Here is a 72,089-nt window from a genome sequence, read left to right on the forward strand (position 1 = left end):
CAGTACGTTTGAAGTTTCTCCTTTACAGCTGTTAATATTTTCATGTGATCCATGAATTAATGGTATCTATAACTCTATAGAATTCATAGTAAGATTTGTTTAAACTGTATTTAAAAAAATCAAGGACACGATTAAATACATATCATTTGAATTGTTGATATTGGAAAACAAGAGCATATTCCCTTATTCAATTTCTCTCTCATTATTATAAGTTAACAAATGGCGATCACGTTTTGACAAGAAAGGATAGAGAACGAAAACAAGAACTAGATGCTACTATAAGCCGGACAACCCTCCACGCAAGTGTTTCTCTCCGTCGTACTTATGTAATTCGCAAAGACACAATAGTTACCAAATAACATACCCTATGTATTCTTGCTGCATATGTCAATATTCTGTTGGGCAAGCGGCCTGGGGTAATCCAAAACCCTATTTCATAATTGTTGAAACAATTGAGGTTCTGACCACTAAACCATGTATTCCTGCTACACATATCAAGATGCAGTAATTATTCTGATGGGTAAGTGCCCCGGGTCATCCTAACCCCCATAAATTTTTGATTGTTCAAATATCTTTAAAATGGTTGAGATTCCAACCCTTAAAGCCATATATTCTTATTGCACATGATACAATGCACTGCGCACCAGGTTTTCCACATTATTTGTCTTTGGCGTTTTTCAACCTCCAATTGGCCCCCAGAGTGAAAATGAAAATCATGAAACCTTATTGCACATCAATAGGACTTCACAAATTACCTTTCAGAAGATGATTTGGCTACTGCGCAAAATGTTCTGGGAACCAAGGATTTGGGGGTAAAAAGTGGAGTTTTTACCCATTTTGGCCCTAAGGATGAAAATAAAAACCCCGAAAACGTATTGCACATCTACAGGACACCACCATTCATCTTCCAAATGATGATTTTGCAATTAAATAAAATGTATGAGGAGTTCCGAGAACCAGGTTTTGTTAGAAAAAACATCGGTTTTGATCCCGATTTGGTCCCCAGGGTAAAATTTAAAATTCTGAAACCTTACTGCATATCTACAGGACACCACTTATTCTATTCCAAAAGAGTAATTGGTTACTGAATAAAATAAATGAGGAGTTTGAAGAAGAAGGAAGTGTGTCGGACGGACGGGATAACAACAGTATGTCCGAACTTTCTTTAGAACGTGAGGGTATAAAATTTAAAAAAATATTTTAAAAAGTGGACATGGTTGTTGAAATAATAGACAGGCTTTTGGAGAGGGAAATTATATTGTTATGAATTTGTATGTAAAGTAGTTCGGCCATTGAAGAGAGAAAAACGGATTATCCAGGTAGATCAAGAGTCGTAAAAGGACTTGGTAGAAGCAATAGCAGCAAAGGTTAATGGAGCTACAATGTATTTATATGCAAAGGAATTGAATATCATATGCAATTGCATGTAAATACCCTGTTTAGTAGTTCTATGAAAAGTGTTTTGTTCATTTAGTTGCCTCATCTATTTCATCGCTCACAAAATATGAATTAGAGTAATCTTTTCCATATCATAGCATTTCGATGTTTTATATTATTTTTGCTGGACTTGGAAAGGACCGAGATCACTTTTCTCGGCATAAACTTTTTCTGATAATTCTATATTCTAGCAAAAATAACAAATATTATTAACAATGAAAGAAGCAATATTCTAGAAGAAAATGTAGTCTACCTATCACACAGACTCGATGAATTTTATCAATACTCCAAATAGGTGAAAAGCCCTGGGGAATATTTCAAAAGCTAGAGACCAATACTTTTGATAATGTATCTAATGATTCGCCATCGCTTGTGTTTATATGATGTTCTGATTAGACAACTCGCTCCTTCGCTTTCAGGGCGAATATGAGAAGGAGTAACTCGGAGAGGGCGAACGAACGAAGTTGTGAGGACGAACGAACCAAATTGTGGGGGAGAAAGTGTGAAGTTGCGAGATTGATTGATTGTATCTTGTTTAATGTCTCTCTCGAGAATCTTTCAATCACCAAGATAAAAAGTGAATCGGTGAAGGGCTTCAAATTTAGGCCTATGGTCGGCGCTTACGGCCATTGAGCAGTGAGGGTTCTTTAGCGCGCCACACCTACTGTGGCACGGGACATCCGTTTTTAAGGTCATCTCCGAAGACCCGTGACATTCACACCTGATGCCGGGCGTTTGGTGATAGAACTGTCACTGCCTGTTTTAACGACTTATAGGTCTGTAGCAGCCGGAATTCGAACCCCGGCCTTCCGCACGCGGGGCGAACGCTCTAACCAGACCACCGCGGCGGCTGAAGTTGCGAGAATGAAGGATCGAAAACGCAAAGGCTATGATGCGAAATATGCTCCTTGAAGTAAATGTTGCTCCTTCGCTTCGCAACTTCAAACTTCCACCACTCTGCCATCACAGTTTCACTTCCTCGCCCCTAGGAAGGTGTTGGTACATGTATATATGCGTGTTTCAGCACAGATGGAATCTGATGGCGCCAATAAAGATGTTTTTATTTGTTGCTTTCCGTCCCAATGGAGAATTTTTCACTGATGTAGAGATGAAGCGCCACAAATTTTAAACTATGCACTTAGTTTTACGCCTGTGGCCGAACATGCAGCAGTTGATATTTCTTTATGGCGCCAAAGTCTATCGAGACACGGGGCAGTTTTCAAAGTCAAATCCGAATGACCCACGACTAATGAGTTTTAATACCATAGTTGGTACCGTACCCATTTTATCTGCTGATATCGTTTTCTTGCTTCAGTATTTGTGCGTTGATATAGATGTATTCGTAGCAGCTGTTTCATTGCATTTACTTGTTGATAATTAACCTGTTAAAGAATCTACAGGGCTAGTGGTTTACAATCATATACCAGGTACACGTGTGTCAAATACATTAAATTATGTAAACTTGAATATAGTATCGTCCCGAAAACAAATGTGTACCTTCTTCCAAAATTGTTCAGAGATCAGTACTAGTGTAGCTCAGACAAAGGAATATGATAATTCGTTCATCCATCTTTGGTATGCGTATACCAATGTATGTATATCGAAACTTTCTCGTATGAGGAAGCGTGAGTGCGAAGGAGAAAGTCTGAAGGCGAAGGACAGAGAGTGCAAAAGTGAGTATAAAGGAGAGAGTGCGAAGGCTGATGAGCGATCTTTGCGTTCGAGTTCACGCCCCTACACTGTAGCTACTTCGCACGGATCTGCACTGTCACTTTTGTAATATATATCATTCGCTGATCAGTTTGCTAAATTCTTTGACTTAAGACCCAATTATGATTCGAATCAAATAGTATCTTCGGTACAATCTGCAGTCGAAGACAGCAGTCAGGGAGTCTGAAGACCCTTTTACAATATTACGGATTACATAGTATACGAATCTGAATATTACAGACTATGAATGAATCATAAAAAATAAAGATTCGGGTTATGAAGAATCGTATAGCTTCATAGTAAAACAGAATGATATCCACAGCCCGTAGAATTACTTTTATAAAAACATTTTTCTTATCTAGAAAACAGTTCACCATCTAATTAGTCTCTCAAACTCCCCAAATCTTCTATGCATGATATAGATCTGCACTGTGTAGACTATTTATTTTGTTTAATGCCTCACTGTACAGACTTTGTTGGTTTATGTCTCACTGTACAGACTTTGTTTGGTTTAATGTCTCACTGTACAGACGCTTTGTTTGGTTTAATGCCACACTGTACAGACGCTTTGTTTGGTTTAATGCCTCACTGTACAGACTCTTTGTTTGGTTTAATGCCACACTGTACAGACGCTTTGTTTGGTTTAATGCCTCACTGTACAGACTCTTTGATTGGTTTATGTCTCACTGTACAGACTTTGTTTGGTTTAATGCCTCACTGTACAGACTCTTTGTTTGGTTTATGTCTCACTGTACAGACTCTTTGTTTGGTTTAATGCCACACTGTACAGACTCTTTGTTTGGTTTATGTCACACTGTACAGACGCTTTGTTTGGTATAATGCCTCACTGTACAGACGCTTTGTTTGGTTTAATGCCACACTGTACAGACACTTTGTTTGGTTTAATGCCACACTGTACAGATGTACAGATCCATTCTTAAAAGGTTGTAAGGGAATTTACCTGCATTCGATACACCCGAAGGCTGTATGGAATACACCTCGGGTAAAATCCCTGTGCACTCTTGATTGCGCCTGGATTCCCATCTAACCTAAGAAGCTCAAATCCAAGTCCAATCATGTGTGCTTGACAAATGGTATTATTCACTGATAAGTATGTGAGGTATTCTACGCTTTGTACGAGGTGGTTAAAATAAATATGAGTGAGACCAACATATTTGATTAAGCAGACACTGTAAATAGAACGTTAAAACTTTTAAATTCTGAATCGTGATTTAAATGCTATAATGCATTAAAATTGAAGAAAAATAAATTTGAGAGTTAAAAACGTCCTCAAATCGAATTTTATGAAAATTGTGCAAAATTTCTTCGTAATAGATTTACCTTCATGTATGCCACGATTCTCTATAAACAAAGATCACTTTAATTTTAAATTACAACTAAAGATTGCAAGATGTATATGTGTATGCGTTTGAATATTTATATACTGTAAATCTGTTCTAATCATTTTGGTAACAATCGGCAAATATATATGTTTAGCAGCTAATGCCCCCTTTTCTGGCGACAATGCATTGTGACGTCATGGTATTTTACCCCTCGAACATAAATATAAACATGTATATTGTTTAACGTCCCTCTCGAGAATTTTTCACTCATATGGAGACGTCACCATTGCCGGTGAAGGGCTGCAAAATTTAGGCCTATGCTCGGCGCTTACGGTCTTTGAGCAGAAAGGGATCTTTATCGTGCCACATCTGTTGTGGCACGAGGCCTCGGATTTTGTGGCCTCGTCCGAAGGACCGCCCCATTTAGTCGCCTCTTGCAAAAAGCAAGGGGTACTGAGGACATTCCCAACGTGAAGAAATATAAAAGTTTCGTTTCTTTAGTACAATACTTACCTAGTAATGGGAATGTGCAATGGAAAACATTGTGTCCTAAATTTACAAATCAATACTTCTTAGAGCATCTCATAAATTCAGAAATATATTTGATTCTCAAAATATATCTATTATGGATTTTGCTAACATTGGTAATTATGCATTTATTTATCAATGAATGCAGGTTCTTTGATTTTATAATTTCGCACTGTCCAAAGTCTTTCTTCAATCAGATTCCGCACTGTGCAGATTCTTTGGTTTAATGCCACATTGTGCCGACTCCTTGTTTTAATGCCACATTGTGCCGACTCCTTGTTTTTCTAATTTTGAGTTGTGCGCGCAGACTGATCTATTTTTGCACTGTGTAGACTATTTATTTGGTTTACTGCCACAAGGTTCAGACTCTTTGTTTGGCCACACTGTACAGACTCTTTGTTTGATTTAATGCCTCACTGTACAAACTCTTTGTTTGCTTTAATGCCTCACTGTACAGACGCTTTGTTTGGTTTAATGTCTCACTGTACAAACTCTTTGTTTGGTTTATGCCTCACTGTACAGACGCTTTGTTTGGTTTAATGCCTCACTGTACAAACTCTTTGTTTGGTTTATGCCTCACTGTACATACTCTTTGGTTTATGCCACACTGTACAAACTTTGTTTGGCCTCACTGTACAGATGCTTTGTTTGGTTTAATGCCTCACTGTACAGACTCTTTGTTTGGGGTATGCCTCGCTGTACAAACTCTTTGTTTGGTTTAATGCCTCACTGTACAGACTCTTTGTTTGGTTTTTGCCACATTGTACAAACTTTGTTTGGCCTCACTGTACAGACTCTTTGTTTGGTTTATGCCTCACTGTACATACTCTTTGGTTTATGCCACACTGTACAAACTTTGTTTGGCCTCACTGTACAGATGCTTTGTTTGGTTTAATACCTCACTGTACAGACTCTTTGTTTGGTTTATGCCTCACTGTACAGACTCTTTCTTTGGTTTATGTCTCACTGTGCAGCTTTCTAGAAATCTTACAATGCGTATATGATTATATTAGGTGACAGTGTCCGTCCTCTTGGAATCCATTGATAATCCGTCTTACATCTGAGAAAACAGGGTCGTCATGGAAAGTTGCATCGATGTGTGAAAAATGTTTCCGGTGTATTGACTAATCAGGTGTTACATCACTTTTAAGACCAGAGGAAATATGTGATATTACATGTATCTTAACACACTGTTATCTAAAGTATATACACAAACAATAACTATCAAGAAGACCCACTACGGATCAACCACAATGGCGACAATTACGTTTAACAAAGAAGACAAAATGATGGCGATGTACTTATATGGCAACCTGATTAAGAATAAATTGAAGGAACATACCATATGATAGTATTCATATACTTGTGTTCTAATGCTTCCCCAGAACTGTTGTTTCCAATAATCAAATTCATTGCAATATCTTGAATTTGAATACGACATATACAACATAAACACATAGATAATTATCATTCATATTGTTATTTCATTTTTGGATATAATTTATTGATTGTTGGTTATGACTTTAAATAACATATCAGGAATTCTTCTCAGCTGACATATTGGGTTAATTCATGTTTCCCTGAGATAATTGAAGTTTCTTTTGCTAGATGAGGTTCCTTACATACCGACACTTCTTTCTTCTATTTGCAGACTCTTTGTTAGTCTCAGCTAATCTGTTCCCAGCTTTTAGAACCTCCTTCATCAAACAATCTGGTCCTGATTTAATAGATCGCTTTCATGTCTTGTGTTTTGCGCAATATGTATTATTTTAGGTAGTTTTGAATTTTGAAAAATCTAAAATGACATTATATGTCTCGATTAAAAAGTCAGCATTTCGCAAATTCTATGGTCGTTATAACGATTTAGTTTACCAATACAACCTATCATTGGGTCAAATGCTGTCTGACGTGTTTCATACCGATTGTTAGACCATTCTTGGCACACTGATTTTGATTATGGATAACTCCGTTTACCTGATCAAGATATAGGGCTCACTGTGGGTGTGACTGGTCGACAGGGGATACTTACTCCTCCTAGGCACATGATCCCACCTCTGGTGTGTCCAGGGGTCCGTGTTTGCCCAACTATCTATTTTGTATTGCTTATAGGAATTATGAGATTGATCACTGATCGTTATCTTCACCTTTCATGTTGTAGAAATTCGGTGCTATATAATCAGTAAAAATTGTTTATCCAGGGCATTTCATAAAACATGCAGCCATTTCATTTATTATTAGATTTATACAAATTCTGAAAATATCATTTGAACGAGTGATTTACTGAAAAATCAATCAAGTTATTCTTTAGCTGTCACGTGATCAAGATGACTATCTCCAAAACCAACAAAAATCAGCTTTGGGAGAAAAAAAAATTATATACAAAAGAAAAAGAAAACAGTTATATGTTTTCACAGACATGAATACATTCTGTCAGTACGTTAAGTGACATGAGTGATTTTCACGTTGTGCCTGCATGCTAGACTAAACCGGAAGGGAGGGGATTTGTCACCATGTTTTGCACCACCGAGTATATCAAGAAGTTGAAACTGGAAATTCGACGTCAACGGTTGAAATTTTTACATATATACGGAAGACAAGATGGCGATTCAAATGTTTTGTGAAAATTGCAAATTTTTTGGCCTTTTTTGACATATGTACTTATTACATATCTTTTAAAATTAAATTATTTCGTCCTGATTTGATAAACTCTAAGCTTTATTTCTGTATTGAGCAACCTTAAAACATTTAATAATAATAATGATAATAATATTTATATAGCGCCCTATATGACTATAAATAACCACTCTAAAGCGCTGCACAAATTAAAAATGGCACAGCATGTTATAAAAGTAGTAAAAGGAAATTATAATAGCATTAAGACGGATAATATAAAAGCAATGCTAGAAAAACATCAATAATGTGAAGTAAAATTACTAAAATCTAAAACATGATGTACATGAAAAAAGTTCCACGCCGTACAATCAAATGATATAAAATACAATAGTTGAAATAAATATACAATTATACATTTGAAAAGGTCATGTTAAAATGATGGTAAAGAAACCATAAAGATTTAACCACCTATAATACTAATAATATGCAAGTCTAAAAAGATGTGTTTATAAATGTTTTTTTAAAAGTGTTCAAATTCTGACAACGGCGGAAGGTATCAGGCAGATAGTTCCAGAGTGTAGCTGCTGCCACATCCAAGCGCCTGTTTCCATATGTGGAGGTTCGACATCTAGGTCTAACTAATGTCAGTGAATTTTCAGATCTTAGGGAACGATTTGGTTGGTAAGCAGTACACATTTAAATGTTGTATTTACATAGAATGTATCTACATTGTAAATAGACTTTATTAACATAATATTGTAATTGCTTGTGATGATTTTGAGTTTTTTAAATATCAAATTTCAGATTACTAGATGTATTTCATTTTTCACAAGTTTTTTCCCATTTATCATTGGGAATCTTAACAATGGAAAAGAGTAGGTAAGGTTTTGTCTATACATGTATATATGACATTAGTATTATCAGATATACCAAATAAGATATTTACCACGATATGAAACCCATTCAAAGAACAAAGACTACAGAATCTGCGATGAATTATATCTCGGAAGTATAATGTATGCATTTTGTGTGTTTAGTTCCGCCACGTTCCTCGTTTGTATAAGTTGATTGTTTACGTCCCTTCGCATTGAAACGTCACCATCTATAGGTGAAATACCACAAATAGACCCATGCTTAAAGTTCAAGGCCGTATTAGTGAGGGTCCTTTAACGTGTCAACGCTTTACGGTCATATCTGAAAGACTTCTCACTTCTAAATGCCGAGCGTTTGGCGAAGGAGCATCACTATCTATGGGCGCGCTTGATTTGTCTACATCGACTACAAAGTGTACACTAGTACTTTTCCGTGATAAAGTGTAAACTTTTTGGTGTACACCCTGTACAGGCATGTCTGGGTAAATGCACCGAAAAATTCAACATGGCTGAAAAATGGTGAGACGGAAAATTTGCAGATGTTTTCCCCCGTATTGTGTTAGTTGTAAAGTATATAAGAGAATAATTCCAGTGTACTGTATGTAGTCATTTAAAAGAGTTTAAAATGCATTTTAAAGACTAAATGAAAACTACTAGTGTAGTACGTTTCGGGTATTCTCATACCCCAGATATATAGATAAATTTACTTGACGTTCCCTACGCCTATTATTGATTGTTAAATAACTTAACTTTCTCTAGAATCAGTTAGAAATAAATTAGCCAGTACAAAACAATGATTCCGAAAAATATACGGGTTCTAAGATTCTGCTTCTGTGCTCTGATTATCTATTAGGTCTGAAACTATGTTTCCGAGCCTCTAATGCTCCCAGACCTCTTACTTGTGTTTCAAACACTTTATTCTTTGTCTCTGAATTATGTTAGGTTTGGAACCCAATGTACTCCAAATGATATATCTGTAGTATATTGAGAGCCGCAAAATGGAGCACACTAAATTCCTTACCTTTTCGCCTTCCTTCTTTTTCGGTTACCGACAGACAACTGTGAGCAACCGCTGCAATTGCTCTTTATATAGCAATTGTCAGCGTCTGTCTGGATCATGTAAACGTTTAATGATGTAAGCACAAAAGCGTCTGATTGATATTGAAGATGCATCTCAATCACGGTAATTTCTACTACACTAGTACAATATTGATATTTCATACAATCATCAAAAATCAAGTTCAGTGCCTAAAAAATCAACAAATATTTTGGAGTATGACGAAGTATTTTTCAGATATATGTAGGTATTTGTTTGCATTCAAATCGTTAAGTTTCCAATGAAGATCTCCTCAGCTACTGAACGTCCATATTAAATATACTACACTACTCCAAACTGTTACAAAGCGAACGCTCTAGATCGCGACCGAAGAAAATGTACAGTGTTTGCTTTAGAAAAGAATGAGTACATGTATCAGTTTCATTTTCATTAATCGTTCTGTTTCCGTAATTTATTTTAATTAATATTTCTAGCAACAACAAAAAAAAAGACAATCAGATTCAAAATTAGTAATAAAAATTGAACGAGCGTTTTCGTTATATGATATCTTTGATACTCTTGATATTTGTTAAATTTAATACATTATTTTCCTTTGAAATCGGATAAGTATGTAGTATCTTGCAGTATTGATTTCATCCAAAATTAAATGCATCGGCAAGGTTTTAACACTGCGCGTGAGAATATTTGATTGGTCGCGTCGTTACAGAAAACTGACTCGCAGCATCTCCCGCGCTCATTTGACGTATAGGCGACAAAACGCAAGTGTCTTCGCGATTAGCTTTTAGCTTCACCACCGTCAAAGATGTGGCTGTCAAGCTTTAGCATGGACACCAGTCTTTATCAGGTCAAAAGTACAAGCGCCGTTAGGGGAAATTCTACAAGCCAGTAAATACAGAATCAAGAATACTTGATGTTGAATTTTCTGTAAGATAAAGTTCAATTATACACAAATCATAATTATTTATTCTAATATCGAAGGAATGCGAAAGTAAAATCATGTTTTGGTAATAGCGGCATTCAGAATGTTTGGATAAAATACCTTTCGAAAACAAACTGAAGAAAGGCGAATGACTTATTGTGGATAATTTGAGCATAGACTTCGTGGAGTGAAAAAACCCAACAACGTACACTGGACTTCGCTTTATTGAAGGTAAGTCTTTTTGTTTATTGAATCGTATTGTATATTGAAGGTAAGTCTTTTTGTTTATTGAATCGTATTGTATATTGAAGGTAAGGTGATTTTTGTAAATGTTTACTTGACTTCATGCACATTGAATCATACTGGGTATTGATGGGTTGGTTGGAAATTAACGTCCCTTCAAGAATAGTTCACCTAGTTACATATGTACAGCACTAGGGTAAGGTGAAGTGTCACCATAATTTACGCATTTTGGGTCATTTAGCAGTGAGTTTTTTTTTTTAAATCATGCCAATGCCTACTGTGACACCGAACCTCCATGTTTTAAAGTCTCATTTTGAAAGACTAGCGTTTCACTTCGCATGCCTAGCCTTTCTTTAAAGTTCGGACGCAGGGTTCGAACTCATGACCTTCCGATCATGCGCTGAGTGAGCTACCGTGACCATCTGTTTTATAATTTTGAAGGTAAGGCAAGACATTATATATTGCACATCATTGTGTATTGATGGTTGGGCAATCTATTTATCCTAGTTTATTAAGTACTGACGATAAGCAGGGTTGTCTGTCGTACCTTTGGTGTATTAATGGTATGTCAGGTTGTGTATTGCACCTCAGAGTATCATTTGAAGAAACTGTTGACTCATATATACAGCTGGGGGAAAATGGACAAAACATTTTAATCTTTTGTTGACAACGGTTTCAATAGTATATAATCTCACCATTACTTATTTATCAACCGTTAAATTGGAACCTTCGCAACATTCATTGTTCATTTTTCAACCGAGAAAAAGTATTTTGTATACCGCTTGAGGTTTTCTTGTAAAACCATGTGTTTGATGTCGCTTCATTACTTTGCTTTACCATAACAAGCTTTTTGAACATAACATCGCTCTACATGATTCAATTAGAGTCCTCCATTCGTACGGACAAACCAAAATGTTCACCAGGGTTAATAACTTTTTATCGCTGCGATGAAGAATCATTTTCCCTTGCCAATCGAAGCCTTGGGCGCGTATTTCCAACTTAAGACGAAGCATTCCGATTTGTAAAGAAATGAGAGAAGAGAAGAAGGCTCTTGTTAAGGATGACAAACGGCTCTATTCGTCATGATAAAATCGCTTCACATCGCTTGTCTTCCTGTCCTAACGAATTCCAAACATCACAACAAGCCAACGAAACCAGAAATGAATCAATCGTCACTAATTTTGTTATTATGCTTCCCTACACATTTGATAGAATTATATGTAAATCAATTTGAACACTCGTTCACCGAGTAAATTGATCACCGTGGACATCTTGTTTGCTATTCACAGATTTTATCGTTTTATGTCTATCACAATTTGGACTCCATCTTTTCTAACAATATTTTCAATGTGAGAATTTTTTTTCTTTTCTATCTTTCTTGTACTGTTGACTATTATGGCGTACAGGAAACATCCGTAAAAAACCCGGGAACACCCGTTTATTCACTGTGTGTAGTATGCATGATGTTATTTTTTAAAATGTTGGATCATGCGCGAATATTGCTGAAAGACAAAATTGTGAAAAATATTATATTTGTCATTTGCAAATTAGAGAAGTCATTGTTTGATGCTTAGTTTAGAGTTATATTTTCTTTTTCTTTATGAATCCATGTTGATATCAAAATTATGCCGAAATGCACAGGATCGAGGACGCAAAATTAGGCAAACGGACAAACTATTGTTAAACCTATTGTGTTACCACGGTAACAGATGATTTACGACAATAGTTATATATATATATATATTTAATGGCGTAAAACTTTTACGTCCGAATACTGTAGGTTGGTCGTTTTTCTTCGATGACAGACCACGAAATCAAATACTCAGCGAAATTCAATTTTAGAAACAAAACTGTCTCGGAAATGTTCGTATCAACCAAAACTGTATTTTGTGACTAATCCACATGACGTCCATAAAAATCTATAAACCATGATATGCGAAAAATAATCATACCCTTCTTTATTCATCCCGTGGGGATCCGGATTAGAATAGGTCCTCAGTACCCCTTGCTTGTCGTAAGAGGCGACGAAGTTGGGCGGTCCTTCGGATGAGACCGCAAAAACCGAGGTCCCGTGTCACAGCAGGTGTGGCACATTAAAGAGCCCCCTCCCTCTGCTCAAAAGCCGTGCATAGGCCTAAATTTTGCTGCCCTTCACTGGCAATGGTGATGGCCGCTATATGTATGAACAATTCTTGAGCGGAACATTAAACAATATACAACCAACCAAGTTAACCCTTTTGGGTCCGGGTTAGAATAGGTCCTCAATACCCCTTCTAATCGTATGAAGCGGCTAAATGGGAACCGCAAAAACTGAGGTCCCATGTCACAGCAGGAGTGGCACGATAAAGATCCCTCTCTGCTCAAAGGCCGTAAGCGCCGAGCATAGGCCTAAATTTTGCAGTCCTTCACCGGTAATGGTGACGACTATATATATATATGATTGAAAAATTCTCGAAAGAGAGGTTAAACAATATACAATCAATCAATCAACCTTCTTTATTCAGACACGACTGGTTGTAGTATTGATATGGACATTTCGTTTATCTGTTATGTATCATTTTTCAGTTTAATTCGATAGGCTAAAAAATGAAAATCAATACATTGGTTATAATTAGTGAAAACGCGTAATAAACTTAAAATTTTCTAAAAAAGAATATTTTGTTAACCTGTGATGCATTTGTCCTTGACAATGTCCTTGGTAAATGTTCATGCTCAACACGTATGTGCACCCCAGCAGGCTAGTTAATTAAATATGTTGCCAAATTCATTATTGAATGAAAACATCGTCGTGAGGCTCAAGAAATGTCACATCTTTACAAAATTGTATACGTTGGAAGAATACATGTAACATTTTCTTTTATCATAGGAGTTATGAGATTGATCACTGTTCGTTATCTTCACCTCTCATCATCATACACCTCCATGTGGTCCGTAGTTTGTGAAATTTGCCAATTAAAAATTTTAAATGAAAAAAATTAAAACAAGAATTTTAGTGTACCACAACAATATTTTTAAAAGGCAAAGTTGCACGACATGCATGCCTGACTATCAGAGAAAAATCAAGAAGATTCATCAAAATTTATCTTTCATCACAGTCAGCCGTTCCGATCCATAAATAGCGTCCGAGTCGGTAAATGTTCGAGTCTGTAAAGGCTTGTGGATATAGGACATTTTACGGAACTATGCTTCGTGTAGGCTCTAATATAACTTTTCTGCAAATTGCTCATAAGGACATCAATATTATTTCTGTATTAAATGCAGTATATATATGAAGGCGTTAAAGTGTATCTTGCGCTGATTGAATGAGCTTTTATTATTTTCATTCTTCTTTCATTTCTGTGGGAATTTGCAGGCGGAAAATAGACGTACTATATTTAGCAAGATTCATACGCGCATTGTTCACAACTACTGCACATTCATGAGGAAATGGCTATCATTACAATTTATAAAGATATCGAAGGCTAAAAACATCGGAGATATGAATTTTGTAAGTCATGCAAACACCATAATATTGCGTCATTGATTCTAACCCGTTGAACTACATTGTTAATAAATACCGTCATTCTGACTTATTAGGCCTATATACATTAAGAAAATGATGTCAGTGAATAAAAAAAGAATGCATTTTAGATATTTATTTCATTCAGGCATATTCGCTCCATGACTTGATTGTTTTAGTCATGTCACTCTTTCTCAGAACTAATATTAGTATTATCAACAGTACATGACTATGGAGCGCCAAATTAACATAAACTCAAATAATTGAAGATATCTTCAATTATTTGAAGATATCATCAATTCCTTTGATGCGCGCAACAATTGAATTAAAGATCTCTTCAAATAATTAATGATATCTTCAATTCTGAATTATTGCGCGCATTAATTGAATTGATGAGAGCATTAATTCTTCAGCTGATTTGATGCGCGCTTCAATTGAATTGATGCGCGCTACAATTCAATTGAAGAGAGCAATAATTGATATAATGCGCGCATTAAATCAATTGATGAGAGCAATAATTGAATTGATGCGCGCATTAATTCATTTGATGAGAGCAATAATTGATTTAATGCGCGCATTAATTCAATTATTGCTCTCTTCAATTGAATTAATGCTATCTTTAATTCATTTGAAGAGAGCAATAATTCTTTTAGAGAGAGCAACTATATAATTAAAGATATCTTCAATTCAACATATCCACAATTGAATTAATGATATCTTTAATTGAATTGTTGCTCTCTTTAAAAGAATTGATGCGCGCATTAATTCTTTATACAAAAGCATTGTAAATGATTTAAAGATATCTTCAATTGAATTAAAGAGATCATCAAATTATTTATACCGAGCTCTAAATCAATTATTGCGAGCAATATTTCTACTAAATTAATGCTCTCATCAAATGAATTGAAGAGAGCTATAATTGAATTAATGCGCGCATCATATCTATTATTGCTCTCATTAATTGAATTAATGCGCGCATCAATTGAATTGAAGAGAGCAATAATTGAATTAATGCGCGCATTAAATCAATTATTGCTCTCATTAATTCAATTGATGCGCGCATTAACTCAATTAATGAGAGCAATAACTGAATTGAAGCGCGCATTAATTCATTTGATGAGAGCAATAATTGATTTAATGCGCGCATTAATTCAATTAAAGAGAGCAATAATTGAATTGATGATATCTTCAAATAATTGAAGATATCTTCAATTATTTGAGTTTATGTTAATTTGGCGCTCCATACATGACAGATGTGCTATTTTCGCTCACTAGATTTTCATTTTATTCTGAATTGATATCCAAAGTAATACTTGTATGATTGACTTTCATGCATATAGAATGTTACAATTACTTAGTCAATGAACATTCAATGAAATCCATACAAATATTCCACTTAGGATATAGCTATAGCTGTCTGTAGCAACTATAGCTGTCTGTACATAGCAGCTATAGCTGTCTGTAGCAATCGTTATGTATGTTGCTTTACACACAGGTTTAGCAATTATTTGTAGTAAGCCTTCATGCCTTGTTCGAATAATGTTACAAGGACCGCAACAATAAACAAGATCTGTTTGTGAAAGACTGTACCTCTGTGCATGGCCAGATTTCAATTTTGGCAAATTTGACCTTGACAGATATAAATTACCTTGACCTTTATCAGTCACTTAACGTATCAGTTTACGAAATATGAACTGGCTTTCTTTTATAATTCAAAAATTTATCACCAAATTTAAAATTACCGACAGACAAAGATACACATTCTGCAATCTGATGTTGGGGACAACCAGCTTCCCTAGTTTAATCTATTCTCACCCATCACTTTATTCTTTCTAATGTACACTCTGAGAAGCTGTTGGATGATTATTACGGTCTCATGAACAGCACGAGGAATGATATATTTGATAAAAGCGGTGATTGATGGTTAATTTCAAAATAAATGCATTACCACACAATTGACCATTTGAGGTTTTGAATGGTTTTCTGTACGAGTTCATTCCTCAGCTTTTGCCAAAATCTCTTCATCAACGATGAAGAAAGATCGTGGTGATTTGGATTGACATTTGTGACCATGTAAAGGGATCAGCTGTATGTATGGCTTGTAAATGACCCGAATTCTCCCAACCTATTATGTTCCCTTATGTAGAATAGTAAGTTTTTAAAAAATATTTTTTTCATATCATTTTTCGCTAATAAGTTGCAGAAGGCATTGGACACAGTAGAATACAGTAGAATACCATACCGGTACATGTGTACATGTACCAATATAATGTCGCTATATAACACGCATCACTCTGGATTGGGAAAGGAAGATGGCGATTGGTTCTGTTTAAAGGTCATGGGTCAAGATCATAATTATTGTAAACGACGTATATAAAGTACAAAGTATAATGCAAAGTCATGCTCTCGTCAATACTATATTTTTCAAGGAACAAAGAGAAACAATTATTGATAATTCATTATGATATTTCTATAGGATGATATGCAAACTGGATTTTCAGACTGTTCTTCATTCGAAACCTCATATATCTCTATTTTGTGTGGGTTGTTTTTTAAACTACAAAAAAATACATAATGTACCTTAAGACATAGCATACAGTACCAACCAGACCCAACCTGACAGAAAGCAGTCCCGGGGCAGTCCCGTTACTCCGTCTACCTAATCAAGATATAGGGTCCACGGTGGGTGTAACCGGTCGAAAGGGGATGCTTACTCCTCTTAGGCACTTGACCCCACCTCTGGTGTGTCCAGGGGGTCCGTGTTTGCCCCACTCTTCATTGTGTATTCTTTTTAGGAGTTATGAGATTGGTCACTGTTTAATATCATCACCTTTTCATACTTTAACACCCACAAAAAATATTTGAAATTTTTAATGTATAAAACAATCTTATACTTTGATCTACTATAGTAAACACTTCGATTCTTTTGTTGATATATAGAAAATTATTGTAGTCAACTATACTTTATACTCCAGAATAGCATTTTTATGTCAAACCAATTAGAACCGATGAAAGCATGGGGATATCATGTCCTCAACAAAAAATGGGAGAAGATTCGCTTAACATCTGGAATTTAGTTCGGTACTTAAGAGTGAATAATTTTCCGTTCACTTTTCAAAACAGAGAAGGTTGAGATGTACGAGTATCCAAATGGAGAACAGTTTGAAACCCCATCTACATTTCATTGTTCTTACACTTTTACTTTCCAAGTTTTAAAAATCTATTTGTCGATTTCACCTTACAAAATGCAATAACATTATGGCGGACACATGACGGGATGATGCAATCAGATATATTCACCTACATTGTAAGTACTAAACCGGACTACTTTTTCTGTACGATCCTCATTAACGGGCACCTGTCAGACTAAGCGTTGTTATCAACATTAGACCGTGGTGTCTTCTTTCAATGAAGGACCTATGTAGCCGGCTTTATATGTGTATCCATCACTGTTAGTATCGGGTTTCTATGTATATAAAGTGATACAGTACATTTGGTTACAGATCGTTTCCAGGGAATCTTAATTATCGGTGTGGATTGGTGTGTAATGAAAGGGTAATCATCTCCATCATTCATCATATGGGACTCTGTGCCAGTCGCCTATCACGCTAGGGCTTGGAAACAATTATACCTTCTCACAATAAAGTTAACATTATTCAACTTTGTGAGTGCAACATAAACCATCAGTCTTTAAGTATTCGGACATTCCTTCAAGAATGAGGGGGAAAGGATTTTAAATTAACATTGATAATTTTATATGTGGTCAAAGCTAATTCTATAATGCAGCTTCAAAGGGCCTTTACAAAGCGTTCGCAAATGGTTTACAGAGTTAATATAGAAACAATATTATGTGATTAATAATCCACCTTATGAACACCTGCGCCTATTAACCACTATTGTCTTTGTTACCGTAGTTTGAAGAAGGAAGAAACCCAGTAAAAATCATATCGCTTGTCACATCAGCCAGTATGATAAATAAGCTGGCGATAGGTTGGGCTCAATATCAGGATTTTAAGGAGATTCCAAGTAATTAGTGATATTCTCGAGACCTTGTCCATCTTGCTTGGTTCCCATCCCCCAATCAATGATGCAATCCATCAGTGACTCTTACAGAACAAGGTCAGGACTTAGGCTTTTCGTCATCATCGCCAGAGACCGTTTCTTCCTTTAAAGAAACCTCGCCCTCCATTTTTCAGATCAATGATCTAATTGTACTTAACGGTCTGTGCTATGCGCTTTAGGACTGGTTTTCTACAAAGACAATTTGTGGGAAAATACCAAAATGTCCTCACAAATTGTGTTAGTCTTGGTCAATAGTGCTTGTTTACATGCTGGCTGACTGTCGGGGATTAGAAAACCTTCTTGTGCAATTACGTTTGCTTAACATGACCCTCCCCGTCTTCGATATGCTTCAAGTGTGCTCAGATATCAGGCAAACAGGCAATCTTATTAACAACTCCTTTTGAAGCGTTTTCATTCCTAGTCGTACGACAGATAGAGCTTCTCCGGAATTCGCAGTTTACGTAATTCACTTGGTTAAACATTTAGGACAATGAAAAAATAGACAGAATACGAATTTAAAGATTTACAGATTTCTCAGAAATTTACACGCTCATAGGTACTTTCAATGTAGATCAATTGAATTTTGAATCTATTCATTAAAACATCAAATGATTATTTTCACACATTTACTATGCTAGGCTGTTCATAGTATATAATTGGTATTAACCGGTTCTCCTCGATCTCGGTATTTGTCTTCCAATAACAGACTAAAGTCACCAATATCACAAAATTGAAATGACCAGATGATCCGCGCAAGGACATCTATTTGAAACATTTTATTGTTTAATGATTTCAGTGAAATACTAGGAGAGCGTATACAAATATTCTCTACGATACATGTTAATTCATGCCCTGGGATTTGGTACTGTCTACGTTATTGTGGTAGAGATCTACAAGTTTTCGGTGTAGAATATTTATTATTCAATACATGGATTACATCTGGAAATGCTTCAGAATCTACTTTTTTTTTTAAAGAAAAAAGACCCGAACAACTCTAGATCTATATTTTTCTCAGTTTATTAGTCAGATGCTAAGGACAATGCCTTTGTTGTACAGGATAACCTTGGATACGTTATTCAGTTAATCTCAGTGAAAACATCTATTCGTTTATCCTCTTTAGAATTTGATTCTTTGATAATCAGTATGATCAAAGTATTTCACTTTCAAATGATTGGATTACATATCTTGTATGAGCTCTGTTTAGTGCCGGTTATTTTTGTGTAATTTAGGAATATTGTTTTCACAACAGATCAAAATCTGGAATTGGGAAACTGTCGCTATTGACAGTTTGGCTAATTCGTTTGTTATGTTATGTTGAATGAGTTTTCACTTAGCTATCATATAATAAACATTACTGCTAATTCTCCCATCTAAACCATTTTACGACAAATCGTTTATATTCATTCAGAGGGATAATAAACGACCTCGGAAAAAGAAATGAAAACCGAGTTCAGTTGATTGCGACAAAGAGCAGTGAATGTACCAAACCCATAAGACAATTATAACTAAACAGTCTGCTCCGAAAAAGATATAAGACATAAAAGGTTTACAATCCCGCATTCTAATGTTGACACGCCTCACTAGTTACTGTTTACAATCCAGCATTCTAATGTTGACACGCCTCACTAGCTACTGAATAACTTATCAGTTTTTAATGTTTACCACATTCAACATATTCTGGTGGATGAATATCGTAATCAATCTTAGAATATTGTTGATACAGAACTTATAAAAAGACCCCATGTAATAAGGATTTCTACTATTGAATACTTTTGTACATGTTTACAGAATGCAGAGAGAAGAAATGTCATTACATGCCAGTGCGTATTTGTTTACTGTTAAACAATTTATATAGCACTTCTAATATATGGCAGATATTTCACAATTAAATTAAAAAGAGAAGGGAAACTGTGTGACAAATGTATTATCAGTCCTCTCATAAATTTTAAACAGCGATTCATTTGTCATTCGTTGGAAATCGTCGAAATTTTATTTATTTGAAATAAATTTACTGGTGAAAATATATTGATTGTGTTAATAGGATCATAAAATTTTGTTGTTTATGAATATTGCATTTTCTGGATAATCTAAATGCACAGCTTTTGACATTTTATCAAGGGACATATTTAACATAGGAATTAGTCACTGTTCTACCCCATTGCAAGGTTCTTTAACAACAAAACAATCTATAAATAGATAGTGGATTTATTCTGGTTCCTGTAGGAACCGGAAGAGATACTAGAATCTAAACTTTTTGTTTAGTGTAGGCAATGCCATATTCAAATGATATTGAAATGCTGTCTGACATGTTTCATACCTTTCTTAGGCCGTTCTTGGCACACTAATTCTGACTACGGATTATTCCGTTTGCCTGATCAAGATATACGGCTCGCATGTCTCACGGCGGGTGCGGTCGGTTTTCAGGGGATGCTTACTCCTCCTAGGTCCCTTTTATTTTGTATTCCTTACAGGAGTGAGGAGATTATTCACTGTTCGTTATCTTTATCTTTTCATACTAGACATTGTGTGGGATGAATGAAAGAAAAGTATTTTCATAGAGGTACAGAGATGTCCACAATATGAATATAATTAATTATCTGATAAAAATGGTTGGTCATTCTGCATTTTTATTAAATTATTAGTTTCATTTTTATCACTATACTCCTAGAATTTGATTAAAATAGCTTAAGATAACAGAGAGTGGTTATTCTCATAAATACAATAATGAATGCAAAATCGAGAGTAGGGCAAACACGGATCCCCAGGAACACCAGAGGTAGAATCAGGTGCCTAGAAAAAGTAAGCATCCCCTGTCGACCGGACACATATGCCCTGAGCCCTCTACCTTGATCAGGTAAACAGAGTAATCGCTATGTAAAGAACGGTCTAACAATTGGTATGACACACACACGCCCAACAGTATTCCACCTAATGAGAGGTTGTATTTGCAAAGGAGATTTCTATACATGTGATGATAATAGAATTGGCAAAATGTTATCTTTACACGAGACTGTTGAACCCCATGTAACAACAACTTATTTGCCAATGACATGCTTCGGTAAAAAACAAAATTGATGAAATGCAGAACATGCTCTCGCGTATCGTATCATTTGGGTGGCATAAGCACCGTATGCAAGTGATAATTGAATATTGCAACATAGATATGGGAAGTTGACAATGCCATCCCGTTTGTCATAAGATTGAATTGTCAATTTGTCATTAACGTCAGTAAAACATCCAACTATGAAACACATATGGTAGATTCTGTGGTGCCCTTTATTTCAAGTTCATTGTCGAATCGACATATGAATGAAACGAAATATTGTTGATAGATAAAATATTGTCGATGTGTTTGAAGGCTATAGGAATCTGTTATTAAATTTCCATAAAAGGTCTTTATTTATTAATCTATGATATTTATTCTCTTACTTAGTCTGATTTACTTTATTCACTTTACTGTGCCTTACACTAAAATGTATTTCTCTTACCAAATATTTTGTTGTATAATGTTTTGTGGATGAATTATTCATTAAAGAGTAATCAGTATAATTTCTTGCTAAAAGTCTTTCTAATGCAGTACGTTTTTTTTTTTTTGTTTTTTTTTTTAGATGTTTCGAGTGGAAAATATTCTCATGCAATATGTTCCTTTAAAAATATCTTGGGATTTAAGATAACAACTTCAAAACACTAATTCTTTATTATAATAATTCTTTGCTCGTATACGAGGGCTGTTCGATGTGTAATTTGTATTGTACCACAGCGCGATAACGCTTTGCACGATTTTGTGGATGGTAATACTATTGAATAGCTCCATTCAATACCTTTCCAACAGTATAAACACGAGCCTTCAGCTCCACATAGTTTTAAACTTACGAGATATAGTCATTACAATAGAGCCAGTCGTTGACCACTGTTTTAAAAATGGTTGGGAAATGGGTTGAGAATATTGGAGCTTATATAAAAGTTCGCATAAAACTCGGTCGTTCGGTAATGCAGATTTTTACTGAATTTTGGGAAATTTGTCGGTCTGATAAGGTATCTTATGAGACAGTTCGTAGGTGAAGAAAGAAATTTCTGACTGGCACAGAGTCCGTCAAAGATGCGGCAAAATCTGGCCGACCTGTGACTGTAACAGGCGAGGCAAATGTCTCAAAAGTCAGGGAAATAATTGAAGTGATGGCAGATACACGATTCGTGATATTGCCAAAGCTGTTGGCATATCGCTATCGCGGGTGCATTTCATTTTGAAGCGTATTTTGAAAGTACAAAATATTTCTGTCAGATGGATGCCGCATATATTGACAGATGACCATAAAAAGGGACGAGTACAAACCGCTAAGCAATTCCTCAAAATGTTTCCCAAATTCAATCAAAGACAATTTACAAACATTGTTACTGGTGACGAAACATGGGTTCACTATTTCGAACCAGTAAGTTATAGTTGGAAACAAAATATGGCTAACCTCTAGTTGCCAAAAGAATCATAAGCACAAAGAATGTTCTTTGGTATATCCGTACAAATTCCGGTGCCGAAGGGCAAACGTGTTACAGCTCGGTATTACTGAGATGTTATACTAAAGCAGTTCAAGAAATATTATCATGAACGACGCCCTGCATCAGGATTTAGGCATGTTCGTCTGCTTTATTATAATGCTCCATCACATACATCTGAGCTTGTGAAGAAATTTTTGAAGTCGGAGAAGGTTACCGTCTTGCCACATCCGCCAAACTCTCCAGATCTAGCCCCAAGCGACTTTTTCCTTTTTCCAAAACTTAAATGTTCTTATCTGGTCGTCGTTACAAGTCACGGTAAGCCCTTGGCTCAGCCATCAGTCAGTGCCTCAGAGGTCTACCTAAATCAGCGTACCGTGACGCATTTCAGAAATGGATTCAGAGATTGAAATTATGTATTTCAAACCGCGGAGAATACTTTGAAGGGATGCAATGTTCATTTCACTATTTGAGTCGAATGCTTTTGAGATATCGTACAATACACATTACATATGGAACAGGCCTCGTATTTCTGAATGAGCAAGGCTAAGTACATACACAGGTGCTAAAACTTGCATTACTCGGGACATAGTAGACTCCCTTCAGTACAATATAGAAATAAAAATTGTATCTGACTATAGTTGCAGTAGGAGCTTTTTGTGAAAAGGACCACAGGTAATACAATGGATACTTATCGATTTGATACAAAAAGGGAGCTTTAGGAATGATTATCTTAAAAGGATGAATGAATGTGCATTGATTGCTATACAGCTCTCGTAAATATAAACACATTCTTTAGTTATACAATTTTTCTCATTTACAGAAACATTATACTTTCAGACTTACTGCTAAAGTTTTTCATATTGACAAGAGATGGCTGGCACCCTACAACGAAAATTAAGAATTACTTTATTCTAGTAAGGTATTTTAGATTAAATCATAGAGGGTCCGGTCCGTAAGCCGATCAATTTAGTTTAATTCACACGAAGCAAGTCAAATCCGGTTCCCATCAAATTTTCATCTGAATGATAGTATACCTCTTTTTAAAACCTGTTTGGAACCCTTCCCAGATCAGTTTGGAATAATCAAGTTCCAACGCTTGTGCAAAATGGTCGAACATTCCTGATATTTCATGCAATGATTGGGTGTCCTATTTTATACAAAAAAAATACCAATACATTTGTAGATTTTACACATTCTTCACAATCAATTCTTATTCACGTCTTTATTGATCCTTATAAATGAACCTATACTTTGGGCACAAAATAGAAAAAAAAACCCAAAGATGTGACGATATGGAGTAGCCACGTCTACGCCCTCCTTTATAGGTGAAATTTTGGTCTAAGATTAAGTTATCATGTTATTGTGAATTTGCTATTGCAGAAATAACGATCAAACCTTCCTATACGATTTTTGTTACACCATGGGCGTATGCTTTTATCTAATTGATATCCCTTTTTATTTTTGTTATACCATGGGCGTATGCTTTTATCTAATTGATATCCCTTTTTCGAACCAGCGTGTAACGTTATTACCTATGACCTCCCAGAAACTTCATTGAAAATTGAAGCTGTTCATGTAACAAAGAAATACCACAAATGCGTACATTGCTACATACCAAGAGAAACAGGGTCTGGTGAAAACATATCGTAAATTCAATGATTCTAATCAGTTAAGTTTTGAGGATGTGTATGAGCTGACGTTTTTGTTCATTGTGTCTTGATAAGGAAAGTTATACCTCTAAAAGCACTGAAAGTCCGCGTACTAGTCTTCATTTGATCGTTGTTACAAACATTGTGTTTCATGTACACAAAATTGAGTATAGATGAAAGTGCCTTCACATTTATCAATTCTTGAAGAACCTCTTCCATTCACCAGTACACAATAAAGGAAATATGATTTGAAAATTGCTGTTCACCTTTTAGAACCTTCGGTGAGGAAAATCGTGGAATGTTCGAGTCGCCGAGTTCTCATGGTGCATCTCACGATCTGCAAAGTTTGCAGCCATCGCATTTCATGTATACTTAATACATCTTTGGATTACTCGTGTATCTGTTATTCTTTTATTCATTAATTCATTTACTTACTTCTCTATATATATTTGTAACAAAATTACTATAAATTTACTATTTACTATATTTAAATTTGTTGCAATTAAAAAAACATCAACACCATATCACATCAATACCCTTTCCGTCCTCCACTGCCTACAGATTAACACATCTTTTTTTCCATCTATAGATATTGAGATGTTATAAAAAATGTACTTCTTTCCATTGTTTTGTTAAATCATCAATGTTTAACAAGCATGGAATAACGTATCTATGCTGAAAAAATACTCCAAATATAAATGTGTTATCAGATCCAAATGCTTTGTTCGATCTTTAAACGAACAAAAATCTGCTGTTGTTATGGTTATATGGTTTTTATAATTTCTTTCATCTTCCATAATTTAATTCAGTAATTGTAGTCCTTCGTTATTACATTATACGGATAGCGTGGATGGCAACCTAAACAATATGCAATGTACAAGATGACTGCCGCTTGTCATGATGGTGCATGAAGTCTTGTAGATCACCGGGACTCCATTATACGTGGTAGAATTTCCATTTCCTACTGCTCTTGGACACATCACCGAGTTGAATCGTGGATCTGTCGATCTGGTTCCTTTTCTGGTCTTTTTTTTTTTAAATTTCAACACCAATGTACATTACGTTCGTACACTCTGTAGATCACATAATAATGTTATTTACGAGTTTGTTACAATGCCCTCTTTTCCTGAACAGGACTTTTAGATTCATGAACGTGTGTATTTAGTTCCTATACGAATTTGTAGCAATGCATGTAACAAGGGTTTTCTTTATACGATTTAGTATTGTAATAGTTTGTTTAAAGTGGTGTTTATTAGAAATGAAAATTCTGTCTCTATCTCACAACTTTGTAATTATTCATTTAATACTAGTAAATACCAAATTTTTGCTTCGTAATTATTCAATGAATGTTCAGAAATTTTGAAATGAATATCATTCATAGTAACAGAATTACAGCGATTTATTAGAACGCCAATGAGTTCCGTTGGTGCACTCTAAAAAAAACCCTGCAATAATAGAGGGCTGTGAGAGCAGAGCTCTCCCTATACGTTAATTGATTGATTGATTATAGTGTTACGCCGTTTTGGCAATATTTCCCCCATTTTACGGCGGTCCTATGGGTAATTAACACGTATATGCATGTTTAAAGGGAAACTATAGAAAATTGATGAAAAATTAAACCATACTATCCAACTTTGTTTTGTTAAAATGGCGTTGATTCGAATGCAAGCGCGAGGACATGTATTTCTCCATTTTGAATCTCGTGTACTCAAGTTCACGTCATTTTGAGATGTTACTAGTACATAAAATCCGTAAAAGCATATAAACCATATTTTCTTAATCACTCTTCGATTAATGCAATTATACCATGCCTACTATGGTTGTTCCCGTGAGGATCCGGGCAAAATTTCACGTACATGACGTCATAAATGGGGAGTGATAACGTACTTAGTAAAACGTACCCTGGATTAATATTTGCGGAATATTGCGACATCAAACACATACCCGGCGCGGATGGATGCTATAAAATATTGTGTTGAACGTAAGGTGAAGATAACGAACAGCGATCAATCTCACAACTCCAATAAGCAATACAAAATAGATAGTTGGGCAAACACGTACCCCTGGATATACCAGAGGTGGCATCAGGTGCCTAGTTATGTGTTATGTCCCCCTCAGAGATAAAAAAGGAAAGCAAATCAAAGTATATAAACATCAGTAGAGAGTTATATGAATGGGAACAAAAATTCAAGGATGGCTTGATTTTAGTACCAAAAATGGGAAAGCCTACGATGGAGAATGACGATTGCCAAATTTATACGTAGAAGAACGTTATCGTTCAAGATCGTCGTCAAACAGTCTTTGGTGTGGCAGAAATTGTGAATGTAAGTAAAACAGGTTCAAAGGATACTATCGGCCATGTAGGCATGAAATGAGTATCAGCTAGATGGGTTCCACGGCTGCTGACCCTCGAAGAAATGGACAGGTGAGTAAGAGCCTCTCTGATGTTTTGGGAGATATCACGCAGACCCCAACTTTCTCGATAAAATAATGACAATGGACGAACCATACCAGTAGCTTCATTACATGTATCATAAACCAGAACCAAAACCGCCCCCTGCAAATACAGCTACTGCCTCACTGGACACAAGTATTCGTCGCTGACGTCAACATGGTGGCGGAGTGTTTACATTAACTACTCAATAAAAACTACTCTCATGATGTTAATATTGTTTGTTTTACCTTAATATTCAGTGAGATTACCTTTCATTCTAATAACTTCTTATAGCCGTGTTGGAATTGTAGCATATAACTGACACCTTCGTAGCAAATACATCCCCATATCACAACAGACAGTTTGCTCTTCTTCTAATACTCACTTACAACTTGATATTATCGGGTTTCAAAAACTACAGCATCCCCTTACTCCCACGACTTTGCGCCATTGAAATTTGCTTATTTTCTGGCTCGTACGACCACCTTGTGAGGGCAGAAATTTGCAACGGATGAAAAAATTCGAAGGGCAGTGTTGAATTGTAATGCATTATCAAGTCAAGAGTGCGTCCAGTGTGTCTTTGACAAATGGGTGAGGGCTACAAGAAGTGTGTTGCTCACAAGCCTTGTATTTGGAGAAAGGAAAATTATGACGTTATCATATGGCAAATGGCGTTTGCTTTCCTGTGCCGAAGTACACTAGTGTGCTTTATCTATTTTGTTATTGAATGTGTTATTATTATTAAATCTGAAATCGAAGATAATGAAATATTGCTATTTACCTTAACAAGAAAAATAAACTGATATCATCCAAGAGAAACTGAGTTATTAATCATGTTTACGACGTTTTGGAAACATCCTCGTACTTTACATCAATCTTTTATTAATTGCATCCATGTAAATTAGCTGATTTAAGCATCAAGACCATCAAGATAAATGTCCAATTTCATCCCTTTGAAATATTTTGGGTTTGGGAGGGATGAGGTCGTTGTTTTCTTTTGTTTGTTTCTTAGTTGTTTGATTTTTTTGTTGGTGGGGATGAACTATGAAATTAGCTCAAAATTAACGAATAAATTTATCTGTTTCCCAATTCCTTTCAATGAATATATACAATTTTCGCTGATTTTTTCCCCAAATACAGCTAGCTGTCGCATGCTGCAATGACCCCCAGAACCCCTCGTGAAGGTCTCTTGTTGGTCCTTTGTACTATCTTCGGCTTTTCTGTGAAAGGTAAGTGTTTGAACCAAATATTAGCAACTTCATTATTTTGACAAAATATCAATTTCACTCGTTCTCTCATCAATTACCGGTTTGGCAGTAACGAAAAATGTCGATAACATACGATATGATTGCGTGACAGCTGTACAAAGGAGCTCACTGAAGCTCCCTGGAAGGACAGTTATTACACATATACAGTGTATTTCGCCAGCTAATACACAGACAATTAGATCTGTCGCCGTTTTATTACAAATGCAACAGCCACTGTAGCATTGCTCATCAATTTCGAAGGCGTCTTATATATATGTAGATTCCATTACAGCCTTTAGGTGGAACAGAATTTCGGTTAAACGTCTGCGCTAGTGCTAATTGTCTTGGCTTATAGGGCTAATTTTTTTTAGATATGTCGCTGAGCTGGTCGTATTTTGTCTTAGAAGAAACCCTGTCGTGTTGTAAATATCCCTATCAATTGCTTAAAGTAGTGATATATTATCAGAAACAATAACATGATTCAGAGCTGAGAATATCTTTGCGCTGGGCATTTAGTTTTCCAATATACCAGCAATATAATTCAATACTTCTTAACATGATCTATTACTTGATATTATTTGATTTTTCATTTACCCCTAAGCATTATTTATATGATAAATCATACCACATTCACGAAAGGCCATACTTTTGACCCCATAAATATTTATGTCGACAAAGAGACTGGAAATCCTAAAATGATTGGTTTTACGTTTTATTTTTCCTATCAATTGTGGAAGTTAAAATGATCAATAGAACAGATTGATACATATGAATGAATAAATCAACTTTTCTACCTCTATCAGAGACGGTGCAGGGACCGAATGAGCGCCATCTTCTTCATTTCCTGTTTGTAGAGAATCACTACGATCCCTTAGAGAGGCCAGTCGCCAATGAATCTAAACCAATCATCGTAAAATTCGGAATCACCCTCCAGCAAATCATAGATATTGTAAGTAAAAAGCACCATCCAACCACAACAATCGAATTGAAATCGTTTCTGATATATATATATATATATAAAGCACGGAAATAGCAATGAACTCTTAAATGAACATAACTGCCCTAAGTGAAGAAATATTTAATATAAAGCACAGAAAATTTCACTTTATTTGGATACCCACTTCTGCCTCTACCCGGGGTTGAACTCACGACCTGTGGAACCAAATCTCCTAGCAGCATCTAACCAGCGCACTAGACCGCTCGACCATCTAGGCAAGTCTTCATTTCCTGTAGACTTGCCTAGATGGTCGAGCGGTCTAGTGCTCTGGTTACATGCTGCTAGGAGATTTGGTTCCGCAGGTCGTGAGTTCAACCCCGGGTAGGGGCGGAAGTGGGTATCCAAATAAAAGGAAAATTTTCTGTGCTTTATATATATATATATATATATATATATATATATATGAATGTATATATATATATATATATATATATATATAAAGTAAAGTAAATCCGATAGCTTCCATCATGATCAACCTATTCATATTTGTCACCGTTCCACTTAGTGCAATCTCAATTGCTTTATTCATGTCAATTTTGTTTAGATAAAGTTCACCCCCAAAGCAATTTCATCCTTCCAACCTTCTTATCTGCTAGACACTTTATGTTCATAAGATGTTGAACTCCCAGCCCATTCATTTTTCAGTTACGAGTGGGTGGCAGGATCTTTTAAGTCAGGGATACTTTTTACATTCATTTACTTATTACAGATACTATACTTAATCGCCTTTTAGAATCCTTTAAGTTATTGATGGAAGGTATACAGGGGTTTCAACAGTCAAGTCTGAAGTCAGCATTTCGCAAATTTTACACAATTACCAATGTCACTGGGTTGAATACTCTCTGGTATGTTTCATACCCATTGTTAGGCCGTTCTTTACTGATCACTGTTAGGACTAGAAACAGTGTGAAATGCTGAGTTTGAGTTTGACATTGGCAATGATATATATGTACATAACAATGCACGGACTTTTCGAGTGACCTGCTGGAGGCAGTTGCTTATAGGATTTTATAAACTCCTACTTCACATATTACACATTGTATCATATTGCGATACAGCTGTATTGTTCCTTCTGTCGTAGTACTTATAGTAGTTAGAGTTGAACATAAATTGCTAGGGTAACATAATATAGATAAGTACCCAAGTGCTGCGCTTATATAGATCTGCGGTTTAACCAGATCTCTTCATTACAATTTTACTCCCATCTCTAGTTAAGAATATTTGCATGAAGAGGGTGAGCATAAGGAATGATAATCAATCTCATAATAAAGAATACAAAATCCGAGAGCAGGGCAAGCAAGAAATCCGAGGTGGAGTCAGGTGCCTAAGAGGAGTATGAAGCAGGTCTGTTGTGTCCGGCTGTGTCTTTTATTTCAATTTCACTGGGATATTACGAATAAATGAAAGTGAATATTTTTAATAGATAAAACGTTGTCGGTGTACCTAACTGTCGAGATGGCCACAGCAAGATAATATTCTCTTTCTTCATGCAGAAATGAATGAATAAATTCTTGTTCATCAGAATACAAAAACAGGTCAGCTAATGAGGAATCACAGTTTGTGCCCAGGGGAATTTCAGCAGATTGTTTGATGACCTGGTAACCTTAAAATTACATTGCATTGTCAATGAGCTCTAGGAAACTCAACATATATACACGTATATATAAATGTGTAGATTAAAACGTGAAATTTCATTTAGTGTAAGATCGTGTGTCATAATTGCATTTATACAAGTAAAGGTTTATTTAAGAAATGAACATCACTTTTGAGCTGTTCATGGTCAGTATGAACGGATTTGGATTTGAGGCAAATTCTGTGAATCGTGCTAGCGATTCACAGAGAATTTGCCTCAAATCCAAATCCGTTCATATTGACCATGAACAGCTCAAAAGTGATGTTCATTTCTTATATTTATATTCATTTACTAAAACACCGTTTGTTTACATTGCTTCTATTTTGTTGCATAAAACGAACTCCTAGCCTCTATCACAGTAGTTATTGTGACGTACGTCAACACATAGACATGACGTCACATTTCGTCTCACCCTGCCTTTCATCAACATTGCAAGGTGCACTGTATTTTGGAGGTAGGAGACCGCAAGATTGGGATGATAATCCACGTAAGTTTACAATCTTAATCCAAAGGTGTGACTTGCGAGATCTTTGTAACAGATGTTCTATTTTTTTCAAACCATTACGCTCTCTGTCGCGTGCTTTAAGCTAGTTCATAATCCGTTCATAGTCAATGTGAACGGATTGTGTCACGTGCTGAAATTGGTTGGTTCATAGAGGAAAATGTGATTTGCAAAATAAATATTAGAGAATGAAAATTTCTGTGAAAGTCAATCATATTAGACTTTGGTACTTTAAAATGACTAAGACTGTATTTCTGGTTTAGACAAATTCTAAACTTTCATTGTGATTACATTTAAGATGCCGACTGCTTTTTATCATTGTCAGTTTAGCCACCATCGTCTGTATTAGGCAACACGATAACACCAGATTCAAAACAAGCAATTTCAAAATGCATTTCTTTTCATTTACTAGGCACCCACACCGTGATCTTTGATGAAGAGAAATGAGGTGATTTCTAAAGAAGCCTTATATCTTTAATGAGTCTTTATTATCTATGTAGAAATATACTGAAGTAGATAATTATCAAAACGAATAACATTTAAAGGTCGGAGAAATGAAGGGAGGAGAATTTCAGAGAAGAACTTGTATAAAGTATTTAATTACAGTTTCTGACGGTACATGTGTGTGGCGAAGAACAACAGGGAACCTTAGAATCAAGTATTATAATAAAAGGAAAATTGTTCGTCTATTTTCCCAACCATGCTCTGCAACAACAAAAACAAAACAACACTGCAAAGAATACAAAAACAAACGGGGAGGGATGGGAGCAAAATAACGTGAGCATTAAGGAAAAGTCATGTACATGCCCTGTTCAACAAATTTGTATTGATTGTATAAAATATGTTCTTTTTCTTCCGGTCGAAAGTTTTGAATTATCACGTTCCACTCACTCGAGTATGAAAGAATACATTTATCAGAGGAAATCAACGCATATCCTTCTAGCATAGGAAAACTAGTCATTAATGAATAAATTTTAGTTGATGAAATTATCACGATTTCTACAGAATTCATTCCCACCAAAGGAACAAAGGTCAGTGAAGGGATACGCATCACGTGACTAAATTCCCAGAGAAATCTTTTACATGGAAATCTTGAAAATTAATCAAGGAAAGGGGATGTCTACAGAACATAGACAGAGGAGTAAATGATGCACATGTTCTGCTACGCCATCTTTATATGCTTCTTCAAATTTGGCGATGACAACAAACTAATCGAATTTCTTGGAGTGTCTTTCTTAAACTGTGACCGCGGTTCACATTATGCATAAGTCTCACAGTTCCCATCCTGCCATAGTGCGCCGAAATGAATTTTTCCCCACACATATAATTATATAAATGTTTAAGGTGGTTTGAAGCTGAAATGAAAGCAAATGACTTGAAGCAGTTTTGATATACATGTATCAATATGAATCCAACATGTGATTTTAAAAGTCATGTGACAATTTGCGAGTCAGAGCTTCATATGAATTACCTTTATGAACTTACGCAGTTAAATTGGGGGGGGGGGGGGGGGGGGGGGGAGATGTCAAAATACATTATACCCACGAGATACATCATAAAGGATATTGATTTCTTTTTATTGTTATAATTTGCATACACAAAAGATAGCCGTAGAAATGGCACAGAGTAAACATCGCTACATTTTAAAGAATGAAATACCAAACATGGATGTTATTTTGCACCAAATGTAACTGCGCCTAATGTGATTATATGCTCTTAACATCTTTACAGTTAGCAAGTTGTTGAAAAGAAAAATGAAATCCATGTCGGAAATTCTTAAATATGTAAATTTTTATGTGTATTCTCTCATTTTCAGATAACACTTTTTTCTGACTTAAGAACATAATTATGTATCACTTTTGTTTCCAGCAAAGGTTCATATTGTGTGTTATCGTATTTGTGTTTTGTAATAGCAATGTATCTAAGATACTTTAATATATATGCATGTATGTGGTTAACGTGCAGGTATATCTCCCAGTCATTTTGTGTCATATTTTTTTCGTCATTTTAACAAATGACGAGCTTTTACACCTTAACATGTTCCATGGAAACAATCACAGTTGCAATGTCACGTTGGATCAATAACTAGGTTTTACCACAAACACAGATGTGTTCATTTACAAATCATTCAATAATATACATTTATAATGGGAATCACATTGCACTCATTTTAAAGCCCCTGTCACAACAGAGCCTCTAACGGCGTTAAATTGTGGGATCGCAGGGAAATTCTGAAAAGTTGTGTGATTTTATTTGAAATTTTCAAAAGATGAAGATGTCAAGGAGACCGAGGCGTTTCTACGGAGCTTCCACGGCGTGTTACTGCATTCCTGAGTTCTAACGGACGATTGACTGTGTCCCCGCTAAGTGCTCACGACGTGCTAGAAATTGTCACTTCGCGTTCATGGCCTGCGTGCATAAGACGTTCTTTCGTACTGCGTATGAAAACAAAGTGAATTAATCACCATTATCAGTTGCTACTTCGCTCACCATAGGAAGCAAGAGGACCTAGATGTAATAAAAAAACCAGACACTAATTAGTCCACACCATATGGTTCCAATCCAACGCCATGGTATCTTAATCAACCACCATCGGATCCCAATCAACCACCATCGGATCTATCGCCTCCTCAAGTACGTGAGACTCGACTTTGTTCTAAGTTCTCTCGGGAAACTAGTTCATCCACATGTACGGTAGTCAACATCCACAGGATCCATTAATTATGGCGATGGAGAAAAAACCTTTGTAGTTGAAATGCATATTTGCCGCTGTTCCGTCATTCTACGGAATGCTTCCCATCAAGCGCGCCGCACGCATGGGCAGGTTCCATTTACGAAAACATTCTGCAGAAATCGTACGCCATTCCGCTAGTGGTTGGACATTTGATACACTCGTCCCTATACGCATTGATGTTGGCGTGGTATACTTCACGAACGCACACAGACATTGTATTGTGAAGTACTCCAATGTCAAACCTCATGCTGGCGTACATGTATCTGTCCCTGATGATCAGGTGCCGCATTGTCATAGCCACATTCAATCCTGGTTCGAGAGCTTTTCGATACTTGATGTCTCGTTTGGTGATTAGTAGACGCAACATAACAAGAAGCTCATCGAACATGGCGGGAGGTAAACGGAAGAAATGTAAGAAACTTGCAGGGTCTTCATTTCGGAGCTCAGACATGAACCGATGATAGTGACCATAAAGCAACCTTCTGCCGATATTGAGCCACTACCGTACCCTGATCCTCTTTCTCCTTGCTGCCCACCTTTGTCTTTATCGTGGAATCAGATTCAGACTATTCCTCACGTTGAATTAAAGACTAGACTTTTGAACATCATAGACAGCTGCTTATTCAACAAAAATGGAAAAAGGAAATATTCATATTTAGTGATCAGTCATTCAAAAAAATGATTTTGTTAAACACCACTCTGATTCTACGCACAAGTATTCTGAAGTTGATATTAAAAGATGCTGGAGTTCCTCATTGACAATACCTTCGTAGTCTTTTGTGATCAGGTCTTCTTTTGGAATTTCCATGAGCTCGAAATGTGCTCCTTTATTGGCTGACCTGTTTTTATATTCTTATGAAGCATAATTTTTTTTTTTAAATCTCTTATATCAGAGGAAATTTTTTTTTTATGTGACCATCGACTTGATAATTAGGTATGTCGACGACGTTCTATCTCTCAAAATAATCATTTCCATTCAAATGTCGATTCGATATAATCCAGTGAACTCGAAATAGAAGACATCACAGGGTCTTTCACATCTGCTTCGTACTTAGATATTTTATTGAACATAGATGTTAACAGCTAACCAACAACTCAACTTTATGACAAACTGGATGCCTTCAGCTTCTCCATCGTCAACTTTCCATAATTTTGTTGCAGTATTCCATTATTACCTGCATGTGGTGTTTATGTATCCTGACTGATTCGATACGCAAGTGCTTGTTCTGCGTATATGATCAATTGTTAAATCGAGACAGACTACCGCCAAACATGTGGATGTTACAGGAGTTTTGATAGTCTCGTTTAATGTTCAAAATGCTTAACTAAGGTATTTGGTCAGCAAAAATTTGAATGTCAGTTTTCGAGTTACAAATGAGACCCGTGCCATGTTTTTGTTTATATATAGATTTGCTGATTAAAAAATATGTTTAAAACAATGAGATGTGACAATTACTAGAAAATGTTTGTGTTCAGAATTAACTTGTAAATTGAAAAAAATGTTTTAAACTAAACTTTTACTAATATATCTAACTTATGCAAACAAATACATGACACGACCCTTGTTCTGCATATCTTTTATAACTCAACAACTGATATTCAATCTTTTGCTGACCATTAGAAATCCCTTAATTAAGCATTGTAAACATTTTAAATGGGAAAATAAAATTTGAATTTTTTTCAGCTCAATTCGTGCCCATGCCCCTTTAAAGCCAGCATTTCGCAAATTCTATGGTCGTTATAACAATACAATCATGTCATTGAGTCTAATGCTGTCTGACGTGTTTCATGCCGATTGTTAGGCCGTTCTTGGCACACAGATTTGACAACGGATTACTCCGTTTACCTGATCAAGATATAGGGCTCACGGTGGATGTGACCGGTCGACAGGAAATACTTACTCTTTCTGGGCACATGATCCCGCGTTTGGTATGTCCAGGGTTCCATGTTTCCTAAACTCTTAATTTTGTATACCTTATAGGAGTTGTGAGATTGACCACTGTTCGTAATCTTCACTTTTTCATTGATAATGCCTACTTCCTCTTGAACCTGTTGAAAATTAATTGACCTAAGGCGCATACCTGTTTGCTGGTGTACAACATTCATTGCTCAAATTTAATGCATTTATACTATTTTTGTGGGCTGACTGACAATGCACTGGCAACACCGTGAAAGCTCGCTGCCAACGCTAATGGACGCCGTAGAAATGCTTAGTATGGAAGCGCGATAATGGTAGTGACAACTCCGTGTAGTTGCTGTGTGAACGCAGTGAAATAAATAACAATACGTTTAATCGCTGCAGATGTGCCATTAAAGCGCGAAAGAGACGTGATCATGTGCATTACCTGAGCGCGCCAACAGAGCTCTTTTGGTACTGTTTGAGACCCAACGGCAATTCTACTGCGTGTATATCAGAACGCAGAGCCACGACGCGTATTTTCTGTATGCTCAAAGTGTACACCGTCGCATGGCGTTCTCTGCGACCCAACCGCGTCATTTGGTGATGTCACTGTGTTGTTGCGGCGCTGTAGGATACTCTACTGCGCGTACCTTGGCGTTCTGCTTTCTTCAGGATCATGAATCAGTGGGATAAGACATTTTTTAAAACTTGGATAAATTAACATTCTGTGGTAATGATACATGTAGTTAAGACTGAAACATAAAAGAAATGTAAGAGACATGATAGATGGGAGAGAAATATTTATTCGTGATTCGAATTTCCTTCATTGTTTACATAGATGTCATAGTGCAATACCCTTGACCCAGGCGCCTATAGTATCAAATAGGTACACGTGTGATTATGCAGTGTTAACCTCTCTGGCACGTATCATCGTTTTTCAAGGGGGGAAGGGGCGAAAAACAAATTAGAAAGTTAACGTCTCAAAAAATCTTAACAGGCAAATAACAAACAAACATAAAACCACGGTGCTTTGCCTGATCTTCAAAATTCTAATTCGTGGAGGTTGAGGTGGGGGTGTTGAAGTCTCTTCACTATAACTACGTCGAATAATATTTCCCCAAACTTCATTTCTTAAATGTAGGGGGTGGGGAGTTTTAAGTAATACATGTACTGCTAAAAATAGTGGGGGACGGGGCAGACATGTATATCTTTTATTTGCATTACAAAACTAACCAATGTGGTCATTGTCAATAAAGTAATTCTACGTCCCTGCCCCTAAACACATAATGAAATATTGAAATAAAGATGTCTGCAATCGTGGGTTTTGCAATAAATCAGTCTGCCACACCGGCATATAAACATTACAAGGGAGGAGGTTGTGCCTTTATATTCGCGGGAAAAATTATACGAAAATGTGCGCTTTATCACTTGATTAAAAGATTAACATTTATGACGTCATAGCATGTTTAAACAAAATTCTAATAATAGCATACCGATTAGAAAATTACATGTATAAATAAATCTTCCATCAAAACAAAGTCTCTAAAAAAAGATCTACTTTGAATAGCCCTTACCAAAGAGGGTCCTTTTTTTGTCAGACTGAAGTTAGGGATATCCGTAGTACTTGGTATAAACACGAATCATGATAAGATTAATAACACGAATCTCATTATCTAAAGAGATAATTTCATTAATATTGTAATAGAATACTTTGACTAACATTATCCTTAATTTCTGATGATTTTCATTTCTAGGATGAAAAGAACCAGATTCTGTATTCCAACATTTGGTTACAGATGGTAAGTATTCGTTAATTAAATAAGAGGTGGTAAGTAGTAGTTGATTAAATGACATTCTTATATGATCTGCGAATGATAAATTCAAAGACTATTTGTCCAAGTGCTAATGATAGTCTTGAAATTATCTACCGGACATGTGATCCTGTGCTGCGTGACGTCACATTATCTCCTTCATCACACGTTGACGATTTACATGGAGTGTTTCAACTTTCCAATCTGTAAAATTGAATTTATGTCTGGTGATGATAAGACACCTATTTACTGGTATTAGGTTAATTAACAATTAACTGGTTTGTAAAACTATTTATTATACAGTGATTGCAGGTAGTTTAAAGCCACACCATGATACATAGTCGTTATCTCTAGGGACAACCAACTTAAAGAGATACCACAGCTCATTTTACTCAAAAAATCATGAAATGACAATTTCCCCAGAGCTTTCTCAAATTGTGTTGCACAGTTGAATGTATGAACTTTGCGAAAATAACACATTTCTAAAGTTGAATATTCTCGTTTTAACATAAGAATTAATATTTTTTGACGGCCCATTAAAAAAAGTCATTGTCCATCTCTTCCTCTCGGTGCACAGACGATAAACAGTGCAGCATGTCGTCGATTGAGAGAAAGTGTAGTGGATAGACCCAGAATTTGACAGATTATGCGAGAAAGGAGTAAAAATAGAACGAGATGAAACTCATACACGAACTAAATTTTACGTCGGGATAAGTATGACCATCGGAAAACCAATAGCTAGGAGAAATACACGCACGACTCAGTGGCAGGTTAAGAATTTAAGAATAAGTTTTTACACACTTTTGCTGTCAGTCAAAATCACGTGATGTAAATATGCATTTTAAAGTCCGAGTCAGCATGAAGAAACCTTTGAATTCCAGATGATCTTCAAAGCGCAGTCGAGAGCAAATTGATGCATTCAAACTGTTCAAAATTGTCAGTATCGATATGCTTTTTATCATTTTATCAATAAGTGTTTTAAATAAAAATTTGATTAAATTGTGGAAAATGAGCTATAGTATTTTAATATTGCCGTTATATATATACATGTAGGATGTCACGCAGCGTCTGGATGGCGTTGCGAGTTGGTAAATGAATATTCGCTCGATTTAAAAAGAAAACAAAAGGCCAACAGTCCTTATCGGTCACCTGAGTACTAGTGAAAAAGTATCACTACTCCCAGGGACTATGAAATCTAGAAAACAAATTCCTGTTATGAATATCTAAGCTAATTTCTAATGTTCAGCAACAGTATAAAACAAGATGTGTTCTTAAAACTTCACTGTCCTTAAACATGTATACACTGATGAAAGACTTTACATGATATAATAAGTGTGTTATACAGTATCAGCAAACTTAAAGATAAACACTATATACTAAGTCTGACCCCACTCTGGAGTCAGAACCCCTACCATGGGGATCATGAAATTTACAATTGTGGTTGAAGCCTTCCTGTTCTACATCATTATGCATTTAGTTTTGCTTAAACATGTGCGATTCTAGAGAAGAAGATTTTTGAAAATTGGTCAATTTTGGGCAGTTTTTGCCACGTCCCGAAGGCCCCAGGGGTACAGGAATCCTGAAATTTACAATGTATGTACCCCTTGTTCCAAAGATGCTTCATACCAAATTTGAAAAGAATTGGAATGGTAGTTATCAACAAGAAGTTAAAAACAATTATTGTTCACACATTTAATTACTGACCATTTTGGCCCCACCCTAATACGAAAACCCCTACTCCTGGGATCATCAAATTTACAATTTTGGTAACGGACTGTCTGCTCTTTTAAAATATCTATTTAGTTTTAATTTAGTATCAACAGCACTAGAGAAGATGTTATTTAAGTGTTTTATTTACACATAAACACTATATCGTAAGTTTGGTCTCACCCTGGGGTCAGAACCCCTACCTCGGGGATCATGAAATTTACAATTTTGGTAGAGGCTTTCCTGCTCTACATCACTATGCATTTAGTTTTTCTTACACGTGCGGTTCTAGAGAAGAACACTTTTGAAAATTGGTCAATTTTGGGCAGTTTTAGCCTAGGGTCCCAGGGGTGCAGGAGTCCTGCAATTTACAATTTATGTCCCCCTTGTCCCAAAGATGCTTCATATCAAATTTGAAAAGAATTGGAACAGTAGTTACATGTATCAAGAAGAAGTTAAAAATGTTCAATTTTTAACGCACGACAACCAATTGCAGTAGGTCACCTGGGTCTACTTAGTTGACCTAAAAGGTTTATTTTTAGACGGTGAAGTGAAGATTTGGTTTATGATTACAAGGCGTCAAAACAAACCTCTTTTTATAAATCAGAGTGATTTGAATACTTTTAAGAATTTAGCAGTAATAAGTGATCGATGACACGGAAACGTTGACACTATTCAGGTTTTACTGTTACAGTTTGGATATTCTCATGTGCACGGTCTAGATAGTGTCCCAGAAAATTGTCTGTACGGTTTTGATAAGCGTGTTTTACGTCTTTGACATTTTTTTCATGCCAAGGTGGACTAGTTCACCTGCTACCAGGCTAGAGAGCCACAAATCCATCCATTATAAAAACCTTCCATTTACGAAGCCGGTTTTTATGCACACGGTTGAGGTCTTATATGACTGTGTTCTTGCATCGCCATTTCAAACTTTTAATGCCAGCAAAAAAGTCGTATAAAATTTTCCCGCTACTCTTGTGACCAATCATGCTTTTAAACATTTATTAAAACCCCATGTGAGCTGGAAACTATTAATATTTATATATATAAGAGGACCGGAGTTCGAACCCGTGTTTTGCCAGTTGGATTTCAGAGATTGGTAAATTATATCCTGCTATGACTGAAATAACGTTAAAGTGACGTAAAGTCCTCAATCAACTAACTAACCAACCAACCAATAAAAAAAATCATTTCCGATGCGGTATATATTGAATTGGTCTCGATTTTATTCGTAATATCAAACCTGAAGCATACTATTAGAACTGTGGTTTTCTAAGAGATACTGAACTAATGTAAATACTGTTCATTAAAACTATATTAAATCAGGCTAGGAAATTATGTTGTGAAGGAATGTGTATTATTTATGGACAAAGACATGCATATTGGATGGCTTTTATGGGAAAAACGACCATTTCCGTTGAACACAAGTCGCATAAATCATGAAAAAATAAATCCAAATGCATCGTCAAAACCGTACATTGCTAATTATCCACACCCTACACAGATATATTGCAACAATTCTGTTACTGCCTCGTAGATATATTCTGACATTCTCGGCGTTTTTCATGCATATATTGAATTGAAAATGATTTTAAGGTAGTTCCACTCTCCACCAATATCAATGGTTGAAAGTGAAAAAAAACCGTTTTAATTTCCAGTCAATATAGCTTAATTTAATTCATAACCAAAGAAAATGTATATGTTGCCACCTTTTTTAAGATGTCAGACATATAAAAACAGAAGTATATAATAGGTCAACATCAGAAAATCACACATTTTCAAGAAACAGAATAATCAAAAATAGATAAAAACTTGTAAAAATGACAATTTTTTAAATGTCAACAGTTTAGAAAAACTACTAATATATAGATATGTATAGATTAATTTCTGCTAATATATAAATATGTATAAATTAATTTTGGATATTAGGAAAATCCTTGTACATAACAGACATACAGTAGAGGAAATACCAGCATAGGAGTTATTGCCCTTGACAACATTTATTTCCATTATAAATAATTAAGTATCTCTGGAAAATATAACCCTTTTCTCCATCAATAGTTTACAAGATTTTTTATTTAATCCAGTGAATAAAATTCCTCTGAAAGATAAATTTCTATCATGCGCAAAGTTTAATTTAATAAAGATTTTTGCAAAACCCTATGACATCACACGAGGATCGATCTACCTTATTGCGTACATTAGAATTCAGACTTTTAGTAATGGTTAATGAAAAATCATGAAATGGACCATAAATCGTGTCAGAAACTGTATGACTATTCTCTGCATGCCGTTCGATGCCCGATTTCGTCTCAAATTTTCCCCACACATATTTTATGACGACTTTTTATCGTGCATGGCAAGTCAAGAATATTCATCCATTAACCCATCAGACTTTTCTGGTGAAGTAACGTCTCTTGATGAAGGAAAATGTAATTGCAAGCTTACATTCTGTTTGCTTACATCGTGTATCCACATCCACACGTAACGTGACCGTTGCGTTACCATGCAGTGAATTTGAACAATCTTGAGACATGGCGTTACCACAAACAACAGCAACTCTCTACAGACTCAAATTGATACATTCTAATTTGCAGAAATGGCAAGACGTTAACCTGGTCTGGGAGCCCCGTGAATTTGGCGGGATAGAGGAACTCAGAATCCCCGCCAAAAAAGTCTGGAAACCGGATGTTCTACTTTATAATAGGTGAGTTCCTTAATTCTGTCAACCAACTTCGAATAAGGACAACCTACACGTAGCTTTATTCGCAAATGTCAAATTTCTCTGCTCCAATTATTTTCGCTGACGAATAAATCCCAGTAATTAAGAATGCATTAATAACATATTCAATAATTGCATTTACACAAAATCGAGATAAAGTGCATGAATTTGAGGTAAATATTCATACCATGTCAAATAGTGTAAGAAACGTTATTCACGCGCCTTGATTGTTATCATGCTTGACGCGTTACAATTCATTCCGCCATGTATTTTAAAAAGAGAAGTTTATTTCTTACATTTACATTCTACGTTTACCTCTGTCTGAATTCCAAGTGGTTAAAATAGACATGTTATTATCCCCCACCCCCAAGATTCATACACGCTTTGTTCACAACTACTGCACATTCATGAGGAAATGGCTATCATTACAATTTATAAAGATATTAAAGGCAAAAACATTGGAAATGTAAATATAATGAAATAAAAGTTTTTTGTCACTGTAAGCTGAATTTAATTTCTATAGCGCAGACGATGATTTTGACGGAACCTTCCATTCCAATATCATAGTCAACTACAAAGGAGAGGTGAAGTGGATACCCCCCGGGATGTTTAAAAGCACCTGCCAGATTGATATCGCCTGGTTCCCATTCGATGAACAGAAGTGTGACCTGAAGTTTGGTTCATGGACATACGACGGCCGATTTTTGGATCTTATATTTGACGGAACGTCTAATGGTGATGCATCTGATTTCATCAGGAATGGAGAATGGGAGTTATTAGGTTATTGTTGCATTATATTTAGTATTCAATGTAAAATGTATGTAGTCTCAATGAAGCAAGTTAACGGCAAATATACAACTCACCTTTATGAAAAACGGGATGATTTCACCTTCTCTGTCGTCAACCACACATATTTATGTAACAATGCTCCATTATCACCTATATATGGTGTTTATACCTCACATCTGATTCCATACCCTAGAGCATGTTCTGAGTATGATTGTTTTTAAACCGAGGCAGGTCACTGACAGATAAGTTGAAATTACAAGGGTTTCAACACTCATTTAAAGTCAACATTTAGTGAATCCTATGGTATATGTTATCTGATATTTACATGGGGGAAATACATTAGCTCCGGAGAGCGATGTGGTTCTTGGTTCTCTTGTTTTAATAGTCCTCCGGAAGAATATTGAATATTGTTTAACGTCCCCCTTGAGAATATTTCACTCATATGGAGACGTCACCACTGCCGGTGAAGAGCTGCAAAATTGCGCTTACAGCCTTTGAGCAGGGAGGGATCTTTATCGTGCCACAGCTGCTGCGACACGGGACCTCGGTTTTTGCGGTGTCATCCGAAGGACCGCCCCATTTACAATCCCTACCCAGAGTTGTCGTTCCTTCCTCTCACTTACACCTGTTAACGTCTCAAAGTAAGCAATGTTATTCCACATGTAAATCCACTTTTTTACGGCTAATAAAACTAAGAACTATGTTATAAAATATCTGGAAAATGTAGGACAAGCAACTATTTGTATATTTTTTTCCATGACTATATATTCTTCATGTACCTATCAAAAGGCCTGGTGCAATAGAACTACCCAATATCTACATGTACGTTTCAACCCAAATCAATGCTTCTTGTGTCACAAAAAGACTTAACATCTGCTCAATATTTATTTATTTACGTATATTTTTGTAACTGAAGTCAAAACCATACTTTATTTGTGCATACGTGCCATTTTACAAAAATCTTGTAAAACCCTTGAGACGTTTACAGAGGTGCAAGTGAGAGCCCGGAACGACAACTCTGGGTAGAGATTGCCCCATTTAGTCGCCTTCTACGACAAGCAAGGGGTACTGAGGACCTATTCTAACCCGGATCTCCACGGGAAGAATATGATATTTAGGAATATATGTATATTAATTCATTAAGTGTTATGTTTCTCCACGTGGTCAACTGAAGTTGATGAGTTTTGATTAAATAGGTGTCACCTTTTGAAAGCGCATAAAACTTCTTCAGGTGCTCAATTTAAAGGTAGCTATTGAATTTTGCAGGTGTACCCGGAATCCGGAACCAGAAATCATACGAGTGCTGTCCTGAAATTTATATCGACATTACCTACACAATACATGTCCAGCGCCGAACGCTGTACTATGGCTTCAACATAATCATACCCTGTGTACTTATATCATCCATGTCCCTGCTTCTATTCATGCTGCCGCCCGACTCAGGCGAAAAAATTTCACTAGGTGAGAAATACCAGATTGTGACGTCACTTTCAGAATACGAAACTGGGGCTAATATGTTGTTCGTGTTAACTTGATTACTTCTATCAAAATAATGACCTTTTCAGTTCTCATAGAATAGAAGGCTAGTTGAATTATAATTGTATCTTGTTTATCTTCAAGTTGCAATTTTAGACTGCATATGTTGTAATTATTTTTGTTTGCAAGTTTTAACCAAAGAAAGTTTCCATTGAGTATCGCTGACTTTGATTTGTATGTCGATCTATGATTTTAAGGTAAACAAAGAGTTAAATGTGGTGAGTCGCTTTCCTAAATATGTAGTAAAGCCGAACCAAGTTCATACTGAAATATTAGTAACTAATGCCATTAAAGAATGACGATGACCTTTGAGCCATTCTCAGGAGAAAAATGCATTTTGAATTCGCTATGTCCAAGTAGCTCTCCTTGGTTCTGGTGTAGGAGTTTTCTTTTGAATTCTTTTTGTCCCTTTTTGTGGCTTTTTATTTATTTTTTGGTTTTGTTTTTTGTTTTTGTTATTTTTTGTGTGTTTGATTTCTACATGTGATTATTATATTAAGCTAATAAAAACTATATATGTGCTAGCTGTATCTACATAAGCATGCGATTTCTACATCTCTATATATCGACTTTTAAAAATGCCTTATCACCATAATCTTCTCTATCCAGCTACGAATTATGTTCCAAAGCATGCCTTGGGCTGAATCACGGAATGTTTCCCAAATGAAATGGTTAAAGCCGGTATTTCCTCAGAAGTTTGATGTGTGTTTGTATTTTTCAGACATATAATAACTGTAATTCAATTTTCTACGCATGGGTATTTACTCACAATTTAATTAGATACGAAAATAAAGATAAAATCACTCAGGAGAAACCTTGGAAACTCGAATGATTTATAAGAGTATATTGCAGATGGCTAATATAAACCATTACGTATTGTTTGCCACGTAACTACTTGATGTTAACATCAAGGTCAACGTATATTTCTCAGAATTCAATTCCACTCTGTAGGGGAGTCAAATGGAGGTTGGGATATTATATGATATTCAAAAACAACCGAAAAGGCGGATTTAGCCTCTTCTCACACTCTGACATGAAATAATTAATCATGCTTTGGTGAGATTTTCCAACCAGATGGAATGTAACTACAAGTACCTTGTGCCTTTTTCATTATTCACCAATATTCAATATCAGCTGTATGTATTTAGAAATTCAATAATTATGTTTAAGGCCGAAATAATAGCATTTTACTTGCTGCCTGCTTCTAGTAAGGTTAATGGATACTGATCGTTTGTGATAAATTGATTTTTCTATCTGACGTGTATAAGATTTTGCATGTATATGCATGGTATTCGTGATAATATATTTACATTTTCTATATTAGAATTTGTTTACGCAACCATCAAAGCTGTGTCTACCATATATCAAAATTCAGATATTTGATTATTCTTTAAATTGGTTTCGTTTGAAAGAAACTACATGTATATTGATTACTTTATCATCTACTAAAGTAACTACTGTATTTTGTTGTTTATTTTTAAAATCTATGTTGTTTTACCAGTATTAGGCTGTTCTAAATACATTTTACGTTATGCCATGCTTCGGGTGGAAGGAAAGATTACAAAATTTGTACACTTTCATATTGAATGAAACTTTCAAGGTTTTTGTATCTTTGATTCACGTGTAAATTGGTTTTTTAATGATTTATTTTTGTCTTCCCCGTTTGGATGGAGACCAATGTTACAGGGACCAGGTGTAAAACGTAGACTATATCGAGAACAGCTTTAACATCATTTAACTATTTACCTCAGACCTTAACCAGTATGTCAGTAATGAGATTACCTAATCTATAAACACAAATGTTATTTTCAGGAGTGACGATTTTATTATCTCTTATGGTGTTCCTGTTACTGGTAGCAGAGACGATGCCGCCCACCTCGGACGCTGTACCCCTGATTGGTAGGTTATTGTCACGGAATCAATGTAGCGTGTACCGTGACCAATAGTACTTGGTTGGTTTTGTCACTTGAGAATTACACACAAAGTCCGGTTATCAATATTGATTACAATCGGATCACGCGCTCGTCCTTTTCTGTAACCGGTTACGGAAATAGCCGAGTAGTTACGATTGTATTGATTACTCCCATTGTGTTACCAAGCGATACCGTTTTTAGATGAAGATATGGAAACATGTAATCAATTATCTTCGAACAGACTAAAGCGTAGTCTGGAATTTCTGGATCACCCAGAGGTTTGTGTAGACGTCCCATAAACGTCTGGAGCTTTGATTTTTTTCTGAACTCAAAACAATTCTGATGAAGACGAGCGATTTGCTCATTCAAAAGGGTAATGCTTGGGACCATAGAAATCACCCTGACTTGATGCAAACTGTACAAAGTTTAAGAATATACATGTATTTTCCACTTAAAGAAAACCAGATTGAGTATTTAGAACATGTTACCTGTAGAAAATATGTTTTGGACTCTTTCCATTACAAATATTATGTAATTTGAATAAGACTCATGGGATGACCCGCTTTAAAATGAAATGAGTTTACATACCCTACGTTCCGCAGTTAAGTCTTGTTTTAGGCACTATTACAAGTACAAGTACATTTTCTTTCAATAAAAGTCCCCATCACTTTATTATCTAGTTTAGCACCATCTAAAGAGGAAGTGGGTTTTATTTCTATAGAAAGCGAGCAGGCGTTTGTGGGGAGAACATGTCTACACCAATGTTTGAGTGATCCAGACTAATTAAATCAGTGGAAAATCCAAATTCCTTTTTGGAAAAAAATTATCATGAAATCGATATTTCTTTCACAAAACATTTTATGCTTTTTCATTCGAATCAATTCAACTCCATATACTTTCAGGTATATACTTCTGTTGCATCATGATAATGTGTTCGATGTCCATGCTGTTTACAGTTATCGTTCTTAACTTTCACTACAGAGGGCCAGAGACTCATCAGATTCCTTCCTGGGTAAGTTACTGGAGATAAGATGTAAATATTAAAGTCATGTGTCCATGTACATGCATCAGCATACAGTTTTCGCTTGCACCCTTCCATAATTACATATACACTGTATAATCATTTTGAGATTGTAAATAGTCTTCTTTGCGTTTGTTTGAAATGTGTCATGGTACCTATTATGGAAGGATAATGGGCTCTCAATATTCAATTTGTTTGGTTTAGATTATTTTTAAAAAAAACACGTTTCAATAACTCTAGGTAAATCAGTGGATAAATGGACGGCTGGCGTGGCTTATGCTAATGAAACGTCCAGGACCCAAACAGTACAAGCATACTAAAGACCCGATAGAAAGAACACGTCTTCATGACATCGTGGTACAAGAACGACAATCTAGGTGTCTTCTGCCAGGGCTGGAATTTGAGGAAGACATTCGAATGGAAAACGGGGCAGTTCCAAAGCCAGGAGATTCCCCATTCCTTAGTACTAAATCAGACCTTTTGTCGATTTTAAAAGAACTAAGAAAGTTAACCACGCGGTGCAAGCGAGAGGAAGAAGATGTCGTGGTTCGCGCGGAGTGGCGGTTCGCTGCCATGGTGATAGACCGTCTGTGTCTCTGGATCTGTGTGACCTTTACTGTTATATCCACCCTGGCTGTTCTCTTTTCCGCCCCAAATTTTGTGACAGGATGAAATGTCATGATTGTACATAAACTAGAATATTTCTTCTCAATTTTTATCTTGGTGCACTTATATTTTGCACTTTTTATAATTTTGATGTGAAAAATGTTCTGAATAAACATGAATGAAACACACATTTAAATATAATGTTTTTCGAGAATTTATTTCGCGTCTAATGTGATTGTGATAGTTACTTTAGATGCCTGTCTAATTTTTCGCTCAGATGATTCAGATGGAAATGTTCCCTAACTTGAGTCTCTAAAATTCCTGTATTGTTGAATGTGTTAGTTAGCGTAATCCCTTACCTCTGTGTTTGATGTTGATAATACATATGTAGTACTATACCTATGATTTGTCAATTTGTAATGAAGAGTAAAATTAATGTTCATCTTAAAGAGACACTACGGCACAATTTGCGAAATACATGTACACCGGCAAAGAAAATTTCTCTGTAGCTTTCTTTATTTGTTGTTTTGTTAAATGTATGTACATTGCAAACATTACAATTTTAAATGTAAGAAATTCCAGTTTATCAATGAAAGTCAGAATTTTCAAAACCCCGCCTTCATAAAATGTCTATGTTTTCCAACGCGAATGACTCATGCTTTTTACTTCTCATTTTCACAAGTGAAGAGTTATTTATTCGTTACATGTACCTTGTACTAATCCTTGACACCAGTCAACATTCAAAACATAGGCTCGAGACGGAGCATATGATTGGTTTTCAGCCTGTAGCGTGGAGCCAATCAGACAACGGCTTTTATAATCGGTGGAAACCGAAACTAAACGGTAAACACACATGGCGACGACATGGTGTAGAATTTGCAGCCAGTTACCACTAGACAGATACCGTCGATTGTTTTTCTAGAGTTAATTTTCTTTAAAGAAACAATTAGGCGAACGTTTTAGAGTACGGGCCGCATGAAAATGATGGATTGTCCAAGTATGTCGATTGTGTTTCAATCAACTAATTGAACAGTAAAAACATCTTTCCCTTCTGATACATGATATTGACAGCTTTTGGTTCTCATTCAAATGGTCTATTTCATGTTTTTCACTTATCTTTTCGTCAAAAGACGCCATGTTTACATTCTGTTTTTGCTCTGATCAAACTTGAAACAAGAAATCTCATTGGCTGCTTTAATTTGAGCGTATTGCGTCATACTCCGTCCCGAGCCCATGTTTTGAATGGTAACTGATGTCAAGAGTTAGTTTAAGGTAATGAATCAATAACCCTTGACTTGTGAAGACGTTCAGTTCATAATGATGAAAGACGACATTATGTAAACCTGTTTAAATGTTACACTCCTCTGATGTATTTTGATAGGTACTTCTGTTTACACAGGCGCGTAGCTACCTATATGTATACGCAAGTACGCAACTGTGTACACATAATTTAGCTGCCGTTAAAATATCTGTGCCTCAAAAATATTTTCCGTTATATACAATTGTAGTTCCGATTTATGATTTAATCAATATCATTCAATGAAATCTTAAGTCCTTTTTTTAATTACAAATCAACAGTCTTTTTTGGAAATTGACAAGAAACCCTGATTTAATGCACACAAAAAACCTGTGATTTCATTGGTAAAACCCAGAAGCTTCCGGGGTTTCACTTCCTGGGCCCCACCTGGGCTTTGTCCTGCACCCACTGGGGCCTCAAGGTGACCCCAAGACCCCATTCCGTACCTTCATTTTCTTTCTTGCTACCCGCCTGCTACATGTGTATATTTGATTTTGAGTATGAAAACGTGCTCAAAAATGTTTTATAACCTCCAGGCCAGGACTAGAGAAAAAGAAAATATTTTTATTCGCTTTGTTTTGTACATCAAAAAGGGGTGGATCAAACGGAGTGTGGATCCTAACGTCAGAAAACTTGTGTCCTTTGACCTAGTAACCTGAAAATCTTTTTGAGGGGGTAGGGTTAGCTACAAGTCATTGTTAACCAGACTTTGGAGTTTGAAGACAATTATAGAAAGCGTTTTCTGGTTATCTATCGTGAAATAATTGATATATGCATGCTAGAAAACCTTTGACCATAGGATCTGAGAATAGAGTTCATATACTTGATACTGACCACGTGCCTATGAAGTTAGTCGAACAACATAATTTGTACCTACCGACCGAGCGACGAAATACTATACACCTACATGTATCTTCTAATGGACATAAACTGTCTGGGTGGGTGTAAATACAAATGATCAAAAGAAGTAATGGTATGTGTCCGAATAACGATCATTTTGAATATTGGGGGAATCTTGGTGTTTGCTCTGTCACGTGGTTTCACTTTACATTATTGTGGTGGCTGTAAACGGTCGTCGTCGGAAACCCACGGTTGGTCGCACTTCTTTTACCTCCCGTGGGACACAACGCCTATATTTTCGCTGGAAGATGTGTTTCGGCTTCCTTATGAGATTGGTCGCTTTTCCATTCCTTATTGCGATATTCAACCAATGAAAAAGTCCCTATTTCCAGTGTTCGGGAGAATAGAAAAGCATACTTTTCGCAACGATTGATTGAAAATTGTTTTACGTCCCTCTCGAGAATATTTCACTCATATCGAGACGTCACCACTGCCGGTGAAGGGCTGCAAAATTTTGACCTATGTTCGGCGCTTATGGCCATTGAGCAGGGAGGGATCTTTATCATGCCACACCTGCTGTGACACGGGACCTCGGTTTTTGCGGTCTCATCCGAAGGACCGCCCAGGTTAGTCGACTCTTACGACAAGCAAGGGGTACTGAGGACCTATTCTAACCCGGATCCCCACGGGATCTTTTCAAAGCGAAGATTTTGACAAGTTACAAAACTTTCAGCGAAATGCTTTACAACTTCCTTGTCAGTTTGTTTTGAAATTAATTTTATTCTGCTCCTTAATTAGCTAACCTGATTTTATATTCTTACGAGGCAGAATTTATTCAAAACCTTCTACATGAGAAGAAAAAAATCCTTGCTGTGGCCTTCAATTCAACATTTAGATAATTTGACGACGTTTTATCTATTAACAAGATCGTTTTCATTCATGTATTGATTCGATATATCCCATTGAACTCTAAATAAAAGGCACAACAGAGTTTTCCACATATGCTTCTATCTTCGTTAGCCAATGGTTTACGATCCGCTCCGCTTCTCAACAAACCCTTGGCAAATTTAGTGCGATTTTCGTAGCCTCAACTTTCAGCATATGATTGGACACAGGGAAAGTCCACTGCTCAGTCAGAGAACGTGTTACGATAGATCACGTGCAAAACAAAGGAATTTAAATACCTACAACTGTCACCCTGCCGTGTATCAAATAAATATTCAAACCAATGATGCCGAGTGCGCAGTTTAGACTCGTATCTGCATAAAGAGGTGCATTTTAATTACTACAGTACCGAACCATAAATTTAATATCAAACATCTCTTGTAATTCGTTGTTTTATGTTCTATCTATCCCAGATTTAGACAGTTCCGCCACAGCTATTTTCCTCAATTTGGAATTCACCTTACACGTGTGGGGTTATTTTTAGACGTAGATTCAACGAGTACATATATTTCATGGGTTCACCACATGTTTATTTTCTAAATAATATTCTCACTGATTTCTTTTTCAAGTATGCTATTAAGAGATAGTTAAATTTATCATTAATATTTTGAATGATTTGCATAATAAATTGCGTTACTCTCTGAGCGCAGGCATTTCTAATCAACTTTTGAACAGTAGCTGAGGGGCCTCCGTGACCGAGTGGTTAGAGCAGCGCGCTCAAAATCACACGGCCTGGCGCGGGTTCGAATCCCGCTCGCGACGGTAAGTGAGAAACTTTCCCAGTTTACTTTCGGAAGGTCGGTGGTTTCTTCCCAGGTACATTGTATCTGGGTTCTCTCTTCCACCAATAAAAACAGGTCGCCACTAGATAACTGAAAAATTGTTGAGTGTGGCGGAAAACATCAATCAATCAATAAACAGTAGCTGAAACACGTATTTTCATTCGATAAGCATGATGTAATCCAAACAGGGTTGTTTTCGCCATCCGCTAGAGGACGCCAGTCAAAGCTACGAAATTCGCACTAGATCTGCCAAAGGTTTGTAGAGAAGCGGAGCGGATCGTAAACCCTTGGCTAACGAAGATGATCTGCTTCGTACTTAGATATTTTATTGAATATAGATGCTAATGTCAAACTAACAACTCAACTTTATGACAAACGGGATGATTTCAGCTTCTCCGTCGTCAACTTCCCATATTTCTATAGCAATATTCCATTATCACCTGCATATGGTGTTTATATCTCTCAACTGATTCGATACGCAAGAGCTTCTTTTGCTTATGGTTAGTTTTTAAATCGAGGCAAGCAAGCTACTGACAAACAACTTAGTGGTACAGGGGTTTCAACATTCTCGTTTAAAGTCAGCTTTTCGCAAATTCTATTGTTGTTATAACGATCTAGTTTGCCAATACAACATATCATTAGGTCAAATGCTGTCTGGCGCCTTTCATACCAAATGTTAGGCCGTTCTTTGCACACTGATTTTGACTACGGATAACTCCGTTTACCCATTCGAAATATACGTCTCACGGCGGATATGACCGATCGACAGGGGATGCTTACTCCTCCTAGGTATCTGATCCAACCTCTGGTGTGTCCAGGGGTCCGTGTTTGCCTTACTCTGAATTTTGTATTCTTTATGGGAGCTATGAGATTGATCACTGTTCTTTATATTAACATTTTTTCTAAATTTAACGTTTAACAGACTTCATCAAATGATTACAAAAATCGTTAACAAGACAAAGAATATGCTGATATAACGCATCTATAAGTATTGTACATCGTTTAAATTTACATACACATTCCAACCATTTTTACAATATATCAAACATATAATTATTTAGTTAATATATCATGGTCACCACAATTTATATCGTTCATTATTTAACATATGATTATATATATGTTGATATACCACCACATATATTGAATATAATTAATGATATTATCACAATATATTGAATATAATTAATGATATTATCTCAATATATTGAATATAATTAATGATATTATCACAATATATTGAATATAATTAATGATATTAACACAATATATTGAATATATTAAAAATAAAAGCCACGGGTCTATAGATATGACCTTCACGGGTCTATGGATATGACCTTCACGCAGAGATTCTATGTCACCGTAGGCGTAAGCACGATAAAGAACCTTCACTACTACGACCTTGAGCGCCGTACATAGGTTAAAAACAAGTGATAACGCTAACAGCATGATGTTAGGAAAGTTTCCCAAATGAACACCAATTGAATCCCTACCCCCAAAAGAAAATTACTTTAAGTCAACTTCCTGCAAAATAAACATAGTGCATGTTGTTTTTTTGTTGTTGTTTTTTTTGACAATCACTTCTCTTGCCAAAACCCTGCAAGCTAATTTCCCGAGACCCCTTAAAATGAAAAGAAATCTTTCAGCATAAATGCATGTAATACGTGTAACATCGAAGAAGGAAGCTTAAGTGCATTATTAGTTAATGCTGACATATATATTTCACATATCAAACAAACTAAAAATCATAAATTTCAAACATCTAGTATGGAAATTGCACCCATTTTTCATTGTTACCTTTAGGACATGTAAAATCCTGGAAATCATTTTACAAGCATGTTAAAAAACTGCTGAAAAACGTTGGTCAGGGGTGTCCTTATACATATACATTAAACTTTCATTCAAAATTTGACACGTTTTAGTGGTTATTATAAAAATGATGGAGATTTTGAAAATTTCAAGCTCAGTTCACCATTTGATTTTGTCATCCTCAACTACTCCTACATGTGCGTACCAAATTTTGTTGAGATCAGGTAACCATTTTGAAATTTTCCGCTACTTGAATATTTTGAGTTCACTATTTTATTCGCCATCCTCAACTACCCCTACATATCAAATTTCATTGAGATCGGAATGCGAAAATTTAATGCATATTTAGCGGCCATTTTGAAAATTTTAAATCTACCATTTTAGTCGCCTAATCTACTCCTATAGACCAAATGTCATTGACAACGGACAATGATGCATCACAAATTGTGTTTTATAATTTTCCCATGGTTTTTCTATTGTAAAATGTTGAAACCCTATCCCCTTTTGATATCCCATACTTTTTCTCCCAAATATTGTAAAAATTGAATGCTGAGGATCATCTAGGAACATAGGTATACCATAACATGACATATCGAGAACTTGCGCCTAACCGTTTTCGAGGTCCCCTCAGGACAAGTTTAGCTGGCAGAAAGAAGGAGAAACTGAGCAAACCACTTCGTTCCTTCCTTCATTTATTCATTTTCTTAGCTCAAACCACAATGGAAGTGATACATGAGGTACAATACAAAAATGTCTAAAACTGGCACTTCATCGACAGCTAACATGTCTCTGTAAGCGTGAACAATTCTCAAACGAAACGAAAAACGACTTAAGCAGAAAAAAATGAAAATAGCAATGCGAATTAATATTATACATGTACCTCTTGTATATCAAGTGTTGAAAAAATTCCTTCAAGAACCATATAATATACAAATATACGAATATAATAATCATAATAGTAAATGCATGCATTAACATCACAGAAAGTAATTTGAATACATACATATATGCATGTATAGTCATATGTCGTTTAGTATGGCTGTGAATTAATATCAAATTCAATGAAATCGTAAGGTATGTTGAGACAAGTCGCTATGCACTTTCTATTGTATATATTTGTTCATTAATACATTATATACAGTCCTCCATACCTTAAAGTATAAAAAATTTAATCTATTTGTAATTAATATTCGAGTAACTAAATTTGAGAGAAAATATTAGAAAACAGATGCCCACTGAGATAAAGGACTTGATACAGACATCAAAATTACATCTTCATAAACTCTTCTTTGACAATATAAAATGTTTTTTGTGATTGATGTATAAAACTCATAATCTTTAGTTTGTAAAAAAAAAAAAAAAAAAAAAAAAAACACACGAGGAATACAACTATTTTAACCTAAGCATTGTTCTCTCGTTCTCCGCTTGGCTGGTAGGATATCGGAGTCGGTAACGAGTTACACATTTTGTATTGGTATTGAGTGAAAGTATTTACGAAAGGGACATACAAACAAATCATAGTAAACATATAATTATGTACAATTTAACATACTATAAGAATATATTAAACACATGGATAAATTATTTGATATACAACCATAATAAATGGAACATAAATAATCATGTATACTTCAGCTCAATATACACGAGCCCTTTCAGATTTCTTCTATTTCGATAATTCTGAATGATGAAAGTTTAAAACAAATCTTAATTGTTTTTCAAAACTTGAGTCAACGCATTCCAGAACTCTTCCGGGATTTGTTTATCGTATGGAACGTATGACTGTTCACTTAATAGATCCTCTAGAAAGTTTGGAATGTTTCTGAGATGATCATCCAGAAAAACAATGAAAAGAACGTTTTCTCCCCCACGAGATATACTTTCCATTCGCGCCATCTGGATTTCGTACATGCAATATTCAGATCCAAGAAAGGCTTCACTCAGGAAAACGATAGTTCGTCTACTAAAGTGAATAGCATCACTTATGACCACACCAGGCATAAAGTCGCGGCTGTGAATACAAAATTTGAAAGTATTTTCCTTCTCCACTTTCAATAGATTTGGAATTAAGATTTGTCTTTCGTTCTCCGCTTATGAAATAAAGGCGTCAAAATGGTATTCCCTTCCTTCCTCTAATATCTTTGAGTATCCTTTGGAAGTTCGCTTCCCTGCGTAATATAAATATCGTAGTTTCCATCTATATCTATACATAATAGCAAGTGAAAAACAAACTATTGTTACAAGTAAAATAACAGTTACAGCGACAACTAATGTTGTATAGGATTTACATTCGCGTTTTAATGTAGATATCACTTGATCCAAATCACCCAAGGTAGTCTTTGTGTTGTTGCTAAATGAACACGTGTATTTATCTAGATCTAGGAAGTGTTTATTTAATTACTCTTTTATCCATTCCAGGAATCCTAGGCTTTGACAAGTGCATACCAAAGGATTCTTTGCCAGATTGATACTCAAACGGGTCTTTCTTGGAGAATCTAAATTTTTCATCGATGCGGAATCCAACTTAACGATTTTATTAAAGGAGAGATCTATTTCACGCAATTTTAAAGAAGAAGACAAATCAAATGACACGGATTCTATCTCATTATTACTCAAGTTTAAGGACTCAAGATCTCTACTGACAGTGAACAAGTCAAGGGCTAAGGTCGTTATCCAGTTATACGAGAGATCAAGTACTCTCAGATGGGGAGGAAAATGAAGCATATCATTTACATTTTGACTTCTCAATTCTTTTCCTAGAAGATTTGTAGACAAATTGAGAAATAATAAACTGCTCATATTTTGTAAAGATTGATTGGTTATACTGGAACAGAAGTTATTCGATAAATCAATGTATTCCAAATTCTTAATTCCGGTTATATGATGTATAGAATAGAAGAAATTCCCTTGGGCATACAGATGTGTTAAAGAGTTTTGTGGGAAGAACCCAAACTCTAAAACAGGGTGGTCAATTCTCTGATTGGCAATATTTAGAATTTTTAATTTCGGGGGCAGTCGTATTGTAAAATATGGCTTCGGTGTGTCATTTATGATAGCGTTAGAAACGTTGACAATTGCTGTCTTGGTACAACAGGAGTTAGAACACGTGTTACAGCCTATATGGAATCCCGGTCTATAACTTCCGGTATATTCAACATCAAGCCTTTCTAAATTTGGAAGAAATGAACCTTGAAAAATGTAGGATCCAAACTGCAGCATGTTGTCTCCGATGTTTATATTTGTCAATGATTTTGGTAAATATTTCATAATATCTTTATCAATTATGGCAATTCTGTTTCCTGCTAACGAAAGTTTTTTCAAAGAAGTATTTTCGAGGTTCTCTATGTGTTTTACAGTTAAAATAAGTGATAGTCCACCATAGCACTGAAGGCTATCTGCGATGAGAGTCTTTAGTTTCGAATCTCGAAGATCGTAAGTGATATTTGGTAACACGGATAAATGAAGGTTTTTGTTGCTTGATATGTCCAGGTGAACGAGATCATTCATGAGTGCAAAAGCCCCCTTCTCGATATTCGTAAGTACACACTGATGCAATGACAAATTTGTCAACTTTTTGAAAACGTTGAAGGTGTATGTTCTGATGTCCTGAATATGACAATACTCGTATCCTGACAAGACAAGAATTTGAATAGACATATTTTTATCAAACGCATCCCCAAAGTTACCAGTACGTAGCCCATTTAATTCAATGTATCTTAAAGACGATAATCCATAAAAGCACTTGTTTGAGTATTTCATATCCGCAAAATTAATTGAACTACAATCATCTTTTATGTGTAATGTTTCCAGTTGCGTCAGGTTTTCAAAAAACAGAGAAGGCCATGTTTTATGTCTTTGCCATAAACAATTCCTTCCGATATCCAACCATCGCAAATGTTTGTATCTTGAAAGAACTTCTTTTTTAGGATCTATGATTTTGTTCTCGGCAATGTTGAGGGAAACGATGTTTGAAGGCATATCTGCAGGTATTTCTGAGAGACGGTTAGTGCTTAGATCGATACTTTGAACACTTTCATTGAATCTTGGAGCGTGCAATAGCCCAAGTCCACTGCATCCAGCAACCACCATCCCTTTATCATAGTAACATCGACACTTTGGCTCAGAAGAGCAGTGAAATGCTGTCGATTGTCGCAAACATACCGAAAAAACAAAGTAGAATGTTCCTACATTCAAATACATGGTCCTTGACAGGATAGTCCGGGTATCGTGCTCTGCAGAAGAAAAGATAATGCACATACACGTACGCACACATGCGTGAGTGTATGTGTTACATGTACATACATCTTGTAGATCATGTGGCTGTATTTTTCATATCGATATTGTTATGATTCATGGCATGCTTGTAGGGGTTCTGAATTAAACCAGCCTACACCGATTGTATGTGAATGGAAATCGATAATGATACCTGTAGGTATTTTAGCTCACCTGAGCTGAAAGCTTAAGTATGCTTTTATGGTCGTCTGTTCTCCGTCGTCTGCCCGTCTGGCTGTCTGTAATCTTTACATCTTTGACTTTTTTTCCAGAACCACTGCGCCAATTTCAACCAAACTTAAGAAAAAGCATCCTTGAGTGAAGCGCTCTCAAGTTTGTTCAAATGAAGGACCATATTCTCTTTATTGGGGAGACAATCACAAAATGCAAAAATAGGATGAGGCCTTTTCAAAGTCTTCTTCTTAAGAACCCTTAGACCAGAAGAGCTGAAATTTTCAAGAAAGCTTCCTGTTATAGTGCATTTTACAGTTTGTTAAAATCATGACCCCTGAGGGTAGGATGGGGCAACAGTAGGGGATCAAAGTTTTACATACAAATATATGGAGAAAATCTTTTAAAATCTTCTTTTCAAGAGAAGAGCTGAGATTTACATGAATGCTTTCTGACATAGTGCAAATTCAAACTGTTAAAATCATGGCCCCCGGGGGTAGGATGGGACCAAAATAGGGGATCAAAATCTTACATACAAATATATAGGGAAAATCTTTTAAAATTTTCTCAAGAATCTCTGGGCTAGGAAAGTACAAATTTACATGAAAGCTCCCTGACATAGTGCAGTTTTAAGTTTGTTAAAATCATGACCCCGGGGGAAGGATGGAGCCACAATAGGGGATCAAATTTTACGTATTAATATTTAGAAAAAGTCCTTAAAAATCTTCCTCTCAAAAACCATTTGGCCAAAGAAGTTTACCTTTGCATGAAAACATCCTGACATAGTGCAGATTCAAATTTGTAAATTTGTTTATTTAGATATTGGGTCAAGGTCAAATGTCTTGCTGCTGGTTGTGCTGTATATTAAAGTTTTATTTTAGCAGAATATCTCCTCTAGTTAAATTTAACATACCCTAGGTCAGGTCATAGACATGAAAGCAGTTCTTTTATCAATCAATCCTTCCACCACAAAATATAGTCCCTGCAAAATCATTTCAAAATTTGAATTGACACAATTTTTTTCAACTGTATGGGGTTCAGTAATAGATGTGTAATATGTTGGCACCAATGAGATCAATATTGAACCTGTGAATACCTAGTTGTAGCATCCTGCGCAGTTGTGCTCAAAAGCTCAGGAGCTAACTCCCTTAATATCATTTTAAGTATAGTGACAGATTTTATCACATTCATGTTGAAGATACATATATGTAGTTTTATAAGTTCGAAACGGACTTTTCCAAGGAAAACATGTTTAATCATAACTGACTAGCCTATGGCGTGTAAAAGGCTGTAATATTGTGCAAATCTTCATTTATAAGCGAAAATCTTAATTTGTATTTGACAATCTTGTTAATCACATGCGAAAATTATGGTGGCTGATTTGTCCCACTTTACAATTTGTCGTCTTTTGGAGGAGAAAAGACGACAAAACGATAATTAGCGACTTTTCGCCTCGAAATAACGAAAAGTCGAAAAGACGACAAAATACAGATTTTCCCGTTATTTTCCTATCTGATTTTCTAGGAATGCAATATAAAATTTGCTGTGTTTTCGATAATTATTGATTACATTTACAGAAAGGAAACATCTAAACGTGAATTATTGTTCTTATGTACTTGTATTCTACTGAAGAAATCTTTTCTTCTTTTTTCTTTTTTATTTTTTGGTGTAAATGTTATACCAGACATGTTGAATTGGAGGTTGGGGTGGGCAGGGGCCCTGGTATCTCCCCTTTTTACAATTTACTTTTCACGTTATTTTTACGTACAAATCTCATATTTATACATGCAAAGTTCGATTGATCCCCCCCTTCATTTTTAAAGTAGTAGTGAAAGGTAGTTGATTTTTTAAAGTGCTGATATGAAAAATACGCGCAATGAACTACCCCCCCCCCCCTCCCTACGATGTTAAGGATATTGAGATTTGGACAGTAGTACCCTAAATCCATTTTTTCTTACTTGTCAAGAACTCCATTGCAAGTGTGAAGTAAACTCTGGCCTCCCCTCCCCTACTTCGTAGGAGGGGAGGGGATGAGTAGTTCATTGCATGTATTCTTCTATTCATTCAGCACTTCAAACATCAACTTACCTTTAACTACTACTTTGAAAATGAAAAGAGAAGGGGGGGGGGGTCAATCGAATTGTGCATGTAGAAAATATGAGATTTATATGTGTAAAAAAAAAAATAACGTGAGAAGTAAATTGTAAAAAGAGGGCAGACCAGGGCCCCTCACCACCCCAACCTCCAATTCAACATGCCTGGTATAACATTTACAAAAAAAAAAAAAAGATTTCTTCAGTAGAATACAAGTACATAAGAACTATAATTTAATTTTAGATGTTTCCTTTTCATAAATGTAATTAAAAAATAATTGTCGAAAACACAGCAAATTTCATATTGCATACCTAGAAAATCAGGTAGCAAAATAACGGGAAATCTGTATTTTGTCGTCTTTTCGTCATTTCGAGGTGAAAAGTCGCTAATTTATCGTTTTGTCGACTTTTCGTTTTGTCGTCTTTTCGCCTCGAAAAGGCGACAAAACGTCAAGCGAAAAGACGACAAAACGCCAAGCGAAAAGACGACAAATTAGGTCGCTAATTTGCGGGTTTTGTTTGTCGTCTTTTCGCCTGTAGTTTGTCGTCTTTCCGACTTTCGTTTTGTCGACTTTTCGGTATTTCGAGGCGAAAAATACCTAATTATCGTTTTGTTGTCTTTTCGACTTTTCGTTATTTCGGTGCGAAAAGTCGCTAATTATCGTTTTGTCGTCTTTTCGCCTCGAAATAACGACAAGACGACAAATTGTAAAGTGGCACAAATCAGCCACCATAGAAAATTGATAATCTTGCGAAATTCTTGATGTACGTGTATGTTCGATAAATCTTAATTTATATTCAATAATATTGTTATCTATATTCATAGACCTTTATCAAAGGTACATCAAAATTTATCGAATATGCATCAAGATTTATTGAACTTCACATACATTCTACATATAAATAGCAAGATTATTACAGTGTTATATGAATCGAGATTTTCGCATATAGATTACAAGATTATCGAAAAGATAACAAGATTAATTGAATATATAAGTAGTATATGCGTCTGTCTGGGGTGGGTAAACAATAGACCTATTGTTCTCGAGAACAATAGAAATGGGTTTTTCCAGTTATTTTTAGATAGACCTATTGTTCCCAAGAACAATAGATCTATTGATAAAGGGTTTTTCCAGTTATTTTTAGATAAGATCCATTGATAACCGATCTATTGATGACCGGGGTTTTCCGATTATTTTTAGATAATGTATTGTTCTCGACAAGAATGGAAAGGGTCATTACCGTCTTCCTTGGAACAGAGTTGAAGTGTTTTGCAGTCTTCGGACTTTGCACTTCCTCTCTTTTTTCATTGGTAGAAAGTGCATGAAGTGAAAATTTTCAATTATTTCATTGGTTGAAATCCTCTTCAAGGCAAGGGAGATACTTTTCTGGTGTTCTAATTTTTGAACGACTTAACAATTTTTCAAGATTTTCAATCTTAAAAAAATCGACAAAACGAACAAAAGAAAAATTGACACATTACTTTTTTAAAAGCAACTAATACAAAGCATTTCTATGGTTACTTCATTTACAGCAATGTTTTCATTTTTGCATACAAACAGAAAAACTCGCCGTTTTTTGTTTTGATTGCTTGTGTTTTGGGAATTGTCTATTAGGTAGGACTAATCCCTACAAAACAGTTTTAATGATACCTTAAGCTAAGAATTACATAAGAATAAATAAGGCTTGACTTCAAAATGAGGGTCACTGGGTTTTTTGAAAGCATGCAAAAAAATAATCCATCCACCTGTTGTTACAATTTAGGTAAACGAGTCTAATTTATGCATTTTCAGGGACTTCCAGAAGTATAGTTAATTATGTGTGATTGTTTCATATTTTTTCTTACATATCATAGAGTGACGTTTTTTCATGATTTAAATCAGAGACACAATGATATTTATGTCTGTGAAGTAACGTTGAATCACATTAGAATTTTGATGAATTCACTCTTGATTACTGATATTATATTTTTAGTTTGTTTTGTTTCGTTTCATAACTTTGTTAAAAAATAAATATTTTGATATACACACTGAAAATCTCAATTTCGTTTGATATAGAGGCTTTAATCAGTGCTAATACAGGGAACAGTGATTTTGATTTCCAGTACATATACCCTTCATAAATACAAACTTTTACAATGGGAGTCGGGACACAGCTTTATAGGCATGATGTCCGTGAGATTATTTATTTTAGCTCAATTCAATAATGAAGACAAGGGACATAATTCAACTTCGCTCTATAGAGTTGCTGCTAAAGACGGCAAGCTTTTTTAAAAAGCTTTACTTGTATACCAGGATGAATCGAAGAGATGCTATGTAAAATTCAATGAGGTATTGTTATATTATGCGAGTGGCGTAATGGAGCAGGTCGTATCAGATAATCCAAGGGACTCCGAGCGAAGAAACTTGACACTAATTTTACTTTAATGCATCGATGGATATACCTGTATCTGTCAGAGACGATGGTCATAAGAAATAAAAAAAAAAAAAAAAAAAAAACAAGTACATTTTTTCATTAATTTTGTATTTGGTTTCAAGGTTACACTCATGATCTGGATCTGAAAAGAAAAAGTTTTTATTTTCAAAATAATATTACTGTGGAGTGACACTTTCTTTTAATTGATCTAATCCATAATAATTCCACAATAATTACTTTTACATTCACGAGCATTCAAATCTAATACAAAATACACGAAAGAAAAAAATTACGTGTTCACTTAGTCAATATATTAATGATATAATACTCACTACTTTTGAGCAGTCATTGATCTCGTTTGGATGGGTGACCGTGGCGGGGATGGGAGGGGGGGGGGGGGTCCGTCTGAAGGGGTGGAGTGCGCAGACTTTACGCAAGGGTCTTCTTCAATGTTACCCATCTCAAGAATATATATTTTAAAACATGTAAGTCACAGATTAAAGTGCGAGAGTCACTTTAATAATTTTTTACTATAATGATAATTAAAAAAATATTTACCTCCACATCGTCTGGCGGCGTAGTATTCCTCCGCAGTCAATGGCTGGAATATTCCGAGGATCAGCCCACAATGCCTTTAATCTCAACTTGAAGCAAAGGGAGATAATTCCTTCTTTCTTTCGTTTTTACCTATTTAATCACTTTTTAAGTAATTTCGTTTATTTGTTTATCTATTTCCCCCATGATCTCAGAGGATATCAATAGATTTTATCTAAAAATAACTGGAAAAACCCTTTAACAATAGACCTATTGTTCTCGGGAACAATAGGTCTATCTACAAAATAACTGGAAAAACCCTTTATCAATAGACCTATTGTTCTCGGGAACAATAGGTCTATCTAAGAATAACTGGAAAAACCCTTTATCAATAGACCTATTGTTCTCGGGAACAATAGGTCTATCTAAAATAACTGGAAAAACCCATTTCTATTGTTCTCGAGAACAATAGGTCTATTGTTTACCCACCCCAGACAGACGCATATACTACTTATATATCCTTTTATTGAATATAAATAAAGATTTATCACATATAAATCAAGACGTATCGAATATACATCAAGATTTATTGAATATATATCGGTATATTGAATATAAATCAAGATTTACCGAATATAAATCATGGTGTATCGAATATACATCGAGATTTTCGCAGAAAAATAACAAGATTATTGATATACATCGAGATTTATCAAATATAAATCAATATTTTCGCATATGAATAATATAATTATCAAATATAAGTCAAAAGTTTCACATATATACATAACAAGATTATCGAATATGAATTAAGATTTTCGCGTATAGATATCAAAATATATTGAATATTAATTTAATTTTCACATATAAATGCAGAATTGTATCATACTGCAATGATTTACACGCCATATTAATTTAACCTGTGTCGTTCTTTCTTTTCAAATCGGCGCTTCGAGTTTCCTACAAGAAAAACTGTGATAAAATAGACATTTTATGTCAAAATACTGCAAATAGCTTTGAGTTGATTCTGTCACTTAATGACTTAAATTTGAAATATTAACACAACTGTTGTGCAGGACGAATAGAGCTCTTATCAGATACCCTATTCCTTTGTCACACACGGGGTAAAAACCCATGTCAGTCACGAAAAGTATCTTTCTTGAATATTTCCCACACTTATTAATAATAACTTTATTGCGAAAGACATACATCTTATAGCATTGTGACATATTCGACCCTGAACCGTTAAAGACTTTACTTCCTGTACAAAATTTCCTTTCTTTAGTTCAGCAATTCATAACAAAGATTATATCTGAAATGCAATTTACCACTGATACGTGTGTCCACTGGTCTCATCATTTATAGTACAATCAAGTTTTCTTTTCACATAATTCATTCTTGAATGTCATCGCTTTCAAACTCGAAAAGTACGCAAAATATTTAATTTAAAACATAATTTAAAACATATTTAAAGTAGTTTAAGGCATGGAAAGAATTAAGTTTGCTGAAAAAAAATATTTTTTTTAGTAACATGCGATATGTCCTTTAAAACTTAAGAGCCATTCTCTGTAACCACTTACACAATTATATAAGGGGTCCGGCACGCACTGTCACCGATTTTTTTCAAATTTGGCACATCGACTTAATCTGGCATAAGTAATGTAAAACCATCATAATTTGGTTGCTATGCAACTCTGTTGCCATGGTAACACGTGCATGCCATTCAGGTCACAAAAGAGTCAATTTTCACATGAAAAATGACATTTTTTATTCAACTATGCTGGATTAAGCTGTTTGAGTTCTTATTTAATCATTATAAAATGATAATATATAGCATTTTTAATATTTAGTTTGATATTTAGTTAAAGGTTTGAATAATTCTGTTATATTTTCATTCTGTCTGGAAAAGAGGGTTGTTTGATACATTCTGAAAAAGCTAATTTAGAGGCAAATTTGAATGATGGATAAAAATTCCCGCATTCAGCTTGAAATCTATAAATGCTTGTACAACATACATTAGATATAGTACTATCATATAACAATGAGACATGTTTGGGAATCTACCATCTAAGCTGTGTTTCCATGGAAACAAAATGATGCATTTCGTCATGATATGACAGTAGAGATGCATTTTTCAATGTAATTCAAAATACAATTTTCTATGTATTCAAAGTATATAATCTTAATAACCGACTGCTACTGATGTTGGATTTTAAATTTTAACAAGTTTAATATGAAAATTCATGTTGGTTGCCATGGAAACGAAAATTGCTATTTCTTTTCAAATTCGAAATCCATGCAAAATAAATAAATTTTTAGACCAAAAAAAAAAAATGCTTTTATAGACAGATTCAACTGAAGTCAATGTTCATAAAATATTAATACTGATAGATAATTCATATTACATTGTTGCTATGGTAACAAAATATCACAAAACAGCAAACTTGATGTTCACATTCTTTTCAAGTAAATCTCATTTTGTTATACATCATGCATGTTCTTCAATCATAAAAACTCTTAATTTGTAACAGATAATTAAATCAATGAATAGTTGTTGTTTTTTTTAGTTGTTTTTTTCAAATGTGCATGATTTCTATTTGTGTATTGTACATGTATCACAAATTGCATTGTATATCTTTAGAATTCATCAAAATAACTACCATATTTAGAAAATGCATATTTGAATATTTCAGTTATTTCAAACTATCATGTACATTTTTTCACCTTGCCAATCGAATTAAGTGTGACATTGAAATTGAATCATTGATCTTAAAAATTGTTCAAGTTAAATAAACTAAATAGGATACATAAAGATTGTAATTTATCATTGATTCATGAGGAATTACCCCCCCCCCCCCCCCCCCCTCTGCAGTTCAATTCAATATTAGCTCTGCTTACTATGTATGTGCAAGAAATATTATGCCAGTACCATGTATGAAATCTATTAAACTAACATTTCTTAATACATGACTTGACAATTTACATAGTTACTTACGAGGAAGTATTTTGACCTTGACTTGTGACCTTGGTATTTGATTCAAAACAATTGAGGGCCTCTATTTTCTATAGTCTGGACGTTCATCATGCAGTGTCACTCGTTTAACGTATCTTTTTAAACATAGGTATGTGAATTATATTTCAACATCATAAGAAGATCTTGCTTGTAACTGTAACATACTAATGATGGTCATATTGAAGTCATTTAGTATGCTGGGAAAGTCAATATCTTTAATATCTGACATTATTGGAACCCACGGGTTGATTCATTGATTATCATTTAACGTCCCGCCGAAGAATTTTTCACTCATATGGAGACGTCACCATTGTCAGTGAGGGTTGCAAAATTTAGGCCTATGCTCGGCGCTTAAATTACGGCCTTTGAGCAGTGGGTTCCGATGATGAATATTTCACAATCGTATCCTATTATAAATGGTATACCTTTATTTTAGAATCATATATTACAAAATAGACAAGATAAGCACACACAATCTTTTTCATTTTCTAATTTTGCGCATATATAGTCATCATAGTTAATCGTCTTCTCAATAGCATAGAGGCAACTAAAATATAATGTGATCTGCTGTCCTGATAGAAATTCTTTCCGGTTAAATGAACCACACCCTTTCATATCCTTTGAGGCAACATAAGCATCGACCATACACTGATACTTCTGACTTGGCCCCCACCAAAATGACAATATGACACGTCCTACAAAATCAATAAATAATATTAATTTTAAGAGAAATACCAAGATGAATATATGCAAGCAAATCAAAATCTTATGTCCCATCTAAAATGTATTACTTGTTCTCCCCATGTCATCTGCTTCTACTACTACATGTAGCTGCAATATGTATTCCTTAAATTATGTTTGAATGAAATCTTATTCAAACCCTTTTCTTACGGTAGGTAATAACTTACTTAAATATATGTATTCTTATCTAGATTTAGTTTTATCTAAACTCTAAGGTGATTATATGACCTCAATTAATCAACACATGGGTTAATTATAATATTCAAAACAGTGAGAATTGTTTTGCGGTGTTTTATCACTTCAGGACTTGTGCGACGTTTCTCAATAATATATATCAATTTTCATGAATGTGCACTCTGTCTCGTTTCTACAAAAAAAATCTTGGGGTACGTCGTATTACCATGTCTGTTTTAGAGATAGCACACCGGTACTCAGTATTTTGATAGTTTCTAATTGTTGCAATCAAAAGTTATCTATTACAGAAGGTTGTATATATAAGGACAGTACAAATATATTTTAGCAAAGAAGGGATCAAATCCAGGACCCCTGCATTACAAGATAGGTTACCTAATCGCTAAGCTACCCAGGCCGGTATATAAATATAGTAATATTACTACAATATAAAATTTGAATTTATTTCCGAAATCATACAATAGCTCTTTATATCGAGAAGATGGAGAAAGAATCCAGAGAAAATGTCAGAAATGTTGCTTGTATGTCCTTAATAAATACTTCTGTTTTGTTAGTGGCATGTGTAAAATGAAAACAAAATCAAGCTGAACAAAAAAGAAAAAAATAAGAGTAAATTCCCATGCATAACATGTATAGGCTAAGGTGTATCAGTATTGGTATTTCTACAATATTTTCCCATGCATAATATGTATAGGCTAAGGTGTATCAGTATTGGTATTTCTACGATATTTCAATTCTGTTTAATTAATTGAATTTATTCATAGAATTGATGCTTTTAAAGTATCATCAAAAGTAAAGAATAATTAATACATGGATAACTAATAAAACTGAATAGTGTCCCCACCTCAATTCACTTCTCAGTTGAGTATCTGTACATGTATACCCCCCCCCCCCCCCCCCCACCCCCCCACCCCCCCAAACTAATACAAGAAGAAAAGATTAGAGATAAAATTCAATGTTATTACCCATTACTTTATTTCACGAAGGAGAGTTTATTCAATATTTTGGCATGTATCAATGCAAAAGCAAAAAAAAAAGTATTCAATGGCTTAATCACAACAGGGCGTCTCTTTTCTTTTATGTAATTATATGTATATATTTAACGAAAGGTCATGCATTTTTTAAATGAATAAATATCTATGATTTTTTTATGATTCTATTACTTCATTCTATTATAAAACAAATAATGATAACGATTTTGCATTTATTATCTCAATTTCACCCTAGTCATACGATCCCCTACAGAATAAAGTGTGCTGCAGTAGATCTAAGTACTGTAATGTGTGACGCCACAGTCTACATTTTGACGTCATATCAATACAACTGAAGCAGTGGCGAGTTGAAGGGTGAATATTTAGCACGCACACACATCATATACATGTGTCATGCTATGGCAGATCTAGAGAAATTCATAATTGTACACAATGTCTATGAAAACATTTGACATCAAATGATTGTGATCAAGTTGATTAATTCTAGGCTTGTGAATGGATTTCAAAGTAAATAGAATAATTACATGTATTACTACAACGCTGGTACTCTGAGATATGTCTCTCACACCTTCTTCTTTCGTGTGGGTGAGTGGAGAGAATATTTTGAATGTCACATGTCTTCGTCTAAACTTCTGTCAGCATGCAGTAAGACATTATCCCGCCATATTATTTGTGTTTCTATGTAATTTTACTGCCTTATCACGTTGAAGAGTTTCAAAGGGGAATAACTCTTGGTTACAGAATACATTTCCCCCCATAAATCATTCACTTCAAATTGTATGAAATAGGCAGATTCCCAAAAGTTTTAGTTTAGATTTATGAAGAACATAGATTAGTTGTTTTAAAAACGTGTGTCACTTTATTTGAGGTGGATGCGAATAAAAGTTATTAAGACATAAAAACCATTGAATTTAAACACAATTTTACAGATTTGTTCAATTATAAAAATCACTTAGGATTGTCCATTATTCATTTTTTTTCTTAAATGAAAAATATCGGATCTGTTTTATAATTTAATATGAAAATTAGAATTTTAAGACTATTCATAATGTTTTATATTCAACTTTTGTGCCAAAACTACCAAATTCTAGAAAATAGACAAACTTGATAAAATTGTACCTGTTTCCATAGCAACCATGATCACTATCTAATTTTTAAATATATTTTCTTGAATATGTTATATAGATGTTTCATTCAGGTGAGTTTCGTGAAAATCGGTGACTATGCGTGCCGAATTTTTTTAAGTGGTTACAGAGAATGGCTCTTAAATACCATTTAAAATGACATAGCAAAAATAAAACAAGAGGCACATGGGCCACATCACACACCTGAGTCACCTTGGCCCATATCTAAGATTTTCCTACATATTCGCATGTAAAACTTTGATCCTTATTGTGGCCCCCAACCTACCCCTGGGGGCCATGATTTTTACAAACTTGAATCTGCACTATATCAGAAAGCTTTCATTTAAATGTAAACTTCTTTGGACCAATGGTTCTTGAGGAGAAGATTTTTAAAGATTTTCCTCATATATTTGTATGTAAAACTTTGATCCCTTATTGTGGCCCCATCCTACCCCATGATTTTAACAAACTTGAATCTGCACTATGTCAGAAAGCTTTCATATCAATTAGTACTTTCCTAGCCCAGTGGTTCTTGAGAAGAAGATTTTTAAAGATTTTCCCTATACATTGTATATAACCCCCCCCCCCCCCCCTAGGGGTCATTATTTTAGCAAACTTGAATTTGTACTATGTCAGAAAGCTTTCATGTAAATGTCAGCTCTTCTGGCCCAGTGTTTCTTGAGAAGACTATTTTTAAATGACCCCACCCTAGTTTTGCATTTTTGTGATTATCTCCCCTTTGAAGGAAGCATGGTCCTTCTTTTGAACACAATTAAATGCCCTTTACCCAATGATGATTTGTACCAAGTTTGAAGAAGAATAATTCGAAAGTATGAAAAGTATACAGACAGACGGACGGTGAGACCGACAGACGGACGGAGGGACAGACGACGGACAACGATGGATCAGAGAAGCTCACTTGAGTTTGTAGCTCAGGTGAGCTAACTAGGGATCGAGTTTTCACTTTACCGATATTAATTTACTAATGAAGATTCTGAAAACAGGTTGAATTTCACTGTACTCAATAGGCACCTAGGGTGGAATTTTTGAAATTTCCAAAGATCTGTTTCCAAGCGTGATAATATCAAACAAGAGGCCTACAGACCTTATCGGTCATCTGAGCATTATCTAAAAGTATCACTAACACCAATGGCTATGAAATCTAGAAAAACTTCCTGTTCTGCTTATTTAAGCTAAATTGTGTAGAGTCACTTTTAGCAGCAGCAGTTTCTACACAGTTCCCCGGCATTATGGGAAATCTTGAAGGTCGTGTAGAGTCACCTTTAGCGGCAGTAGTTTCTACACAGTTCCCCGGTATTATGGGAAATCTTGAAGGTCGTGTAGAGTCACCTTTAGCGGCAGTAGTTTCCAAAAATACAACAGCAACTTGTCGCAGGCAATAGACTCGTTTACAAATTTTCGAATGAAGTACATGCTTCCTGCACGATGGCCAACTTATGTTGAGCAAATTGTTTATTATTCTGCTTATTCATCAGCAAATATATCATATTCATCAGTAAAATGTTACATTAGCAGACTCAGTTATCAGCTTCGAATTCAAGAAAAACAAGACACGACTAAAGTAAGCATGAATCTTTTAAATCCTTCAAAGGACATGCGGTCTCTTATCCCCCTCTTAAATCGCATTATATTGGCACTCTCTTCAGTATGCAAAAACTATTATGAGGCACATTATTTACTTTTGCCTTTCACTTTTCATTCTTTGCATTGCTTAGAGTCAATGTCCTAACAGTCTCTTACAACTCTTCGCTTGTAATTGCCATTCAGTTTTTTCAGTTCCTTCAAAATCAAATTAAATTAATCATTAGGGATTCCAAAACTGATAAGGGTTCGATTGTTTATATCAGGCTTACATGTAGTAATGAAACCACTACCTTATTTCAAACATTGCAACAATATCTACATAGTAGACCAATATCATCTGGCCCATTATTCCTTCACTTTAATGGCAAGCCTCTCACTTCATATCAGTGTACTTCAATTTTGCACAAAGTGTTACAGTTCATTCAGATCGACACATCTATCTTAAGTCTCATTCATTTCGAATTGGGAGGACTCGTATGCACCTCGTAGAGTTTTTCAGAAGAAGATATCAAAATCAAGGGTAGATGGAAGTCTAATGCAGTTAAATCTTACATCCGGGTGTGAATTTTCATAATTTCGGAAAAGGCTTGCGAAAATATACTGGTTATTAACAATATGCTAACTTTTGCAGGTTCCCATAAAACAGTATGGATAATTGGATCATCGATCCTTGATAGATCACGCATTCAGTCACGCTTAGATCTATTTTGGTAATCAGCACCTGTACCTTCTATCCAGGAAAATGTCCATAAGATGGTTTGGCCAGAGGGACATGACATGGAAACATATGGCACCTAAAAATGCTAGGGTTGGTTGATCAGTTTGGCCCTCCGGATGTTATAATGTTGCATTGGGGTGGCAACAGCATTGAGCGCATTCCTAATTCAGCTGGGTGGAGGATCTTATGTCTTGTTCCCCTGTTTTGTATCGAGACGGGGTTCATCTAAATGATATTGGCCAAGTTGTTTTATTAAATGACAATCAAAGGGGTGTTGCTAAATCAAGGGGTCTCTACACTATTCTCATAGAAGGTGCACAACATTTCCCACAGCGACTAGTTAATTAAGGTCAGTTGATTAGTTAATTGTCAGTTTGTCATGGTATTTGCCAAACTTTTCCGCATGCGGCGAATGTTTCCGTGCACCTTGCTTTAAAGCAGGTAATCAACGACATATGACGGAATTTTTATTTTTGAAGTCCGCCCTAGATTTCTGTTCATATCATTGCTCAGTGACTCATTTGATTTACCTGTATCCATATAAAAGCAATGACAAACAGTCTTAGTG

The 72,089-nt window shown here is 35.4% G+C and overlaps 2 protein-coding genes and 1 long non-coding RNA gene across 4 annotated transcripts in view; 1 reads left to right on the top strand and 2 right to left on the bottom strand.

The window, feature by feature from the left end:
* Nucleotides 1–10,029: 10,029 nt before the first annotated feature.
* Nucleotides 10,030–48,174, top strand: LOC125649212 (neuronal acetylcholine receptor subunit alpha-7-like). The gene is made up of 10 exons (XM_048876547.2): nt 10,030–10,710; nt 28,001–28,089; nt 28,911–29,056; nt 37,628–37,672; nt 41,989–42,098; nt 42,637–42,893; nt 44,169–44,363; nt 46,251–46,337; nt 47,254–47,363; nt 47,613–48,174. The coding sequence occupies exons 2-10, from the start codon at nt 28,020–28,022 to the stop codon at nt 48,042–48,044; spliced, it is 1,452 nt and encodes a 483-aa protein (XP_048732504.2). The 5' UTR covers nt 10,030–10,710; nt 28,001–28,019; the 3' UTR covers nt 48,045–48,174.
* A 7,475-nt stretch (nt 48,175–55,649) lies between these two features.
* Nucleotides 55,650–58,363, bottom strand: LOC130054592 (toll-like receptor 4). The gene is made up of 2 exons (XM_056164906.1): nt 58,098–58,363; nt 55,650–57,883 (listed from the first exon to the last, which is right to left on the bottom strand). Exon 2 carries the CDS (start codon nt 57,849–57,851, stop codon nt 56,049–56,051), a length of 1,803 nt encoding a protein of 600 aa, XP_056020881.1. The 5' UTR covers nt 57,852–57,883; nt 58,098–58,363; the 3' UTR covers nt 55,650–56,048.
* A 2,978-nt stretch (nt 58,364–61,341) lies between these two features.
* LOC130054593 (uncharacterized) overlaps nt 61,342–72,089 on the bottom strand; it is a 13,336-nt gene continuing 2,588 nt past the window's right edge. Inside the window, exons 2-4 of one of the 2 annotated variants that reach the window (XR_008802910.1) lie at nt 71,531–71,746; nt 63,161–66,844; nt 61,342–63,062 (exon numbers count right to left, since the gene is read on the bottom strand). This is a non-coding gene — a long non-coding RNA (uncharacterized LOC130054593). Of the gene's footprint in view, nt 63,063–63,160; nt 66,845–71,530; nt 71,747–72,089 lie in introns of those variants that run through there. The other variant, XR_008802909.1, reaches the window with a different exon arrangement.

The sequence above is a fragment of the Ostrea edulis genome, chromosome 5 (assembly GCF_947568905.1).
Source record: "Ostrea edulis chromosome 5, xbOstEdul1.1, whole genome shotgun sequence".
Taxonomy (NCBI): domain Eukaryota; kingdom Metazoa; phylum Mollusca; class Bivalvia; order Ostreida; family Ostreidae; genus Ostrea; species Ostrea edulis.

What these genes read in the sequence shown, in the direction of transcription:
- LOC130054592 (XM_056164906.1), bottom strand. Translation starts at nt 57,851, where the DNA reads ATGTATTTGAATGTAGGAACATTCTACTTTGTTTTTTCGGTATGTTTG.
- LOC125649212 (XM_048876547.2), top strand. Translation starts at nt 28,020, where the DNA reads ATGACCCCCAGAACCCCTCGTGAAGGTCTCTTGTTGGTCCTTTGTACT. An exon ending in CTTCGGCTTTTCTGTGAAAG is followed by an intron (nt 28,090 to 28,910) that starts GTAAGTGTTTGA and finishes TACCTCTATCAG; the next exon opens with AGACGGTGCAGGGACCGAAT. An exon ending in CTCATCAGATTCCTTCCTGG is followed by an intron (nt 47,364 to 47,612) that starts GTAAGTTACTGG and finishes CAATAACTCTAG; the next exon opens with GTAAATCAGTGGATAAATGG.